Consider the following 72,089-nt stretch of genomic DNA (forward strand, 5'->3'; position numbering starts at 1 on the left):
TTGGTTAGTTAAATTTCAGGAAAATGATTGGTTAAGGTATAGCTAAGCAGAACTCAAGTTTTACTATATAATCTGTAGTCAATGAGGAAGTGACGGGGTGTGGGTGGGCATGTGGGTGTGTGAGATGGGAACAGGGAATGGGGGTAAGAAAATTGGAATCATGTTTTGCTAAAGGGGGAAATGGGAACAGGGAATGGGAGTAAGGAAGTTGAAATCATGTTTGGCTAAGGGTAGGAATGGGAACAGGGACACAGGTGTAAGGCTCTGTGGTGTCAGAGCTGGGAAGGAGAATACTAAGGAAGGAAACTGGAATCATGCTTGCTGGAAGTTCACCCCAATAAACATCGAATTGTTTGCACCTTTGGACTTCGGGTATTGTTGCTCTCTGTTCATGTGAGAAGGACCAGGGAAGTAAGTGGGTGAAGGAATAAGCCCCCTAACACTTTTAACTAGTTTCAGCCAGCCCCTGATTGTCTTCAAGTGTCCCAATCAACCTAGCTGTCTCCAGTGCTTTCTGGAAGGATCTTAATTGGCCCCAGGGGTCTTGATTAATCTGGAGCAACTGCCATTTGGTTACCATGGTAACAGGGATTTGTTTAGCCTGGGGCTAACATACCTGTTTCTCACTACTTTTTTAGAGCAATCTGGCCTTGCCCAGTCACACTACAGACACCCAGTTCAGTAGTTATCAGAACAATTCTAGTAATAAATGCATTGTGAACTCCCTCCCAGGAACACTGACCATAGCCAGGAATGATCAGTTCCTATTGTCTAGCCTGAACAAAACAACTTTGGTATACTCCCTTGAGCCATCCGTTTACACATAAACAAATCTAGTGTTCTCCCTTGAACCAATGTTGTTTCACTACAAAAACCCTACCCATGCTGAAGTAAGGGTTCTGATGCCTGGATCCAAAATCTGTGTCCGTTCTATTGGGACTTCATCTTCTCCTGACTGATTGTGCTGCGGGCTCTGCCAGTCTCCAGCACTCCGAATCCTCAGCTACCACCACCACCTGGGACCCCCAATGGATTCAAGCTTCACAGAGTGGTGAGAACCCAGCTCTCTCTCTCTCTGTCTAGGTATAGCCTTCTGACCCTGACTGTGTGATCAGTTATAGTTTTCTAAACCTGACTTTTATAAATGAATTTAAATTAAATTTAATATTATAACTATTTTGTTTATTTGGCTCCCCTATGGTTATTGCCTGGCAATAAATAACTTTCATGGTTAAGGTGGTTGCTTCTCTCTCACTCTCTCCCCCTCATGGGTGTTTTCTGGCTTCCTCATTCACTCTGAAGCAATGCTCCTCATACCTAAGCTAAAAGATCCCCGCAGCACCCAAAAATCCTGTGGAGTTTGCTCATGAAGTGGGTTACTACTAGAACAATCATAACGTGAAAGTGGGGATAGGGATGTGCTGAGTCCAGGGGCATATAAGGGGGCAGATTGAAAGTGCTGCTCGATCCAGCCTGCTCAGGTGTGCTCTATTCCGGTGCAGTGCCCATGGCATAGGAGGGTGACAGTTTGGAGGTGCTGCTCGACCCAGCCGACTGAGTTCAGGGACATATAAGGGATCAGCTTGGGAGTGCTGATTGACCCAGTCCTCTCAGACGTGCTCTATGAATGTGTGTGTGTGTGTTCATCTGATTCGGGGGCTGGAAGAACCAAGCCCTGGGGAACCTAGGTCCTGCAGGATAGTTCCATTGGGAGGGAACTTGCAGCAGGGAGAAGTAGAGCTTTGTATGAGAACACAACTGACACAAGCAGTACGTTGATAGAATTACAGACCCCCGCCCCAGAAGACTAACCCTAATAATGAGCATACCCCAAAGTAATGGGGAAATCTGGTAGCAAATTGGTAGAGGAACACAGGCAGCATGTGACCCAACATGGTACTTGTTGAGTAGTTGCTTCAGAGTGGGGAAACTCAGGTACAGACCTGAACAAACTGTCTCTTCTTTTTTCAGACTAAGCTCCTTTAGCAAGGGCCCGCTCTCATAGAATATTTGGTAATGTCCTGTAACTTTTTAGTTAAGAATCGTGCTTAGAATAACTGTAGGACCGTGCAATAAGGAGTTAAAGAGTTGTGCCTTAAAAGTAAAGATTTTAGAGCAGTGCTGTGACTGCATGAAGGGGCTTTTGGTAGGGATCATTACTGAGATAAGGGAAGTAGAGATGGCTGAAAATAAACCCTTGGCTGCTCGCTGAAGACAGGAGAAAACCAGCAAGTTAGAGAGATGGGTAATGAAGAAGGGGAAATGCCACTGGGAAAAGGGGTTCTTAAAGGGTGAGCATCCCCTGATTGAAGCGAGTGTGAGCTTTGAACAATATTGCACAACCTTTAAGCCATGGGGTAGCGAAAAGGATGCGGCTGCTGCATGGACATTATTTGATGCATGTCTGGACATGGCTGAAATGATAAAGGGAAGGCAGGAACTGGAGCTGGAGAAAAATGAGTTATAACAGTGTTTGAACAAATGTGAGACAGACGGATATGAATTTATAGCAGAAAAGCTTAAAATGGTGACTGTACTTAGAAATATGCAAGAGGAGAGAGACAAGGCCAGCAGAAATGCAGAACAGGATAGAAAAGAGTTAACACACACCAAAAGTTTGTTAGAAGACGCGAGAGCAGTCACTCATTTCCTTGTAGATGAGAACAAGGCAGCCAAGGCAGCAGCAGGCCATCAGAAGTGTGAGGCAGAGATTAATAAATTGCATGCCCAATTTAGAGCCTATAAGGGGGTAGTAGCGGCTGTAAGGTTGAGAGAGGATTGCAATTTGGAGCCCCCTTGGAAAATAGAGATACCCCCTGATGCTGACCCCAAAAACCCATTCACCCTGATTGGCCACACATACATAATGTTGTTAGGGGCTTATTCCTTCACCCACTTACTTCCCTGGTCCTTCTCGCATGAACAGAGAGCAACAATACCCGAAGTCCAAAGGTGCAAACAATTCAATGTTTATTGGGGTGAACTTCCAGCAAGCATGATTCCAGTTTCCTTCCTTAGTATCCCCCTTCCCAGCTCTGACACCACAAAGCCTTACACCTGTGTCCCTGTTCCCATTCCTGCCCTTAGCCAAACATGATTCCAATTTCCCCATTCCCTGTTCCCATTCCCCCCCACACCCACTCACTTCCCGATTGACTGCAGACTATATAGTAAAACTTGAGTTCTGCTTAGCTATACCTTAACCAATCATTTTCCTGAAATTTAACTAACCAATCCTAACATATTGTAACATGATTATGTCACCAGTTATATCCCACCACCTCAGTTAGTTTACACCCAGCAAAATTAATTATACAGCAGACAGGAACAATCGCAGAACCTGACAGAGATTATACAGACAAACAGTAGCAAAGTTGGAACTATAATGACAAAACAATACAGAAGTGAGGATTTCACATCCCAGCTATTGATAAGTGAGTTCTTGCCAGACAGGATGCTATCAAGCTAAGTTTCCTTTTACATCTTCTAGGCACTTTCCTTTCTCTGGAGGCGATAGGCATTATCAGGACAGGACTGTATTCTTAACAGCCCAATAGCACCTTCTTTCAATGTGACTAGTTTGGAATGTGCGGAGATGACCGGTTGCTTCCCAGCTTATAGCTGCCTCTGTTGCTTAGCCAAAGACCTTAGCCTAAGAACAGGGCCTCAGACTGTCACAGTAAGAGAAGGACACTGGCGGACAGTGGCAGACACTGATTTTGATTCTTTCTTTTATATCTCTAGAACTAGCCAAGTGATAAGAATACGCCTACATTCTTAGAGTATAGGCCTTTGTTATATCCTAACAAATGTTGCTCCTGTTTCCACAAGGGAGGTTAAACACATAGTTGCAGGAGCCGATCTTCCCACAATGGAGCTGGTCACGGACGTAGAAAGATGGTTTCCTAGTCAGGCCAAGGCTATTGCTGAGAGACTGGGGCCACTGAACCATGACACTGCCGTGGCATGGCTGGCTCGCATTTGGCAAATGTACCCCTCTGCTGATGGCATGGACTTAACCCAATTGGCTCAGTTATGCACCTCTCCTTGTGATGTAGATGCTCTGGACATAGGTGTAGGTTCTTGGGAGCGGACTGCCACTGGACCCCGGGAATGGATGATAAGTACTCTCAAAATATTACTGCCTGCTTCTTCCCTCAAGAAACTATATATAATGGAAGAGCAGAAACCAGGAGAGGCCCCCAAAACTTACCTAATTCGAAACAAGATGCTGGCAGCTCTGTCTCATTCATTACCCCAGACAGAAGATAATGGGATTATCACTTCCCATTATCAGGAACTCAAATTAGTACAGAGCACTTGTGCAGGACTAAATTCTCAGACAGAAATGACCATGGGGGCTGTGGACATAGAATACCTAACCTGAAATGAACTAGTGGCAAAAATCAAACAGGCAGGGGATTTTCTGTGAGAGACTAGCATCTTAAAAAGACAAATCAACAAAAAGACTACCTCAAAACCAGTACAGGCTATCACATTTGTGAATAATGGTCCTCAGTCTGCCACTTGCCCTCCCAATTATAATACCCCTACCTCCCACACCCCTGGGCAGCACCAACCCAAGGAAGCCCTTAGAAACATGATCTGGATGGAGCTGATGAAATTAGGGGAGGATATGGGAAAATATGATCGTCAGCCCCTCAGCATCCTGATTAATGCTTTGTCTCAGGTCATGCGGAGAACAGAGTTAATGCAGGGAGCCCCCACTCGGCCCACTGCTCCGGTACGGAGTGTGTCCCCCACGCCCACACCCTGTCAAAACAATATCCCTGCCCCCACTTCTGAGTGGAGGCTTTCAAGGGGGTCGGCCAGTTAGTAGGGGTGCCCAGTTCCCTGTGGGCCTTCCAAGCTGATCACAAGACTTCAGTGCGACGTAGGGGACAGACCCACTGTGAGGGCTACAGTGGGGAACCCAGGGATATTAGCCCAATTGCTAGCATACACTGGAGCATCCGTAAACATTCTAAGTCCTCAGTGGATCTCCAGAGGGAGACCCACTGATAAACAGGTTATCAAGAAAAAAACTGGGGACACCTGGGTGACTCACACCAAGGGACATCAGAAAAATCACACAGAAGAAGCACACTGGAACAACAGAGCTAATGCCTTAGCCAAAGCTGCTGCTACTAGTAACCACAGTAGAGACACAGACCAGGTAGAACAAATAGAGGCAGTAACTACCTGGGGAAAAACTTTAGGCAAAGGAATAGATACCTTGGGCTTAAGTACCTGTTATAAATATAAAGGGAAGGGTAACAATCTTTATGTATGCAGTAACATAAATCCCTCCTGGCCAGAGGTACAGAATCACTTACCTGTAAGGGGTTAATCAGTTCAATTAACCTGATTGGCACCAGACCAGAAGGACCAATGGGGAAAGAAGATACTTTCAAATCGGGGGTTGTGGGCCGGGGGAGGGGGGGAGCTTTTGTTTGTACTCTTTTTGTGGTGTGTTCTCTTGGGGAAAAGAGAGAGACCAAGCAGGAAAAAACATCTCCTAAAAAGATCCTAAAAAGATGGATATAAAATTACAGAAATTGTAAGTAATAGCAAGGAAATGCATTAGATTATCTTTTGTTTTAGCTTGTGAATTTTCCCTATGCTAAGAGGTAATTTTATTCCTGTTTTGTAACTGGGAAACAAAGTCAGAGGGGATTCTCTGGGTTTTAAATCTTTTTATTTAGCCTGTAAAGTTATCTTCCATCCTGATTTTGCACGTGTGATTCTTTTACTTTTTTAAAAATAAAATTCTTCTTTTAAGAACCTGATTGATTTTCAGTGTCCTAAAAACCAGAGATTTGGTCTGTGCTCACTTTATTAACCTATTGGTTGGTATATTATTCTCAAGCCTCCCCAGGAAAGGGGGTGAAGGGGCTTGGGGGGATATTTGGGGGTGGGGGGAATAGGGCTCTAAGTGGCCCCTCCCTGAATATTTGTTTAAATCACTTGGTGTTGGCAGCAATACCGTCCAAGGACAAGGAATTTGTGCCTTGGGGAAGTTTTTAACCTAAACTGGTGGAATATAAGCTTAGGGGGGTCTTTCATGCGGGTCCCCACATCTGTACCCCAGAGTTTAGAGTGGGGAGGGAACCCTGACAGCACACTTCACAATGCGGATCCAGAAATCCGTCCTTAGCTAAAACAGGGAAATATTGCACAGGAAAATACAGGATTAAGTAGGTTGGAGATGTCTGGTGGGCAGTGGATTCAGATGGTCAAAGGCACTGGATAGTCCCCGGCCAGGTACGGGGGGACCTGATTCAGTTTGTGCACGAGCAAGAGCATTGAGGAAACCAGAATACTTTAAATAGGGTTAAAGATACAGGGTAGTGGCCAGGCATGAAAACGGATAACAGAGGAAGAATTAGTCCTCTGGCCCTGGTGGAGACTAGTTAACTCTTCATACAATCACCACCAGCAAAGCTTGCAGTTATTCCTGATAACTGTTGCAGGCAAAGAAATTAGAGTAATCCACCCAGTAGTCCTACTGGGATTACAGATTAATGATAACTCAGTAATGTACTCCAGAGAACCTAACACTTGGGCCTGGCAGAAAGATAATGTGTGGAACAAAGTAAATGTAAAAGAGGGTAGGAGAAAAGAAGGTTTGGGCTATATCCGTGAAGACGAAGTTTTGGAGGAACATGACAAATACTTCTTACCACAACCAGGGAATAAGTTTCACTATTCCTTCATTTAATTTCTGGGTACCCAGAAATCACCTACTACAGGACAGGCCCCACAAGGAAAATAACAGAACAGCACTGGCCATCTCGTACAGCCCCCAGCTAAAACCTCTCCAGCACATTATCAACAATCTACAAGCTATCGTGAAAAACAAACCCTCACTCTCACAGAACTTGGGAGACATGCCAGTCCACACTTACAGACAGCCCCCCCAACCTGAAGCAAATACTCACCCGCAACTACACACCACACCACAGAAACACTAACCCAGGAACCAATCCCTGTAGCAAACCTTGTTGCCTACTCTGTCCCCATATTTACTCTAGTGACACCATCAGAACACCCAACCACATCAGCCACACCATCAGAGGCTCATTCACCTGCATGTCTACTAATGTTATATATGCCATCATCTGCCAGCAATGCCCCCTGCCATGTACATTGGCCAAACTGGACAGTCCCTACGTAAAAGAATAAATGGACATGAATCGGACATCAGGAATGGTAACACACAAAAGCCAGTGGGAGAACACTTCAATCTTCCTGGACATTCTATAACAGATTTGAAAGTAGCTATACTTGAACAAAAAAACTTCAGAAACAGATTTCAAAGAGAAACAGCAGAACTAAAATTCATTTGCAAATTTAACACCATTACTTTGGGCTTGAGTAGGGACTGGGAGTGACTGGTTCCTTACAGAAGCAGCTTTGACTCTCCTGGAATTGACACCTCCTCATCTATTGTTGGGAGTGGACTATATCCACCCTGATCGAATTGGCCCTGTCAGCACTGGTTCTCCACTTGTGAGGTAACTCCCTTCTCTTCATGTGTCAGTATATGTATGTCTGCATCTGTAACTTTCACTCCATGCATCTGAGGAAGTGAGGTTTTCACCCACGAAACCTTATGCTCAAATAGATCTGTTAGTCTTTAAAGTGCCACCGGACTCCTTGTTGTTTTTGTGGATACAGACTAACATGGCTACCCCCTCATACTTGTTCCTTCATTGTTATCCAGGAAGAGGGGTTTGTTATTATCTATGTTGGTAAAGCATGTGTGTGTGTAACAACGAAATATGATATTATATTGATTAATGGTCATTTGATTCAACCCAGGGTGCCTTATGTTAATTGCTGTTTCTGTAATGTAACCACTATTGTTAGTTGTGACATTAAATTTACTGTGCCTATATGGACTGTACAACATTTGAAAGCCTCCCCTGAGCTCTACAAGGAGCTTCCCCCATTTCACTGGGAATGGGTCTGACTGCCATTAAGGGACTATTAACTCATCCCTCCTTACAAACTGAGCTGCAGAAGCTACGAACTTTGGGGGAGAATGGCAAACTCAAGATTCAACACCACAACCAGGAGATCTCTAGGTTAGCAACTACAGCTAAAAACAGAGGCCATCACTCCTGGTGAGAGACTTTGCTTGGGTGGAGCCCTAGTGCAACAGGTCTTTTGAATATCATGCTTCAGCCCATTGTTGTGATCATCGGTTTCCAAATAATACTAGCAATTTGTCTGGTTCTACTGGTTTCCTGGATCCAATGACTGAAGCGGAGGCTGCAATGGATTGAAGATCAGACCCGGTACCATGGAGTAAGGAGGTGATGGGCATACTCACTCAGCACCCCATCAACAGGGGGACTTGTTACCTATCAGCTCTGTGTTCTTGGGGAGCCAGGGCACAGTACTCAACCTGTCTGACTCACGAAAGACCTTCCCCCACCAGCCTCTGCTTGAAACAAAACCAATCAGAAGAAAGAAAGAAGAAAGTTGGCAGCTGGTATCTAGCGGAGTGCCCCAAGGGTCTGTCCTGGGGCCGGTTTTGTTCAATATCTTCGTTAATGATCTGGAGGATGGTGTGGATTGCACCCCAGCAAGTTTGCGGATGACACTAAACTGGGAGGAGTGGTAGATACGCCAGAGGGTAGGGATAGGATACAGACGGACTTAGACAAATTGGAGGATTGGGCCAAAAGAAATCTGATGAGGTTCAACCAGGACAAGTGCAGAGTCCTGCACTTAGGACGGAAGAATCCAATGCACTGCTACAGACTAGGGACCGAATGGCTAGGCAGAAGTTCTGCAGAGAAGGACCTGGGGTTACAGTGGATGAGAAGCTGGATATGAATCAACAGTGTGCCCTTGTTGCCAAGAAGGCCAATGGCATTTTGGGATGTATAAGTAGGGGCATTGCCAGCAGATGGAGGGATGTGATCGTTCCCCTCTATTCAGCATTGGTGAGGCTTCATCTGGAGTACTGTGTCCAGTTTTGGGCCCCACACTACAAGAAGGATGTGGAAAAATTGGAACGCGTCCAGTGGAGGGCAATAAAAATGATTAGTAAGCTGGAGCACATGACTTATGAGGAGAGGCTGAAGTAACTGGGATTGTTTAGTCTATGGAAGAGAAGAATGAGGGGGGATTTGATAGCTGCTTTTAACTACCTGAAAGGTGGATCCAAAGAGGATGGATCTAGACTATTCTCAGTGATAGCAGATGACAGGACAAGGAGTAATGGTCTCAAGTTGCAGTGGGGGAGATTTAGGTTGGATATTAGGAAAAACTTTTTCACTAGGAGGGTGGTGAAACACTGGAATGAGTTACCTAGGGAGGTGGTGGAATCCCCTTCCTTAGAAGTTTTTAAGGTCAGGCTTGACAAAGCCCTGCCTGGGATGATTTAGTTGGGGATTGGTCCTGCTCTGGACAGGGGGCTAGACTAGATGACCTCCAGAGGTCCCTTCCAACTCTGATATTCTATGATCCTAAGATTTACAAAAAGCAACTAAAAGGCAGTGGAAGATACACCTAAACCCCTTCAGGCAAGGGTGACAGGATTAATGAAACTCCCCTCGCCTCATTTGCATTGAAGATGAAACAATGAGGCATCCACATTAGCATACAGAATGGAGAACAGAGATTCCAAGGCAAGAACCGTATGGAACTCTGAGACCAGAAAAGCAGGGAAGCACTGCATGATGGGGGATCTCTGCTCCAGATTTTAATGAACCCATGCCCGCATACACCCAGCTCAGTAATTATCAGACCAATTCTAGTAATAAACCCTTTATGGGTATCCAGAATAGTGAAGCTCCCTAATTGCATTGTGAGCTCCCTTCAAAGAACACTGCCAATAGCCAGGAATGATCAGTTCCTATTGTCTAGCCTGAACAAAACAACTTTGGTATACTGCCTTGAGTCATCAGTTTACACATAAACAAATCTAGTGTTCTCCCTTGAACCATTGTTGTTTCCTTACAAAAACCCCTTCCCATGCTCAAGTAAGTGTTCTGATGCCTGGATCCAAAATCTGCATAAGTTCCATTGGGAAATCATCTTCTCCTGACTGATCGTGCTGGGGGCTGTGCCTGTCTCCAGCATTCTGGACCCTCAACTACCACCACCACCTGGGATCCCCAGTCGATTCAAGCTTCACGGAATGGTGAGAACCCAGCTCTCTCTCTCTCGGTATAGCCTTCTGACCCTGACTTGTGTGATCAGTTATAGTTTTCTAAACCTGACTTATATAATCAAATCTAAGTTATGTTTAATATTATAACTGTTTTGTTTGTTTGGCTCCCCTATGGTTATTACCTGGCAATAAATAACTTTCATGGTTAAGCTGGTTTCTTCTCTCTCACTCTCTCCCCCTCATGGGTGTTTTTTGGATTCCTCATTCACTCTGAAGCAATGCTTCTCATATCTAAGCTAAAAGATCCGTCCAGCACCCAAAAATCCTGTGGAGTTTGCTCATGAAGTGGGTTACTACTAGAACAATTGTAACACGAAAGTGGGGATAGGGACGTGCTGAACCTGGGACATATGAGAGTGGCAGCTAGGAAGTGCTGCTCGACCCAGTCTGCTGAGTCCCGAGGCATATGAGGGTGGCAGACTGAAAGTGCTGCTCGACGCAGCCTGCTCAGGTGTGCTCTATTCCGGTGCAGTGCCCACGGCATAGGAGGGTGACAGCTTGGAAGTGCTACTCGACCCAGTCTGCTGAGTCCAGGGACATATAAGGTGTCAGCTTGGGAGTGCTGATTAACCTGGTCCTCTCAGACATGCTCTGTTAATGTCTCTCTGTGTGTGTTCATCTGATTCTGGGGCTGGAAGAACCCAGCCCTGGGGAACCTAGGAGAGCTCCATTGGGAGGGAACTTGCAGCAGGAAGAAGTAGAGCTCTGTATGAGAACACAAGTGACACAAACAGTACATTGATAGAATTACAGAACCCAACCCCCACATAGGAGTAACCCTAATAAATGAGCATACCCCAAAGTAATGGGCAAATCTGGTAACACCCTTCACCCATTTTCCTGATTCCTACTTCCAACCTCCCCTCCCTGACTTCTAGTCTCCTTGCCCAGCCAATCCCAACCTTCATATCTCAAGCCCAGTTTCAGATTCCCTCTCCCCTCCCTCCAGTCCCAGACTGCACCAGACTTCTTGTCCCAATCTATTCCTTTCCCGTCACCTCAGTCTGGCTCTTGTTCCCCTACATTTGAGTCAGTGCTTCTTCCATTCTGCCTGGAAGCTAGCAGGCAGGTCATTGAGAGGACAGGAGAGACAGGCTCCTTGATCCCAGTTCCTGTGCCTGGCCTTGCCCTGCCTTGGAGTAGCAATTACTGGGAAAGTTCCTCTGAGCCTCTGTAGCCCTGGGCTGGAGGGAGCATGCTCATTTGCTCTGTGGGGATGGCACTTGTTTGCAGTTTGGCCACACAGCAGCGTGAGGGGTTGGATCATGCTCAGTACATACAGAATGCTCTGAAACTTCAGCTGCTAAATTAGAAGAAGTCTCTCTCTACTTTGCATGTGTAAACTGAGATTTTCCACAGGTTTATAATGGCTTAATTTGGGCAGATTTTTAGGAGGAGGGCAGAAGACACGTCTGTGACACAAATCCTAACACTCTCACAAAATTCCAATACCTGTTCCAACGCATTGGGAAGTTAGACCTTCTCACAAAAAACCTGACACATTTTTAATGGCAAAACAACATATCTTTCCCCTACTGTTGATCTCAGATACAGCTCCACCATTTTGCCTGAAAGTCTCTGAAAAGATTGAACCTGATGCAGAAAGATGTGAGTCCAAGTAGCAAAGTTATAGGTAGGGCCCTTCATTTTCAGTTTTTATTTTATTTAATTTTTCCCAGGAATTTATCAGTGTTTATTACCACAACAACAAAAACAGGTGAAAATCAATGCAAAAAACTATTAATTTTTCTGGGTAAATATCAGGGTTTATTTTGGTGGACAGAAAGACGGGGTGCAAAGTATTCAGTAGATTAATGCTTTGAATTCTGTTAATCAATGTGATTTGCTGCAGAAATAAAACAGAACTCAAAACACAATGCCACCTCTGAGTTTAAGAAAACAATATCTCTCTAATCCCCAAATAAAACTTTTCATTTGAATACACAGTTTGCTGTTGTAGATTTAGAACGATTATCCGATAAATATTTACACTGAATAATTGGGCCACACCATTTGCAGCGCATACACTCATCTTCATCCTTTTTTCCTGTTTTTGTTTTTTTTAATCTTTCAAATACTTCCTTGTGTTCTGAAACGTATTCTGATGCAGATTTTCATTTTCCTCCCCTTTTAGTGTGTCAAATCTTTAAACTGTAATCTGCTAACAGACTGAGATGTGTACATGGTGGGCATGAGATTCATCAGTACATTCAGATGCACAGAGTCTGTGCGCATGCCTGTTTGTGTATTGTGTGTATCTTCTAGACTAATACATAGCCTTATGTCAACAGGCAGCTTTGCATGTATACACAGACTAAAGTATTATCGTAATACATATATCTCATACAACGTATTGTATTTTCCTAATAAAATAAGTTATTTTTATATATTTCAATGATACAAAAGTAGGGTGAAAATCAGAAAAAAATGAATAATAACTTTTTCATAGATTCATAGATTTATAGATATTAAGGGACCATTATGATCATCTAGTCTGACCTCCAGCACAATGCAGGCCACAGAATCTCACCCACCCACTCCTGTGATAAACCTCTCACCTATGTCTGAGCTATTGAAGTCCTCAAATTGTAGTTTAAAGACTTAAAGGAGCAGAGAATCCTCCAGCAAGAGACCTGTGCCCCATGCTACAGAGGAAGGTGAAAAACCTCCAGGGCCTCTTCCAATCTGCCCTGGAGGAAAATTCCTTCAAACCCCAAATATGGCGATCAGCTGAACCCTGAGCATATGGGCAAGATTCACCAGCGAGATACCCAGAAAAGAATTCTCTGTAGTAACTCAGATCCCACCCCATCTAACATCCCATCACAGGCCATTGGGCCAATTTACCATGAATATTTAAAGATCAATTAATTGCCAAAATCATATTATCCCATGATACCATCTCCTCCATAAACTTATTGAGTTTAATCTTAAAACCAGATAGGTCTTTTGCCCCCACTGCTTCCTTTGGAAGGCTATTCCAAAACTTCACTCCTCTGATGTTTAGAAACCTTCGTCTAATTTCAAGTCTAAGCTTCCTGATGGCCTGTTTATATCCATTTGTTCTTGTGTCCACGTTGGTACTGAGCTTAAATAATTCCTCTCCCTCCCCGGTATTTATCCCTCTGATATATTTATAGAGAGCAATCATATCTCCCCTCAGCCTTCTTTTGGTTAGGCTAAACAAGCCAAGCTCCTTGAGTCTCCTTTCATAAAACAGATTTTTCATTCCTCGGATCATCCTAGTAGGCCTTCTTTGTATCTGTTCCAGTTTGAATTCATCCTTCTTAAACATGGGAGACCAGAACTGCACTCAGTATTCCAGGTGAGGTCTCACCAGTGCTTTGTATGACGGTACTAACACCTCCTTATCTCTACTGGAAATACCTCGCCTAATGCATCCCAAGACTGCATTAGCTTTTTTCACATCCATATCACATTGGCGGCTCATAGTTATCCTGTGATCATCCAATACTCCAAGGTCCTTCTCCTCCTCTGTTACTTCTAATTGAAGCGTCCCCAGCTTATAACTAAAATTCTTGTTATTAATCCCTAAATGCATGACCTTACACTTCTCACTATTAAATTTCATCCTATTAGTATTACTTCAGTTTACAAGGTCATCCAGATCTTCCTGTATGATATCCTGGTCTCTCTCTAATTTGGCAATACCTCCCAGCTTTGTATCATCCACAAACTTTATTAGCACACTCCCACTTTTTGTGCCAAGGTCAGTAGTAAAAAGACTAAATAAGATTGGTCCCAAAACCAATCCCTGAGGCTCTCCACTGGTAACCTCCCTCCAGTCTGACAGTTCACCTTTCAGTATGACCTGCTGTAGTCTCCCTGTTAACCAATTCCTTATCCAACTTTCAATTTTCATATTGATTCCCATCTTTTCCAATTTAACTAATAATTCCCCATGTGGCACAGTATCAAATGCCTTACTGAAATCGAGGTAAATTAGATCCACTGCATTTCCTTTGTCTAAAAAACTGTTACTTTCTCAAAGAAGGAGATCAAGTTGGTTTGGTACGATCTACCTTTTGTAAAACCATGTTGTATTTTGTCCCATTTACCATTGACCTCAATGTCCTTAACTACTTTTTCCTTCAAAATGCTTTCCAAGACCTTACAGATGTCAAACTAACAGGCCTGTAGTTACCCAGATCACTTTTTTTCCCTTTCTTAAAAATAGGAACTATGTTAGCAATTCTCCAATCATACGGCACAATCCCTGAGTTTACAGGTTTCAGAGTAACAGCCGTGTTAGTCTGTATTTGCAAAAAGAAAAGGAGTACTTGTGGCACCTTAGAGACTAACCAATTTATTTGAGCATAAGCTTTCGTGAGCTACAGCTCACTTCATCGGATGCATACTGTGGAAAGTATAGAAGATCTTTTTATACACACAAAGCATGAAAAAATGGGTGTTTACCACTACAAAAGGTTTTCTCTCCCCCCACCCCACTCTCCTGCTGGTAATAGCTTATCTAAAGTGATCACTCTCCTTACAATATGTATGATAATCAAGGTGGGCCATTTCCAGCACAAATCCAGGGTTTAACAAGAACATCTGGGGGGGGGGGTTTAAGAAAAAACAAGGGGAAATAGGTTACCTTGCATAATGACTTAGCCACTCCCAGTCTCTATTCAAGCTTAAGTTAATTGTATCCAATTTGCAAATGAATTCCAATTCAACAGTCTCTCGCTGGAGTCTGGTTTTGAAGTTTTTTTGTTGTAATATCGCAACTTTCATGTCTGTAATCACATGACCAGAGAGATTGAAATGTTCTCCGACTGGTTTATGAATGTTATAATTCTTGACATCTGATTTGTGTCCATTTATTCTTTTACGTAGAGACTGTCCAGTTTGACCAATGTACATGGCAGAGGGGCATTGCTGGCACATGATGGCATATATCACATTGGTGGATGTGCAGGTGAACGAGCCTCTGATAGTGTGGCTGATGTTATTAGGCCCTTTGATGGTGTCCCATGAATAGATATGTGGACACAGTTGGCAACGGGTTTTGTTGCAAGTATAGTTTCCTGGGTTAGTGGTTCTGTTGTGTGGTATGCGGTTGCTGGTGAGTATTTGCTTCAGGTTGGGGAGCTGTCTAAGCAAGGACTGGCCTGTCTCCCAAGATTTGTGAGAGTGCTGGGTCATCCTTCAGGATTGGTTGTAGATCCTTAATAATGCGTTGGAGGGGTTTTAGTTGTGGGCTGTAGGTGACGGCTAGTGGCGTTCTGTTATTTTCTTTGTTAGGCCTGTCCTGTAGTAGGAAACTTCTGGGAACTCTTCTGGCTCTATCAATCTGTTTCTTCACTTCCGCAGGTGGGTATTGTAGTTGTAAGAATTCTTGATAGAGATCTTGTAGGTGTTTGTCTCTGTCTGAGGGGTTGGAGCAAATGCGGTTGTATCGCAGAGCTTGGCTGTAGATGATGGATCGTGTGGTGTGGTCAGGGTGAAAGCTGGAGGCATGTAGGTAGGAACAGCAGTCAGTAGGTTTCCGGTATAGGGTGGTGTTTATGTGACCATTGTTTATTAGCACTGTAGTATCCAGGAAGTGGATTTCTTGTGTGGACTGGACCAGGCTGAGGTTGATGGTGGGATGGAAATTGTTGAAATCATGGTGGAATTCCTCAAGGGCTTCTTTTCCATGGGTCCAGATGATGAAGATGTCATCAATATAGCGCAAGTAGAGTAGGGGTGTTAGGGGACGAGAGTTGAGGAAGCGTTCTAAATCAGCCATAAAAATGTTGGCATACTGTGGGGCCATGTGGGTACCCATAGCAGTGCTGCTGATCTGAAGGTATACATTGTCCCCAAATATAAAATAGTTATGGGTAAGGACAAAGTCACAAAGTTCAGCCACCAGGTTAGCCGTGACATTATCGGGGATAGTGTTCTTGACGGCTTGTAGTCCATCTTTGTGTGGAATGTTGGTGTAGAGGGCTTCTACATCCATAGTGGCCAGGATGGTGTTATCAGGATGATCACCGATGGATTGTAGTTTCCTCAGGAAGTCAGTGGTGTCTCGAAGGTAGCTGGGAGTGCTGGTAGCGTAGAGCCTGAGGAGGGAGTCTGAGTTTACAGATTCATTAAAAATTCTTGCTAATGGGTTTGCAATTTCATGTGCCAATTTCCTTTAATATTCTTGGATGAAGATTATCTGGGCCCCCCGATTTAGTCCCATTTAAGCTGTTAGAGTTTCGCTTCTACCTCAGATATGGTAATATCTACCTCTATATCGTCATTCCCATTTGTCATGCTACCATTATCTCTAAGATCCTCATTAGCCTTGTTAAAGACTGAGGCAAAGCATTTGTTTAGATATTGGGCCATGCCTAGATTATCCTTAACCTCCACTTCATCCTCAGTGTTTAGCGGTCCCACTTCTTCTTTCTTTGTCTTCTTCTTCTTTATATGGCTATAGAACCTTTTACTATTGGTTTTAATTCCCTTTGCAAGGTCCAACTCTACTTGACTTTTAGCCTGTCTCACTTTATCCCTACATGTTCTGACCTCAATAAGGTAGCTTTCCTTGCTGATCCCTCCCATCTTCTACTCCCTGTATGCTTTCTGCTTTTTCTTAATCACCTCTCTGAGATGCTTGCTCATCCAGTTTGGTCTACAACTCCTGCCTATGAATTTTTTCCCCTTTCTTGGGATGCAGGCTTCCAATAGCTTCTGCAGCTTTGACTTAAAGTAATCCCAGGCCTCCTCTGCCTTTAGATCCATAAATTCTTCAGTCCAATCCACTTTCCTAATTAATTTCCTTAATTTTTGAAAGTCAGCCCTTTTGAAATCAAAAACCCTAGTCACAGATTTATTTTTGTTTGTCCTTCCATTCAGTTTGAACTGAATTAGCTCATGATCACTTGAACCAAGATTGTCCCCTACAACCATTTCTTCTATGGGGTCCTCACTACTCACCAAAACCAAATCTAAAATGACATCCCCTCTAGTCGGTTCAGCAACTACTTGATGAAGGAATCCATCAGCTATCACATCTAGGAAAATCTGAGCCCTATTATTATTACTAGCACTCGTCCTCCACTCTATATCTGGGAAGTTAAAGTCTCCCATGATCACAGAGTTTCCATTAGTATTTACTTCATTAAAAACATTAAAGAGGGCTCTATCCATATCCAAATTAGATCCTGGTGGTCTATAGCACATCCCAAGCAGTGTCACAGGGGAGGCTCTAGTAGTTTTCTTCCCCAGTGTGATTTTTGCCCAGACGGATTCTGTCTTATCCATTCCATTGCTTCTTACTTCTTTACATTCTACCTCATCATTGATATACAGTGCTACTCCACCACCTTTACCTTTATTTCTGTCTTTCCTAAACAGCACATACCCATCAATTCCTGTACTCCAGTCATGACGACTATTCCACCATGTTTCTGTTATCGCTATAATATCTGGTTTCACTTCCTGCACCAGTAGCTCTAGTTCCTCCATTTTGTTACCTAGGCTCCTCGCATTAGTGTACAAACATCTTAATTTTTGATGTTTGGCCTCACTTACATTCTGTACCCCATTAGGCACTGTCTTTCTACAGTCAGTATGACCTATTAGACTGGTATCCACACTGCCCTTCCTCCTTATGTCCATTCTCCTACCCACGGCTGTATCCTTTCTTACTTTGTTTTCTTCCCTCTCAATGCTAAAATCCGGCGTGGAGATTACCTGGACATCTCCCAACCATCTCCCCCAAATTCCTAGTTTAAAGGCCTCTTAATCAGTTGTGCCAGCCTCCATCTTAGAAGTCTCTTTCCTTCCCTACTCAGATGAAGTCCATCCTGAGAGAACTGTCCTCTGTCCATGAACACCTCCCAGTGGCCATACATCCCAAAGCCCTCCTTATAGCACCACTGCCTAAGCCATCTATTGATAGTCATAATCTTGTCACACCTTTGTTGCCCTTCTCTAGGTACAAGCAGAACAGGCAGAATCCCACTAAAGATCACCTGAGCCTCGATTTCCTTTCTGTAAAACCTGGGAATTTTTCGGTAAAAATTAGTTTTAACTGAAAGTGAAGGGGCTTAGGTATAGGCAACCAAAAACAGGATAGCTCAGGGGTTTGAGCATTGGCTTGCTAAACCCAGGGTTGTGAGTTCAATCCTTGAGGGGGCCATTTAGGGATCTGGGGCAAAAATTGGGGATTGGTCGTGCTTTGAGCAAAGGCTTGGGCTAGATGACCTCCTGAGGTCTCTTCCAACCCTGAAATTCTATGATATTATAAAAAGAAAAGGAGTACTTATGGCACCTTAGAGACTAACCAATTTATTTGTATCCGATGAAGTGAGCTGTTGCTCACAAAAGCTTATGCTCAAATAAATTGGTTAGTCTCTAAGGTGCCACAAGTACTCCTTTTCTTTTTGCATATACAGACTAACACGGCTGTTACTCTGAAACCTATGATATTATAATGGAAAGCGTTGCGGGTAACACTGCAGTAGTCAATGCTTGCAAGACCTCTGTTTTATTTGGTGCCTGGTTCCAACTGGCTGTGCATAACACAGCATCCTACCCAGACTCTGTCAGGGAAGCTCAGCCCTTAAAGTCAACAGCTGTGCCAGTAGGGCCTGTGTCAGCCTCCCCGATAATAAAATAACCAGCGGAATTAATAACAATATGTTGGTGTCTATCTGAAATCTGTGCCATTTAAGATCTTTAATTCTCCAGCAGAGGGCTCAATAACAAACCCTCTTACATGCCTGGATAGAGGACTATGTTCATTGCAGCAGTTTCCAGGTTAGGGAAAGCAGCAGCTGGCAGGCTTCTACTCTGCCTCCTCAATGTAAGTGGGTGGGGAGTGTGCACAGTCACACACTGCCAGGGCCAGATTAACCTTTTGTGTACCTGGCGCCAAACATATTTTTGGGCCCCCATGGAGGCAATGGAGCATGGCGTGGGGAGGTCAGTCCCCAGACAGAGGGGCCAGCCAGGGGCATGGCATGGCAGGGGCAGCCCCGCTCCGCCCAGCCCAGTGTGAGGGTACTATTTACAAACCAGCAGTTGCCAGATGCACAGTGGACCTGTGATGCCAGCATGCCCCTTCCCCTCGGGGTGCAGGCCCATGCCACACCACAGAGCCCACCACCCAACACCCCCCCGACTCCCTATGACCAGAGCCCTCCCTGGACCCATTATGCCCAGCACCCCCTCCAACCTCTCCCAGAAATGCACAGCGCCCTGCACAACACCACCCCTGCCAACAGACTCACCACAACTGCCCAGCACCTCCCACAGAACCCCCACTCCCTATAGCTCCAACACACACATCTTCCCTGCCCCCTCACAGCCCAACACCCCTGCCCCAGACTCCGCACAGACCTGCTCCCTCATGCCCTGCCTCCCAACTGCACTCACCGGCCCTGCCGGGAGGTGATTGTGTCTGCTGGGCTGAGCTGGCAGCACAGCCAGGGGTGGCCCTGGGGCCGGGAATTGCTCTGTCCCTTCAGGAGTGGTGCGATCAGCCAGGACAAGGCCTGCCCTGCTGGGCTCCCTCAAGATGCACTTGCGTGGAGGGGCCCAGCCAAGCCCCCACCACTGTCCGCTCTCCCTCTCCCCAGGCTGAGATTGGCCAGGCTTCTGCACCTGTCCCAGGCGGCTCAGCTCCAGGGAGACAGGCAAGGCCACACAGGCCTGAAGCCAGAGGTGCAATGTGGTCCTGCCAGGGGGCAGAGAGGAGCAGGGGGAAGGGGCCAGGGGGTGTAGAGGAGCCCTCGGACAGCCGGCAGGCAGGCTGAGAGGAGCAAGTAGTGGGTGGAGGGAGGAGCAGGGTCTCGAGGCGCAGTGCAAGTGAAGCAGGCCAGGGCCCCTTCTGAGCATGGGCCCAGCTCCATGGAGCCACTGGCGCCATTGTAAACCCGGCACTGCACACTGGAGCCAGTGCAGATGGGGAAGTAACCTGTGGCAGTGAAAGGGCTGGTATAAATGACCTCTCCACGGTAGCATGGAGCAATTCTGATTCTTGGGGTTAGTCTGGTTCATGTTGTACTGCTGCTGCAGCACAACTCCATTCTGCCGCTTAGTTGGCTGGATGGTAACCTTACAATCCTGTCCAGAGTTTTGGACTCTTGTAGCACTGTTTAAATCCAGGATTTAGTACATTTTGATTGGTGAATCCGGTTCAAATAGGCCTCAAAATGTGCCTCTGTCAACATGTGTGTGTCTCTCTTCCTTTCATTCATTCAATGCCACATAAATGGAGGTTATAGCTGTATAATAAATCCTGGGACTGTTAAATAAATGGATTTTTCATACTTTGACCAGTACACCTGCCTTCTTCCCAGACAGTCCTCTCCTCCTGGACTGCTCTCAGCATTCCACATCTTTCAACACCTTCTCATGATGCTGGCCTGGGTTTTTTTTCCTTGGTTCTTTCCCCAGCATAGAATTCTGCCTCCTCCCCCTGAACTCAGATCATAGAATCATAGAAGACTAGGGTTGGAAGAGACCTCAGGAGGTCATCTAGTCCAATCCCCTGCTCAAAGCAAGACCAACACCAACTAAATCATCTCAGCCAGGGCTTTGTCAAGCCGGACCTTAAAAACCTCTAAGGATGGAAATTCCACCACCTCCCTAGGTAACTCATTCCAGTGCTTCACCACTCCTAGTGAAATAGTTTTTCCTAATATCCAACCTAGACCTCCCCCACTGCAACTTGAGACCATTACTCCTTGTTCTGTCATCCGCTACCACTCAGAACAGCCGAGCTCCATCCTCTTTGGAACCCCCCTTCAGGTAGTTGAAGGCTGCTATCAAATCCCCCCCCCACACTCTTCTCTTCTGCAGACTAAAAAAGCCCAGTTCCCTCAGCCTGTCCTCATAAGTCATGTGCCCCAGCCCCCTAATAATTTTTGTTGCCGTCCACTGGACTCTCTCCAATTTGTCCACATCCCTTCTGTAGTGGGGGGACCAAAACTGGACACTCCAGATATGGCCTCACCAGTGCCGAATAGAGGGGAATAATCACTTCCCTTGATCTGCTGGCAATGCTCCTGCTAATACAGTCCAATATGCCATTGACCTTCTTGGCAACCAGGGCACACTGCTGACTCATATCCAGCTTCTCATCCACTGTAATCCCTAGGTCCTTTTCACACTGGTCATAGGCTCATGCTGGCAGGGTTCTGCCCTACACCGTGTTTGGTTTTAAATTTTCTCACTTTTAAAAATTATAACTTTAATGTACAATATCTGAAGAGCTAGAATTGGGTGCTTTCTACTTTTTGGGTAGGGGAGGGTCTCACTTTCAGTGAACCTGGGACTTGCTTCAAGCCCTGTAAGGGGCTGAAATAAGACTTTAAATTCTTGACATGTTTACATATATACAGAAGCTATTTTAGGTCACTTTTTTATGGCTCTCTCTCTGAGCTCTGTATGTTTGTTAATTAAGCCACCTGACTTTCTAGGCAGAGGGATATGAAAAACAGTCCCAATAACTTTTTAAAAACTTCCTTAAACATTCATACAATATTTTTTCTCTGACATATGTCCCCTACAGAATACTTGATGTGTGATAAAAGTTGTGTTGGCATGTTGTGATGAAGTGGGAATGTTCTTAATGTTTTCTCTGAACACTGTGTGGGTGCCTCAGTTTCCCCTATGTATTTCTTAAGTACCTAGGTGATGGCATAAGAGTGTGTGATTGTTGCAGAGCCCTAGAGGGCAGGGTTGTGCAAGGGTCTACACAGAGAATGACCGACACCCTGCCTCCTAGCAACTGATGGCCTGGGCCCCTCCCCTGCAAGATGCCAACTGAAGGTGTTGGAGAACAAAGAGATCAGGGGGCCTCCTTGCCTGGGAAAGAGACAAAGGACAGAGGAGGGGCTGGAGGGAGTTTTAGTTTGGAGCTGACTGGGGAACCTTGGCAATGTTCCCTCTAATTTTTGACAGGCTGTGTGCGCAAAAAATTTCTTCTGTGCAAATTTTTGAAGCAGAGTTCAAATTTGTGTGCCATGAGGCAAATGCGCTCAAGCGAGTAAAATGTTTATATATTTAAAAAGTTTTAATTTGCAATTTGTGATAATAATAGCTTAATACTATGTTATTTTATAAATATCATTTTTAAATACTTAGAAAAAGGAAATTTAACATCCTTTCCCTTTCCCGCCCTTGCCAGCTAGTAAAATCTGGCTGTGTTGACAGATGGTAGGTGAACAATGTCAAAAGTCACCTGTAAATGATATTTTGGCCTGGCTCTGATGTAGTATTTCATTTTTTGTGAGCACTGTGTTTTGCCATGTGCATGAGGTTTAGGATCTGTGTGCATGCGCATACACGCAAAGCTTAGAGGGAACAGTGAATCGGGGTCTGGGCTCCCTACCCCTCAAGATGGACCTGACTGAGGGGTCCTGTTTTCTGTACCTTCAAGCTCTGTTTTAGACTGTGTTCCTGTCATCTAATAAACCTTCTGTTTTACTGGCTGGCTGAGAGTCACGGTGAATCACAGGAAGTGGTAGGTGCAGGGCCCTGACTCCCCCGCACTCCATGACACATGTCTTTTGCAAGCCCTGCATAGTTCATTCAGAGCTTCCCCGTGCCACTGCACACATCTTAAACCAGAGGTCGGCAACCTTCGGCATGCAGTCCATCAGGGTAATCCACAGGCAAGTCGTGAGACATTTTATTTACATTGACCATCTGCAGGCACGGCCCCCGCAGTTCCTAGTGGCTGCAGTTTGCTGTTCCCAGCCAATGGGAGCTGTGGAAAGCCGGGGGCCCCAGAGATGTGCTGGCCACTGCTTCCCACAGCTCCTATTGGCCGGGAACGGCGAACCGCAGCTACTGAGAGCTGTGGAAGGCCGTGCTTGTGGATGGTCAACATAAACAAAATGCCTTGCGGCCCTCCAGTGGATTATCCTAATGAGCTGCATGCCGAAGGTTGCCGACCCCTATCTTAAACCTATGCCACTGAAACCTTTTAGATGAGACTACATCATGACCCTTAAATACATTGCACAAACAAAATGTGCTCCTGCCTTTTAAGAAATGTGTATCTTAGAAACACCATGATGTGAAATTATTGTAATTGCTGTTGTTTGCATTATGGTAGGTCCTACAGGTATCAGCCATGATTGCAGATGGCAGGAGGCAGCCCATTATGCTAGGCACTTTGCAAACATATAGTAAGAGACAGTCCTTGACCTGAAGAGCTTAGTCTAAGGCCTGGATCCTACAAACATGTATTTTATTTCATGCACTGAGAGAAGTTCTATTGAAGACACTGAGACAGTTCTTAGTGTGTGCAGACAAGCCTGGGCATAAGTCTTTCCAGGACTGGGGATCTAACAGACCAGGTAAGCAAGTGATAGGGTAAAGGGATAGTATATAAGCAGTTTGATCAGGGTGACAGTTGGTGTGTGATGGGGGTAATGGTGAAGCTGCATGGCATCTGGTGGCCTTGGATGGGGGTTTCACTTACATAACCCTGGGTATAGGTAGTGCTGGAGAGAAGGAGAGCCTTTCCTGGCTTTCTCTGCACCCCGACTCCCAATCCTGTATCTGATTCTGCAGGCTTCTACTTTTTCTCTAGGTCTTTTACACTGCACTCTCAGAGCAATTCATAAGGTAGTCTTATTGGGTCCTGCTTTTTCTTCTTAGCATATGCACAACATGCTTCAGTAGGCATGTGACCAGGATTCATCGCAGAATTTGGATCACTGGTTGAATCATTAGCTTCCCTGGCCCAGGCCAGATAATGACAGAGAGCACGACATGAATGCTGATCCTGCTGAAACAGAACAGGAACATAGGCTATCTTGCCTCACCCCACAGGAGATGGTAACTGATGGGTTCGGGAGTTTGACGGAGTAAGGCCAGTTGCTCCAGGTTAATCAAGGCTAATTAAGATCTTTCTAGAAAGCAGTGGAGATAGCTAGATTGATTGTGACACATGAAGCCAATCAAGGGCTGGCTGGAACTAGTTAAAAGCCTCCCAGTTAGTAGGTGAGGTGTGCATGTCAGGAGCTGTAGGAGGAAGCCACGCTGTTGGAAGAACTAAGCAGTACAAATCCATATCAGGAGCAAGGAAGGAGGCTCTGAGGTAACGGTGAAGGAGATATTGAGTGGGGGCTGCTGTGGGGAAGTGGCCCAGGGAATTGTACACATCCTATTTCCAAAAAGTCAGCTACCATAGCTGCTCCTATCAGGGTCCCTGGGCTGGAGCCTGGAGTAGAGGGTGGGCCCGGGCTCCCCTCTCCCTTCCCCGATTAATCACTGAGACTGGGAGACAACAGAGACTGTGAGAGGGAGGGTTGCTTCTCCTCACCTCCCTTGCTGGCTTATGATAAAAATGGCTCAGTAAGCTGTGACCCTTGCCTCTAGAGAGAGAAGAGCTACATGGAGGGTCACAGTGAGTCTCTAAGGCTAGCGAAATCCACCAGGAAACATGGGACCCACAGAGACAAGGACAGAGCTTTGTCACAGGGAGTAATATGCCAGGTGATCCAATATATGCTGAAGTCAGAACAGAAGCAAAGTTGCTTTCTGAGGAAACTTCAATGATGGAGGGAGATTTCAGGCAGCACTGTTAATGCCATGCTGTTAGCAGCATAATAAATCAGGGGAAATAGGCTCTGTTGGGTGACTATGCAGAGACAGACAATTAATGGCCTTGGAGGAGGCCTCTCAATGTTTGAATGAGATGCTTCGGTGAACTAGGGTGACCAGATATCGCGATTTTATAGGGACCATCCCGATTTTTGGGTCCTTTTCTTATATAGGCTCCTATTACCCCCCACCCCATCCTGAATTTTCACTTTTGCTGTCTGGTCACCCTACTGTGAACCAAACTCCTTTTGGGATCTGCATCTTATTCATTGAGACTCAGCTGATGTCTTTGCATTGCTCAGCATCTTACAGAGTTAGGCACTGAAGCACTGAGTCTAGGTCTAAGCTTAGATCTCTTACAGTGTGTGCTACATAGAATTCTGTGCTACCAGTCCAGAAGCTATAGCTCTGTGACCTGGCATTACAATGAGGATGCAGCTCTTACACAGTGAAAAGAAGGGTGAGTACTCCAAACCTTTTTGAAAAGCTGTTTCTATTACTGTAGTCTGGGGAAGCTTTTACTCGAGAGCAAGCTCAACATACTGAGTCTGAGGCACTAAGAATCAATTCAGGGCATGAGCAAGCAAACTGCATATGGCAAAAGGAACCCTAGCTTCTTGTTTAACCATCAGCTTTTTAATCATACTCACTCTTAGTTGGCCCTTGGCAAACACAAAGAGTCCATTGTCCTCACCCATACTGCGGACCTGTCAATTTTGTGATCTTTTTGCTGAAGAGGGAGAAAAAGGACCGAGGACCCCCCTCCCCCCTCCACTATCAGGCCATGCTGCAAGAGAGTCTCTCCCTTGTATCTCTCTCTTTTTCTTACACCCCTCCTCCCCAATGGGGACAAATCAGAGAATTAGAATCATAGAATATCAGGGTTGGAAGGGACCCCAGAAGGTCATCTAGTCCAACCCCCTGCTTGAAGCAGGACCAATTCCCAGTTAAATCATCCCAGCCAGGGCTTTGTCAAGCCTGATCTTAAAAACCTCTAAGGAAGGAGATTCTACCACCTCCCTAGGTAACGCATTCCAGTGTTTCACGACCCTCTTAGTGAAAAAGTTTTTCCTAATATCCAGTCTAAACCTCCCCCACTGCAACTTGAGACCATTACTCCTCGTTCTGTCATCTGCTACCATTGAGAACAGTCTAGAGCCATCCTCTTTGGAACCCCCTTTCAGGTAGTTGAAAGCAGCTATCAAATCCCCCCTCATTCTTCTCTTCTGCAGGCTAAACAATCCCAGCTCCCTCAGCCTCTCCTCATAAGTCATGTGTTCCAGACCCCGAATCATTTTTGTTGCTCTTCGCTGGACTCTCTCCAATCTATCCACATCCTTCCTGTAGTGTGGGGCCCAAAACTGGACACAGTACTCCAGATGAGGCCTCACCAATGTCGAATAGAGGGGAACGATCACGTCCCCCGATCTGCTCGCTATGCCCCTACTTATACATCCCAAAATGCCATTGGCCTTCTTGGCAACAAGGGCACACTGCTGACTCATATCCAGCTTCTCGTCCACTGTCACCCCTAGGTCCTTTTCCGCAGAACTGCTGCCTAGCCATTCGGTCCCTAGTCTGTAGCTGTGCATTGGGTTCTTCCGTCCTAAGTGCAGGTCCCTGCACTTATCCTTATTAAACCTCATCAGATTTCTTTTGGCCCAATCCTCCAATTTGTCTAGGTCCTTCTGTATCCTATCCCTCCCCTCCAGCGTATCTACCACTCCTCCCAGTTTAGTATCATCCGCAAATTTGCTGAGTGCAATCCACACCATCCTCCAGATCATTTATGAAGATATTGAACAAAACCGGCCCCAGGACTGACCCTTAGGGCACTCCACTTGACACCGGCTGCCAACTAGACATGGAGCCATTGATCACTATCCGTTGAGCCCGACAATCTAGCCAGCTTTCTACCCACCTTATAGTGCATTCATCCAGCCCATACTTCCTTAACTTGCTGACAAGAATACTGTGGGAGACCGTGTCAAAAGCTTTGCTAAAGTCAAGAAACAATACATCCACTGCTTTCCCTTCATCCACAGAACCAGTAATCTCATGATAAAAGGCGATTAGATTAGTCACGCATGACCTTCCCTTGGTGAATCCATGCTGGCTGTTCCTGATCATTTTCCTCTCATGGAAGTGCTTCAGGATTGATTCTTTGAGGACCTGCTCCATGATTTTTCCAGAGACTGAGGTGAGGCTGACTGGCCTATAGTTCCCAGGATCCTCCTTCTTCCCTTTTTTAAAGATTGGCACTACATTAGCCTTTTTCCAGTCATCCGGGACTTCCCCCGTTCGCCACGCATTTTCAAAGATAATGGCCAATGGCTCTGCAATCACAGCCGCCAATTCCTTCAGCACTCTCGGATGCAACTCGTCCGGCCCCATGGACTTGTGCACGTCCAGCTTTTCTAAATAGTCCCTAACCACCTCTATGTCCACAGAGGGCTGGCCATCTATTCCCCATGTTGTGATGCCCAGCGCAGCAGTCTGGGAGCTGACCTTGTTAGTGAAGACAGAGGCAAAAAAAGCATTGAGTACATTAGCTTTTTCCACATCCTCTGTCACTAGGTTGCCTCCCTCATTCAGTAAGGGGCCCACACTTTCCTTGGCTTTCTTCTTGTTGCCAACATACCTGAAGAAACCCTTCTTGTTACTCTTGACATCTCTTGCTAGCTGCAGCTCCAGGTGCGATTTGGCCCTCCTGATATCATTCCTACATGCCCGAGCAATATTTTTATACTCTTCCCTGGTCATATGTCCAACCTTCCACTTCTTGTAAGCTTCTTTTTTATGTTTAAGATCCGCTAGGATTTCACCATTAAGCCAAGCCAATTGCTGTGACCATCCCATTATTGCATGCAGCAGGCTGAGTTAATGGGAATAATGAGGTCTGAGGCAAAGAAGTGGCTCTTTTCCAGCTAAACCAATATTTTAGCTGCTGTGAAAACATTCAGGGGCTTTGGTTGAATAAATTAATGAAAATGCTTATTGACAAGCAGATTACAATAAAGTACTTTTGATCACAAGGATCTTTCTGTGATAATATACAAATTCCCCACATTTTTCTAATTGTCTTTTGGTTTGATTATCAAAGCCAAAAATGTTTTCTAAAGGGATAAACCAAGACCAAATATATCAGCATTAAGCTCTTTTTAACAAGTTTCATTTATTTTTGTTAAAATGATTCAATCATCACCATTTCAGTCCAACAGATATTTTGTTAGGGAAACTAATTTGAATATTCATGATAGATGAAGCACTGAAAATTCCAATTTTTATCATTGCTAACCCTTGATCTTAATTAACTGCTCTACATCTGTTGCTATGGAAACCAGCAATACAATCAATAAAATACTTGGTCTGGCTACATATCTTTTAGAAATAAGGAGAACAATTTTATTTTCACTTGTTTGCTATTGTCCAGCTCCTGGGCCCAGCTGCGGTATGATACCAGCTCTGTGCTATGAAGCCCTCACAAGCTGAAGGCATATCAGTGGGTTCTGAGGGGGAAGAATCCCAGATGAGAGGGTACTATACCATTTACATGGCCACTCAACCCTTCCCCAGGCTTTTACTCATTGCTGTCTGGCCCTTGGTTAAGATGTTTGAATGGGGACAATACTTCCCTTTCATTCCATATGAATCATGGTATTTGGGGGTGGGGGAGAGGACACACTCCTAGCTTCCATCCCTCAAAAGATAATAGGAGAAGGGTCCCATTTACAATCTCAGAGGGTTGTTATCAATGCAGTCACCAGGACCTAATAGCATAACACCCCACTCCCATTTTAGCTTTACCTGCCATCATGGTGTCTAAAATGGTGACACCTTGTATGACCCATCCCAAAGAGAAAACGGTTTAACAAATTAAAACTGATACAAGGTTAACTATCTACGTATGTATACAGTCTTGTTATCAATGTGTCCTCACATCACCAAACTAAATAGATATTTATTCCCACCTAAACACCTGTTGGATTTTTTGCTCCCTGTTGGATTTTCTTTCAACCACCAGTCAGTTCCTGAGGAATGACTACTGTTTATGTAGAATATTCTGGCTGAGGCAGACCCTGCCCATTCTCTTTCAATGGGGAATTGAATTCTGTAAGAACTTTTCCAGTCTCAACTTCCACAGCTACATTCTCAGATTTGGAGGAGGAGGGATGGGCCAGTTGCACTGAAATTCTTTCCCTCAAACTGTAAGCACTAGCTTCTTTATCCATTGAGAAAGGGGTTTTGAGACATGGGTAAGCCAAGACAGGAGCAGTCACAAGAGCCTTTTTCAAGTCTGAAAATGCTAATTCACACTTGCTGCCCACTGAAATTGTTTCCCTTTTTTGCTATTTGTTGCATGCCAGAAACTTCTATAACAGGGTACTTGCCCTGTGGACTGGACAGCCTGAAGCTAAGCCAGCACCCCACCTGAGAGAAATCAGAGTGATTGACCTATAAAGAGCAGAAGGAAGCTTCAATGAAGGGAAGAAGTTGAGGAAAGTGTAGAGCAGGGGTCGGCAACCTTTGGCACACAGCCCATCAGGGTAATCAGCTAGAGGACCGTGAGACATTTTGTTTACGTTGACTGTCCATAGGCACAGCCTCCCGCAGCTCCCAGTGGCTGTGGTTTGCTGTTCCCGGCTAATGGGAGCTGCAGGAAGTCATGGGCTGCAGGGATGTGCTGGCTGCCACTTCCCACAGCTCCCATTGGCCAGGAACAGCAAACCACGGGCACTGGGAACTGCGGGGTCTGTGCCTGTGGACAGTCAATGTAAATGAAATGCCTTGTGGCCTGCCAGTGGATTATCCTGATGCGCCGTGTGCAGAAGGTTACGACCGCTGATCTAGCACATTCAGAGCTTTAGCAGCCAAGGTTCCCCTGAGATCCTCGTTCTTTAACCTGGTTTCAACAACTCCACATCTTTCCCTGGCTGGAAAACTACCTACAGCATATAGCTGTTATAATGGCATCTGCCCCTGGAGGCAGGACAACTTGTTCACTGCAAACCAATAGCCTACAAGCCATTTGACTCACCTGGGAGATTTCCACAGACAGAATATGTAAGACATATTTCTTGGCATAATGAAATCCAAACCAATTATTAGCGTATGCACTACTTCAGCCATCTAGACTTCTTGTTCAAATTCCAGAGGCCAAATCTTCAAACCCAATTTTCCCCTTATTTGGTCTGATGGCCTTGCTTTGGTCACTGTCTCCATTTGAGACCAATTAGGTGGCTTAGTTTTGGATTCCCTATTTCCTAGCCTTTTTACCATCTCTGGTCTAACAAATATTATGTCTGAGGCCATATCAACCAGTGCTGTGCTTTTACACATCCTATTGCGCTCCCAATATCCACACTTCCATTATCGTTTAACTGCTTACACCTAACAAAAACTGTAGGGTTTGCGCCTTCAGCTTGGTGTACCGCCATTTCCTGAACAACGAGAGAGGCTTTCAAGACACTTGCAGCAGACTGTCTTGGCCTATCTTAAATTTATAATACGGCCATCAAGTGATTTAAAAATTTAATCACGATTAATCAGGTGATTAAAAAAATTAATAGTGATTAATTGCACGGTTAATTGCTCTGTTAAACAATAGAATACCATTTATTTCAATGTTTTTGGATGTTTTCTACGTTTTCAAATATATTGTTTTCAATTACAACACAGAATACAAAGTGTACAGTACTCACTTTGTTAGCAGAATCTGAATGAGCTCTCCCCTGACATCTAGTGGTGAGCTGTGGAAAAACACTTCAGAAGCTGATCTCATTTGCATGGACACACCCACCCTGCCTAGGTCCTCAGCATGATGGGATTGCTTGCCCAGATGATCACTTGTGGCTGGTGTTAGATCTCCAGTCTCCTTGTTATTGGGGCAGGACTAATAAAGGGTTGTTATCCTTGTTGTGTGAACTGAGGGCAGCAGAACTGTACCTGATATACCCCAATGGAGGGACTCACCCTCAACTGAATGGGACTCTCTAGGCAGGGGACATGGGTTCCGAATCCCAGTGAGTTGAAAGATGGTGTGGGTAGATACTTGTATCTGGTGCTCTGTTTATGGGTCCTAGACACCATTTGCTCTTTCCTCTCTTTGTGGTATAATAAAAGATCTAATTTAGACTCAGCTGAGAGTCTTGTTACATACTGCAGAGCTGAAATCACTGGTACCTAAGTATTAGAGTTACTTTGAGACAGTGTCTCTATTGAAAGAGACTTCCCAGTGTGCACTAACAGTGTGCACTAACAGCTGGAATTACTGAGAGCTGTGTTAAATGTGTGTTGGGGGGGGGGGTATCTGGTGGAGAGGTGTAGCAAGTGGCCAGCAGAGTAGCTGGTGGAGAGGCCTAGCAAGTGCCCAGCAGGGAGGCTGGTGGAGAGGTGTGGTAAGTGGCAAGCAGAGAAGCTGGTGGAGAGGAGCAGAGCCATGCAGAGGCGTGGCAATCAGCAGTTGGGGCAACGAGTGAGTGCAGTGTATAAGGTGCCTCCTTACTGCCCCCCCACCTTCCACACAGGGTGGGATGTGAACTCTGAGGCTGAACCTCTGAACTCTGGGACTGCACTGGTCACGGATGTGTGTTGGGGGGCATCTGGTGGAGAGGTGTAGCAAGTGCCCAGCAGGGAGGCTGGTGGAGAGGTGTGGTAAGTGGCAAGCAGATAAGCTGGTGGAGAGGAGCAGAGCTATGCAATAAGGATAAGTGCAGGGTCCTGCACTTAGGACGGAAGAATCCAATGCACAGCTACAGACTAGGGGCCGAATGGCTAGGCAGCAGTTCTGCGGAAAAGGACCTAGGGGTGACAGTGGATGAGAAGCTGGATATGAGCCAGCAGTGTGCCCTTGTTGCCAAGAAGGCCAATGGCATTTTGGGATGTATAAGTAGGGGCATAGCGAGCAGATCGAGGGATGTGATCGTCCCCCTCTATTCGACATTGGTGAGGCCTCATCTGGAGTACTGTGTCCAGTTTTGGGCCCCACACTACAAGAAGGATGTGGATAAATTGGAGAGAGTCCAGTGAAGGGCAACAAAAATGATTAGGGGTCTGGAATACATGAGTTATGAGGAGAGGCTGAGGGAACTGGGATTGTTTAGTCTGCAGAAGAGAAGAATGAGGGGGGATTTGATAGCTGCTTTCAACTACCTGAGAGGTGGTTCCAGAGAGGATGGTTCTAGACTATTCTCAGTGGTGGAAGAGGACAGGACAAGGAGTAATGGTCTCAAGTTGCAGTGGGGGAGGTTTAGGTTGGATATTAGGGAAAACTTTTTCACTAGGAGGGTGGTGAAACACTGGAATGCGTTGCCTAGGGAGGTGGTGGAATCTCCTTCCTTAAAAGTTTAAGGTCAGGCTTGACAAAGCCCTGGCTGGGATGATTTAATTGGGGATGGGTCCTGCTTTTGAGCAGGGGGTTGGACTAGATGACCTCCTGAGGTCCCTTCCAACCCTGATATTCTAGGATTCTATGAAGGACAGCAACAGAGAAGGGTCGGGTACGTTAAAGGGGCTTTTGGGTTGCTGGACTTAAGATGCTGAGGTGAAAAGGACACTGCCCAACTTACTGGGGGGCATGTCTTTTGCTCATGGTTTGTGTTTATGAACCCTAGTTGCAGTGTTTTCCCAGTTGAATGCTGAGTTAATTCCCTCCTTTTATTAAAAGGTTTTGCTACACTCAGACTCTATGCTCGCAAGAGGGGAAGTATTGCCTCTTAGAGGTGCCCAGGGGGTGATGTGTAATTGTCTCGGGTCACTGGTGGGGGCTTGAGACAGTTTTGTATTGTATTGTTGAAAAGGAACCCCTCGCTACTGAACCCGGCACTTGTTGCTGCTGGCTCTGTCTGGTAGAAGGGTTACATTTATTTTTTATTACAAATATTTGCACTGTAAAAAAATAGTATTTTTCAATTCACCTAATACAAGTACTGTAGTGAAATCTCTATCATAAATGTTGAAATTAAAAATGTAGAATGTACAAACAAACAACTGCATTCAAAAATAAAACAATGTAAAACTTTAGAGCCTACAAGTCCACTCAGTCCTACATCTTGTTCATCCAATTGCTCAGACAAACAAGTTTGTTTACATTTTCAGAAGATAATGCTGCCCTCTTCTTATTTACCATGTCACCTGAAAGTGAAAACAGGCATTCACATGGCACTGTTGTAGCCAGCGCCGCAAGATATTTGTGCCAGATCTGCTAAAGATTCATATGTACTTTCATGCTTCGCCCACCATTCCAGAATACATGCTTCCATGCTGATGAAGGGTTCTGCTCAATAATGATCCAAAACAGTGCAGACTGACAAAAGTTCATTTTCACCTGAATCAGATGCCATCAGCAGAAGGTTGATTTTTTGTTTTTGGTGGTTCAGGTTCTGTAGTTTCTGCATCAGAGTGTTGCTCTTTTAAGACTTCTGAAAACATGCTCCACAACTCATCCCTCTCAGATTTTGGAAGGCACTTCAGATTCTTAAACCTTGGGTCAAGTGCTGGAGCTATCTTTAGAAATCTAACATTGGTACCTTCTTTGTATTTTGTCAAAAGTCAGTGTTCTTTAATCAAACAACATGTTCTGGATCATCTTCTGAGGCTGCCATAACACAAAAATATATGGCAGAATGCAGGTAAAACAGAGCAGGAGATATAATCCTCCCGCAAGGAGTTCAGTCACAAATTTAATTAATGCATTTTTTTAATGAGCATCATCAGCATGGAAGCATGTCCTCTGGAATGGTGGCCAAAGCATGAGTGCGCATACGAATGTTTAGCATATCTTGCATGTAAATACCTAGCAATGCCAGCTACAACAGTGCCATGCAAACAGCTGTTCTCATTTTCAAGTGACATTGTAAATAAGAAGTGGGCAGCATTATCTCCTGTAAATGTAAACAAACTTGTTTTTCTTAGTGATTGGCTAAACAGGAAGCAGGACTGAGTGGACCTGTAGGCTCTAAAGTTTTATATTGATTTTGAGTGCAGTTATGTAAAAAAAAAATCTAAATTTGTAAGTTGCAATTTCACGAAAGAGATTGCACTACAATACTTGTATGAGGTGAATTGAAAAATACTTTCTTTTTTGCTTATCATTTTTACAGTGCAAGTATTTGTAATAAAAATAATATAAAGTGAGCACTATACTTTTTGTATTCTGTGTTGTAAATTGAAATCAAATATTTGAAAATGTAGAAAAACATCCAAAATATTTAATAAATTTCAATTGGTATTCTATTGTTTAAAAGTGCAATTAAAACTGTGATTTATCACGATTAATTTTTTTAATCACAATTAATTTTTTGAGTTAATTGCGTGAGTTGACTGCGATTAATTGGCAGCCATAATTTATAACAATCCCATTTGTGGCCAGTTTTGTCATAGTACCAGCATTTAATTGAACTGTTTCCTTTAATTTTTGCATTACTCTCAATTTACCATCTTTTATAAACCAAATTCATCAGTTAATGTAATTGGTCAATACAGGTGTGAACCAGATTAGAATCCCCCCTTTCATCATGCACATTAGACATAGAACTATACCTATAGGGATCATGGCAATCAGCTTCCATCTTCTTCCATAGCAGCTGCGTCCTCTTCTTGTGATCTGGTTAAGTCCAAAGCAGATTGCAAAGAGTTTCAAAGAGTCTCACAAAACTGGGTCATGTCAAGGTTCCTTCCCCACTCTGAACTCTAGGGTACAGATGTGGGGACCTGCATGAAAACCTCCTAAGCTTACTTTTACCAGCTTAGGTTAAAACTTCTCCAAGGTACAAACTATTTTACCCTTGGACTTCCACTGCCACCACCAAACTTTATCTGGGTTCCTGAAAAAACATGGTTTGGAAATGTCTTTCCCCCCCAAAATCCTCCCAAACCTTGCACCCCACTTCCTGGGGAAGGTTTGGTAAAAATCCTCACCAATTTGCATAAGTGACCACAGACCCAAACCCTTGGATCTTAGAACAATGAAAAAGCATTCAGTTTCCTTACAAGAAGACTTTTAATAGAAGTAAAAAAGAATCATCTCTGTAAAATCAGGATGGTAAATACCTTACAGGGTAATTAGATTCAAAACATAGAGAATCCCTCTAGGCAAAACCTTAAGTTACAAAAAAGACACACAGACAGGAATATTCATTCTATTCAGCACAGCTATTTTCTCAGCCATTTAAAGAAATCATAATCTAACACATACCTAGCTAGATTACTTACTAAGTTCTAAGACTCCATTCCTGTTCTGTCTCCGGCAAAAACATCATACAGACAGACCCAGACCCTTTGTTTCTCTCCCTCCTCCCAGCTTTTGAAAGTATCTTGTCTCCTAATTGGTCATTTTGGTCAGGTGCCAGCGAGGTTACCTTTAGCTTCTTAACCCTTTACAGGTGAGAGGATTTTTCCTCTGGCCAGGAGGGATTTTAAAGGGGTTTACCCTTCCCTTTATATTTATGACAGATCACTAGGTAACAAACTGGCAGATGAAATCCAATGTTGATACATGCAAAGTAATGCACATTGGAAAACATAATCCTAACTATACAAACAAAATTATGGGGTCTAAATTAGCAGTTATCACTCAAGAAAGAGATCTTAGAATCATTGTAGATAGTTCTCTGAACACATTTGCTCCATGTGCAGCAGCAGTCAAAAAAGCAAACAGAATGTTAGAAACTATTAGGAAAGGATAGATTATAAGACAGAAAATATCATAATTCCTCTATATAAATCCATGGTATACCCACACCTTGAATACTGCATGCAGTTCTGGTTGCCCCATCTCAAAAGTTATATTAGAATTGGAAAAAGTACAGAGAAGGGCAACATAAATGATTAGGGATATGGAATACCTTCCATACAAGGAGAGATGAAAAAGACTGGGACTTTTCAGCTTGGAAAAGAGATGACTACGATGGTATATTATTGGGGTCTATAAAATCTTGAGAAAGTAAATAAGGAAATGTTATTTATTTCTTAACATAACAGAAGAACTAGGGGTCACTCAATGAAATTAATAGGCAACCTCTTTAAAACAAACATAAATAAGTACTTCTTCACACAATGCACAGTCAACCTGTGGAACTCTTTGCCAGGGATGCTGTGAAGGCCAAAACCATAACGGGTTCAAAAAAGAGCTAGATAAGTTCATGGAGGATAGGTCCATCAATGGCTATTAGCCAGGATGGGTATGGATGCAACATCATGCTCTGAGTATCCCTAGCCTCTGTTTGCCAGAAGCTGGGAATGGATGACAAGGGATGGATCATTCAATGATTGCTTGTTCTATTCATTCCCTCTGAAGCACTTGACACTGGTCACTGTTGGAAGACAGGATACTGGGCTAGATGGACAATTGGTCTGACCCAGTATGGACATTCTTATGGGACAAGGACAAGTGCAGAGTCCCATGCACCGCTACAGACTAGGGACCGAGTGGCTAGGCAGCAGTTCTGCAGAAAAGGACCTAGGGGTTACAGTGGACGAGAAGCTGGATATGAGTCAACAGTGTGCCCTTGTTGCCAAGAAGGCCAATGGCATTTTGGGATGTATAAGCAGGGGCACTGCCAGCAGATTGAGGGACATGATCGTTCCCCTCTATTCGACATTGGTGAGGTCTCATCTGGAGTACTGTGTCCAGTTTTGGGCCCCACACTACAAGAAGGATGTGGAAAAATTGGAAAGAGTCCAGTGGAGGGTAACAAAAATGATTAGGGGACTAGAACACATGACTTATGAGGAGAGGCTGAAGGAACTGGGATTGTTTAGTCTGCGGAAGAGAAGAATGAGGGGGGATTTGATAGCTGCTTTCAACTACCTGAAAGGGGGTTCCAAAGAGGATGGATCTAGACTGTTCTCTGTGGTACCAGAGGATAGAACAAGGAGTAATGGTCTCAAGTTGCAGTAGGGGAGGTTTAGGTTGGATATTAGGAAAAACTTTTTCACTAGGAGGGTGGTGAAGCACTGGAATGATTTACCTAGGGAGGTGGTGGAATCTCCTTCCTTAGAGGTTTTTAAGGTCAGGCTTGACAAAGCCCTGGCTGGGATGATTTAGTTGGGGATTAGGTCCTGCTTTTGAGCAGGGGGTTGGACTAGATGACCTCCTGAGGTCCCTTCCAACCCTGATATTCTATGATCCTATGTTCTTATGTTGAACTGCTGCAAGGAGGCTGCAAGAAAAAAATTTGTTCTATGGCAAATTCCACAGCCTCTGAGAGTGTCTTTGGCTTCCTCTTGCAGATTGTGATCTGCGAGGCCAAATCCAGCTGTATATCTATAAAATGGTCCCTTGAAGTCTATCCTAGAAGGCCTTGGTTGTATCTGAGTATGCCAGGAGCACAAACCTCTGCAGGTCCTTTTTTCTGTTCAGATGGGGTTTCTTCTTTCATAGAATCATAGAATCATAGAATCATAGAATATCAGGGTTGGAAGGGACCCCAGAAGGTCATCTAGTCCAACCCCCTGCTCAAAGCAGGACCAATTCCCAGTTAAATCATCCCAGCCAGGGCTTTGTCAAGCCTGACCTTAAAAACCTCTAAGGAAGGAGATTCTACCACCTCCCTAGGTAACGCATTCCAGTGTTTCACCACCCTCTTAGTGAAAAAGTTTTTCCTAATATCCAATCTAAACCTCCCCCACTGCAACTTGAGACCATTACTCCTCGTTCTGTCATCTGCTACCATTGAGAACAGTCTAGAGCCATCCTCTTTGGAACCCCCTTTCAGGTAGTTGAAAGCAGCTATCAAATCCCCCCTCATTCTTCTCTTCTGCAGGCTAAACAATCCCAGCTCCCTCAGCCTCTCCTCATAACTCATGTGTTCCAGTCCCCTAATCATTTTTGTTGCCCTTCGCTGGACTCTCTCCAATTTATCCACATCCTTCTTGAAGTGTGGGGCCCAAAACTGGACACAGTACTCCAGATGAGGCCTCACCAATGTCGAATAGAGGGGAACGATCACGTCCCTCGATCTGCTCGCTATGCCCCTACTTATACATCCCAAAATGCCATTGGCCTTCTTGGCAACAAGGGCACACTGCTGACTCATATCCAGCTTCTCGTCCACTCTCACCCCTAGGTCCTTTTCTGCAGAACTGCTGCCTAGCCATTCGGTCCCTAGTCTGTAGCTGTGCATTGGGTTCTTCCGTCCTAAGTGCAGGACCCTGCACTTATCCTTATTGAACCTCATCAGATTCCTTTTGGCCCAATCTTCCAATTGGTCTAGGTCCTTCTGTATCCTATCCATCCCCTCCAGCGTATCTACCACTCCTCCCAGTTTAGTATCATCCGCAAATTTGCTGAGAGTGCAATCCACACCATCCTCCAGATCATTTATGAAGATATTGAATAAAACCGGCCCCAGGACTGACCCTTGGGGCACTCCACTTGATACCGGCTGCCAACTAGACATGGAGCCATTGATCACTACCCGTTGAGCCCGACAATTTAGCCAGCTTTCTACCCACCTTATAGTGCATTCATCCAGCCCATACTTCCTTAACTTGCTGACAAGAATACTATGGGAGACCGTGTCAAAAGCTTTGCTAAAGTCAAGAAACAATACATCCACTGCTTTCCCTTCATCCACAGAACCAGTAATCTCATCATAAAAGGCGATTAGATTAGTCAGGCATGACCTTCCCTTGGTGAATCCATGCTGGCTGTTCCTGATCACTTTCCTCTCATGCAAGTGCTTCAGGATTGATTCTTTGAGGACCTGCTCCATGATTTTTCCAGGGACTGAGGTGAGGCTGACTGGCCTGTAGTTCCCAGGATCTTCCTTCTTCCCTTTTTTAAAGATTGGCACTACATTAGTCTTTTTCCAGTCATCCGGGACTTCCCCCGTTCGCCACGAGTTTTCAAAGATAATGGCCAGTGGCTCTGCAATCACAGCCGCCAATTCCTTCAGCACTCTCGGATGCAACTCTTCCGGCCCCATGGACTTGTGCACGTCCAGCTTTTCTAAATAGTCCCTAACCGCCTCTATCTCCACAGAGGGCTGGCCATCTCTTCCGCATTTTGTGATGCCCAGCGCAGCAGTCTGGGAGCTGACCTTGTTAGTGAAAACAGAGGCAAAAAAAAGCATTTCCCTCTCCTTCTAGCTCTAAAGCTGTGCCCTGGCAAGCTCAGATTGATGGCTAGCTCCACACAACATGACAAGGGTTTGTACCAGCTCTGGATAACTCAGTTTCTTTTCTGGAAGCAGGTTTCGCAGCACTATCAGAACTGGGGTATCCATGCTGGCTGCTAGAAACCCCGTGTTATGTCCATTACCCCAGATGTTCATTTGAGCTATAATGTTGAATTGAACTGAACTGAGTGAGGTCCTAGGGAAACAACAGAAATGCTTGTACACAGATACCGGGAGTCTGGGCAATAAAATGGAGGAAATGGAACTCCTGGTGCGGGAGGTCAATCCAGATATTATAGGGATTACAGACACACGGTGGAATAGCACTGATGACTCATAAGGGTATTGAAAGGTATGTGCTGTTTAGGAGAGTGGTGTAAAGGTGTTGGCATAGGGTCATATATCAACTAAGTGGTACACTGTAAAGAAATATAAAGTGATTAGTATGAACAAACGGAATCTGTTTTGGCCAAAATCACTTTAGGGAAGGGTTGTAAAAGAGGTTCTACTGGGATAGTGTTAGAGGTTTGCTATAGACACTCAGGGTCAGACTCCAGACAAGGATAGTGATCTCTTTATCATTATTAGACATGTACTTGGGGGCACTGTGCCATAATGGGAGATTCTGCCTGGATATAGAGTGGAGAATAAATGGTACTTATCCTTGTAGGGCCCCCTTATTCCTGTATGTAATAGATGGTTTTCTACATCAAGTCATCACTGAACCAACAAAATATGATGCAATTTTAGAATTGGTTTTGCAAGTAATGAGGAATTCCTGCTACAAACTGAGGAAGTTTAGTTTAAACTTGTTTAGTTTACCAAAAAGAAGGCTTTGAGACTAAATGATTGTTTTCTATAAATATATTACCGGGGTAAATACCAGGGAGAGTGAAGAGCTATTTAACCTAAAGGACAATGTTGGCACCAGTACAAATGGATATAAACTGGCCATTAATTCAGGATAGAAATTAGAAGGTTTCTAACTATCAGAGGAGTAAGGTTCTGGAACAGCCTCCCAATAGGAGCTGTGGAGGCAATTAGTTTTAAAAGAGAGCGGAATAAATTTGAGTGCAACTGTATGACAGGGTTGCTTGTGATACTAGGGAGCAGGATTCAACAACCCTGGGGCTCATTTCCGCTTTGTGTTTTATGTTTCTCAAAGCTCACACTTCAGGGTTTCAGATGACCACTTGAGGGGTTAGGAAGGGATTTTCCCCCCAATGTATTCTGAGTTTTTTAAAACTCATCATCAGGGATGGCCGCGTCTGGAGATGGGACATTAGATGGGGAGGGCCATGGCTCTAAAGTAGAACAAAGCGTTCTCTAAGTGCTTGGCTGGATGGATCTTGCTCACAGGACAGGGTCTCACTGATCATCAGATGTGGGGTTAGGAAGGAATTTTCCCCTGAGTCAGGTTGGCAATGACCTTGAGGGTTGTTCACCTTCCTCTGCAGTGTGTGGATTACTTGCTGGGATTATATGGGTATATCTCACTTAATCATTTCCCTGCCATTGTAAGGGCCTTGGCACTGGTGCACCTTGGTCCCTCCTATTCTTTGCTTATAGTCTAGTTTCCTGTGGGCTGTAATACTTTGGTCTAATTTCCATGGTTGGGTTTAGTGTGCAGGTATAGTTGGCCTGTGATATGCATGAGGTCAGAGTAGATCATCTGGTGGTTCCTTATGGCTGTCCTCCTGTCAATCAAATAAACCTCCCAGGGAGATTTTCCTTAAAAGATAGTTGGCTTGTGCATCATTTAAACTGGGACAGCCCAACCTCTCTCCTCTGGGCCTAGTGGATTACAAATAGGGTAGAAAACTGTTAAATATCTGGTCTTATCCAAGTCTTCTAACTGGCTTAATTCCTCATCCACGCATCTGCCTTCCACTGTGATCTCTGACCCTTTGATTTCCTTCTGCAGCTGAATTTTCAACTCCTTAAATAATTTATTGCTGCTCATATCTGTTAGCAAGTTACAAATTTGCTAAAGCTTGCTTGGTCTCCACTATTTCATGGCAAACTGGTTTATGGAAGTCAGATTGTTGGTCATCTCATGAATCTGTTTAACAATTCAACCCTGGGTGTGTTGCAGCTGGGTTTCCCAATCTATCTAGGCCATTTTGTCATTGTTGCTTCAACATGGATCTCATTCAGCCTGCAAGCCATCTCTGAGCCCCTGCTCATAAACTTCCAGGTCTTGTTTTAATTCCTGCTGGCCTGTTTATATTTCTGCAAGCACACCTCCATTACATGTTCCATCTTGGTTCAACAGGAATACCAGCTAACAATCTCTCCTTAGAAATTGGAAAACTGGTCCCTGTTGCCACTCTTTGACCTGAATGGCTAGTCAAAGTTTGGTGCTTGGGTTTTTTCCATTTGGGAGTAGGAATTGGTGGTAGTCGGGTATTTTTGATGCAGTGTTTGTGTATTTATAAAGAATGTACAAAGTCCTGCTTCTCTGAATGCAGGAGGAACCAAGAATGAAAGGAGCGGTTTTGTCGTTTGCAGACCCAAGCCTTTTTAGCCAATAACAGACCCAGAAGCGCTCTCTATCTTTTCCCAGGGTCACAGTGTGCTCACCAGCTACTGCTTTTCTTTCTTGGTGTGTTTGGTGTGTTTTTGTTTTTTGCCTCTGCCCCTCTCTCTCTCTCTGCTGTGTGTTCTGCCTTTGCACACACAATACTCAGCAAAAGCCCTCTGCTCTCTCAATCCAAACTCCTGGGTATGTCCACAGCCCCCATCCCCTTTTTATTAGGTGTGTGTATGTGTGTGTGGGGGGGGGTCTGATATAACATAGCTGTCAGACTCAGTTATTGAAGGGTGCATTCACACTCAAACTCAAAGGTTTGTGATGGATGTAGTTGCCAGTACCACTCCACATAACTATATATATATATATATATATATATATATATATATATATGATTGTGTGTAGATGAAACACAATTTTATTACAGAGAGCATAGAAAACATAAATAAGTAACACATTTGAAAGTACAGATTTAATATGCAGGCAGCAGCAAATAAAATGTTGCCTTGCTGTTTAAAAGAAAATTTGAGCAGTATGTATCTCTAACATGTCTACTCTTTCTAACTGTAAAATACATTTCCTAATCTCAATTTTATCCCTCTTCCCACCCTCCTTGTAAAATACCTTGTTATGAATTTAAGTACAACTGTGATTTGTTTGGCGGCATGGGGCAGAAGAAATTAAGGTTACTTAGGAAAGATTTTTTTGTACTAAACAGTTATTTAACATGGAGTTAAAAATAAATATGGAGTTAAAGTGGCCCCTCACTTAGAAATGGTTTTGCAGGTATTGACTCAGTAACATTATACTACCTAGCAGTGTGAGCTGGGTTGCTTAGAATAACGATATGGAATGTGTACCTAGTGTTCTAAATAAAGCCCATGGTCATTCATCTCTCTAATTGCAACAATGCCCTTTAGGATAATTTCATCCCAAACATACCATTCTTCTTTTGCCTGAGCAAGTGACTTTAAAACCATCTGGATCCTTGCCAAGTCTTGAAGTGAAAAAGTTACTTATGGTGACATCACACCACAAACTACATTGCAGGAGAAAAAATTGAAGAGGTCATGCAGCATAGCAAGATTTTTTCCATCAGCCTTTTGAAGGTATCAACATCTAATGTCTGAACATTAGCAGTTGTCTTATCTAATTTTCCCCACAAATTATTAGAAGTAATCTCTTAATAAGTAAAGATTTTCTAAAAAAAGTCCATAAACACTGTGGCTGCTAAGCTAAGAAAAAGATGAGGCTTAAGGGAGCTATGCATGGCAACATGACAGGCATTCAGAGTGAAGCCACGGAAACTTCTCCTCTCTGAATAGAGTAGACATACATCTTAGGAAATAGGGCCATTAATAAGACACCCCCTATTATATCAGTAACAAGAATCCCAAACACTATTAGCCTTCAATGTACAGAACCAGCATACTCACCAGTATCGGTGCTTACTTCCAGCCTGTAAGACGTTGTGAGGAAATCCTAAAAGCTAAAGAATTAGTCTCCTTATAGGTCATTCAGAGCAATTCCATTATTGTCAATGGGTGTTCACATGTCTGGTTCCCTCACTGGAGATGCTTGAGGTATTTTTTTTCACTGCTAGAAACTAAGCAGAGTTGAGCATCACTTATATGGCCTGAGGGCATGCACTAAGGGGCCTTTTTGCTCTTCAATATGTATGTAATTCTCTCTAGCATTATTAGTCATTTCATGTATGCACAGGAGTCAGACTACACCCCTTCTATGATTTATTGAGCCATTAGAAATAGTGAACCTGCCCCAACAATGAGATCTAAGGGTTTCAGTAGATAAAAAGTTTCACTTTGGGTGAGAGTGACACCTGTGTAAATAGAGACACAAGGTGGGTGGGTGGGTGAAGAAGAGCTCTGTGTAAGCTCAAAAGCTTGTCTCTGTCATAGAGTTGCCAACTTTCTACTTGCACAAAACTGAACACCCTTGTCCTGCCCCTCCTCTCCTCCAAGGACCACCCATTCTCCAAGGCCTCACCCCTCCTCACTCCTTCCTCCCACCCCTTCCCCACTCTCCCCACTCTAACTCACTCGCTCATTTTCACTGGGCTAGCTCAGGGGGTTGGGATGCGGGAGGAGGTGAGGGCTCCAGCTGGGGTTGCGGGTTCTGGGGTTCCCAGCCAATGGGTGCTGCAGAGCTGGTGCTTGAGGTGGGGACAGCATGTGGAGCCCCCTGGCTACCCCTATACCTAGGAGCTGGAGGGGGGACATGCCACTGCTTTTGGGAGCCAAGTGGAGCCATGGCAGGCAAGGAGCCTGCCTTAGCCCTGTTGCACTGCCAGCCAGACTTTTAATGGCCCGGTCAGTGATGCTGACTGGAACCGCCAGGGTCCCTTTTCAACCTGATGTTTTGGTCGAAAACTGGACAGCTGGCAACCCTACTCTCTCATCAATGGAAATTGGTCCTATAAAAGTTATTGCCTCACCTTCCTTGTTCTAGTATCCTGGGAGCAACATGGTTACAACAACACTGCATACAAACCTGTGTAAATAGACAGTGAATTACAGAACATCTGTATGACATGTTTTATTGGGATGATAAACTTGAAGTGGTTGAATCAGCTATGATTTTGCTGATCATCTTGAAATGTACCTGTTTGTTTCTACCCATAATTAACACCTGGTTCATGCTATAATACAAACTTGAAGAGGTGGGGGGAGGTCCCTATCAAATTTTGTGGCCTAGCTGATCTGCTGCTGTTGCACTGGCGTATGAAAGAGATGGACTTAGTCCCCTGGTTCAGATCTTTTATTTCCCAGGTCCCCAGGGACTGGGAGTGCTGCACAGGAAGCAAAATGCTTTCTTTGGCATGCCCAGTGTGGTATATTCAAAGAAGAACTCTGGACATTTGACCCCAAACCTGCCACATGTGTTTTCAACTTTGGTTTTTAACAAGCTTCATGTGCGCTTTCACTTTATTAACAGGTTGCCCCTGATTCAGTGGTCAGGTTGTGTTTCATAATATCCTGTGACATGGCAGATAGGAGCGGGTATAAGTGAATCTAAAGAAAGGTGATCCTCATGGAGATTCATTTTAAAAAAGTAGCTGAAAAAGCAGTTGTCAAACATGCCTTTCTTCTCTTGACCCATGCTGACAATCAGCTTTGTGCAGCGACAGACGCAGTATGCATCAAAGAATATGATTTTTTTTGAGACATGGATATTTTGTGAGTCCAAAAGTATTACTGTATGTGTGGGCTAAATCCCATGCTGCTTTTGGTTTAGTATGCGTCACAGTAACCTAGGAGATGACATGAGTACATTTACAAGGACAGTCACTTATGCAACTTTATGCAACTGCATGTATGAAATCTGCTCCCCACCAGCAATGTTAAAAGCCTGACAGAAATTGTTAACACTTATACTGTAGTGGTGCATATAGGTCACAAGCAGGTTGGGCTGCATTGTGCTAGGTGCTGCACATACATAGAATTAATGACAATTCCTGCCTCAGAGAACTTGGGGACAGAATTTTAAAAGTATTTAGATGCCTAAAGAAGCAGAGAGGTGTCTGGTTATTTTTGAAAACCCCACTAGGCACCCCCATCTGCATCTTTAGGAGCCTAAATATCTTTAGAAATCTGGATGCTGCAGAAATGCATGCAGAAATGCCATGTTTCTGCTGTGCAGGGAGGACCAGGCTGCAGAAGCCTGCACAGAAGGACGCTGCAAATCTTGAGAGCCACATAGCAGAGATGGGGTGTTCTGGTAAAAGTAGGCTAGTGATGGGGATAGCTGAATCTGTAAACTGTGTTAACGCACAGGATCCTAGCTGCTACTCCTGCCTTTCCCCTGCACTTTTATCTATACTGTGGATGCGTGTATTTGGAGCTGAGGCATCTGACCCACATGTATGAGATTTACTGCACAATCCATTTATTTATCCTCTTTATTTCTTTCTTTCTGCCACAGATATTGTCCTACATGCAAAGCATGGAGCCATATGATAAATACATTTGGGCCTGCTTCTCCTGTCTCTTCTGCTAGTGTAAATCAGGAGTAACTCCATTAAAGTCTGTTACCCTATTGCAGACTGGTGTCTATGAGAAGAGAACCAGGATAGCTTGATGCAAGAGAAAACCTTGAAGTTATGATGCCCTGTAAATTCTATATGGCTCTGATTAATCAAGGTACTTAAGCATGTGCCTAATTTTAAGCATCTGAGTAGAATCATTAAAGTCAATTAGACTATTAATATGCTTAATGTTAGTTACTCCCTTAAATAGCTTGATGAATCAGGGTCTAAGTCAGGTGACTGAAAAGAGCTGGCTTGAAGGTTTCAAGCAACATAGATGGGCTATGAAATCTCCAAAACATTGATTTGAAAAGATGAATAAAACTGTGACATTCATCTGTTTTTCAAAAGGGGAATAATTGGCTCTAATAAAAATATGAGCTGTTAGGATGAAAGAGTGAAGCTGAGTATACGGCTCATGCTTCAGTCATTAACACTGATTGTACTATAAAAACTTGATACTGAAAGTCTCATATTTGTGCACATCAAAAGTACAATCTAGAAGAAATGTATGCAAAGTGCTCCTTGGAGTAGAAGTTATGGATTGCCTGGAAAGGCACTTATGTACCTGTGAAAAAGCAAAATCTAAAAAAGGAATGTACCCCTTAGTAATGACAGGTTTCAGAGTAGCAGCCGTGTTAGTCTGTATTCTCAAAAAGAAAAGGAGTACTTGTGGCACCTTAGAGACTAACCAATTTATTTGAGCATAAGCTTTCGTGAGCTACAGCTCACTTCATCGGATGCTGTAGCTCACGAAAGCTTATGCTCAAATGAATTTGCTAGTCTCTAAGGTGCCACAAGTTCCCCTTAGTAATGTGTTTCCTTGAGCAGCTGGTGTCAAATGCTCATCTTCTGCCTGGAAGGATGGAGGCTCAGCTTCCCTCCAACCTGATAGTAACACCACTATGTGATTCAGGCAAACAAGGTCACATGGAATCAGAGGGGCAGCCCACGGTTGGCATATCCTATCCCTGGAGGTAAAGCTGGTATCACCCCTGTGGTCTGAATAATCTACACTGCAGCAGAAAGTGAGAGCTCCCCATCCAACTCTGAATTTATGTGATACTGCCACTGTTTTAGCAGGATGGCTAAAGAAGGCTTTTGATTTTTAACTTGAAGTCCCAACAGTTGTTACTGGTGATGCAATGGTCTATTTATTTTTGTATTACCGTCAACTGTCTCTCTCTTTCAGATCTTTTTTATTTGTCCTTGTCCAACTTTTCCCACTTTGGGTTCCACATTGAGGACATTTGTTAAACTCTGACTCTCTCCCCTGAGATCCTATCTTGGTCCCCCTTTCTTTGGGAGTAATGTTTGGAAATATGTATCTTTTTCTCTGGATAGTTAACATGTGTAACTGTTCTCTCTCTTTTCCACTGGAGTAGAAGAAAACAACTTTCTCTGTGTGTTATCATACACCAGTTAGGGGGAAATGTTACTTTTAAAAAGGTAGATACTCGCTGCATAGTTCACTGCTCTGAGGGACAGAGAATCTACAGCAGGAGACAGCAGCCTCTCACTGATGAAATGAAAATGAATGAAGATTATGTACAGGGCATTTAAACTACATCTCCTCTGCAACAGATAAACAGAGCTCTGTGTGTGTTACTGCTTTATTTGCAGAGCATACTGTATGCTGCCAGTTATTTGACCTGAGGTGAATTTGGGGATGCATTAGCTGAAGGAAAGTTCAGAGTCTAAGTAATATAGGAAGTCTTTCTTAGCACTGCTCTCATTTTATCTCTCCTTCTCATGTTTCAGTGGGGTTTGTTCCCCTCCTACACAGGAGACAGCTGTGCTGAATGCTGATAAGACAAAGCCTGGCAGAATACCAGGCAACAATTCACACAACTAACATTCTTTCCTAGGTTGCTAGTCAGGCTGGGGTCCCGCTTGAGCACCTCAGTGTTGGTGACTCTGTCCCTTCAGGAGATTCCAAAGATTCAACAAAGGCAACGCATGTGAAAGCTATTGAGTCTCTTTTTCTGATGAGGGGCAAAGGGTCCTGTAGCACCTTATAGACTAACAGACATATTGGAGCATAAGCTTTTGTGAGTGAATACCCACTTCGTTGGATGGGGAAATTTCCACTACATGCATCCAACGAAGTGGGTATTCACTCACGAAAGCTTATGCTCCAGTATGTCTGTTAGTCTATAAGGTGCCACAGGACTCTTTGCTGCTTTTACAGATCCAGACTAACACGGCTACCCCTCTCATACTTTTTCTGATGAGAGTATAAGGTCCACGCCTTGCTCCTGTACAAAAGTGTGCTGATAACACAGGCACGATACACACAGATCTTTGTGCGTTCCATCAGTTTGTTGTTTTGCCATACTCTCTTGCTCACATTAGACATTCTGGAGGTGGCTTTTCCAATGTGGATTTTGAGTTCCATTTCTAGTGAGAGGTTGACTGCGGTGGTGGACCCCATTCACCAACTCATTCACCATTTCAAATTAATAGATGTTGATCTTGATGGAGGGTGCTTCTTCAACTCCGTGACACATTATGTTCATCCTTTTAGGCGTATGGTGAATCATAGAATCATAGAATATCAAGGTTGGAAGGGACTTCAGGAAGTCATCTAGTCCAACTCCCTGCTCAAAGCAGGACCAATCACCAACTAAATCATCCCAGCCAAAGCTTCATCAAGCCTGACCTTAAAAACTTCTAAGGAAGGAGATTCCACCACCTCCCTAGGTAATGCATTCCAGTGTTTCACCACCATCTTAGTGAAAATTTTTTTCCTAATATCCACCCTAAACCTCCCCCACTGCAACTTGAGACCATTAATCCTCATTCTGTCACCTGCTACCACTACCTCTTTGGAACCCCCTTTCAGGTAGTTGAAAGCAGCTATCAAATCCCCCCTCATTCTTCTCTTCCGCAGACTAAACAATCCCAGTTCCCTCAGTCCTCCTCATAAGTCATGTGCTCTAGTCCCCTAATCATTTTTGTTGCCCTCCACTGGACATTTTCCAATTTTTCCATATCCTTCTTGTAGTGTGGGGCTCAAAACTGAACACAGTACTCCAGATGAGGCCTCACCAATGTCGAATAGAGCGGAATGATCACGTCCCTCCATCTGCTGGCAATGCCCTTGCTTATACATCCCAAAATGCCATTGGCCTTCTTGGCAACAAGGGCACACTGTTGACTCATATCCAGCTTCTTGTCCACTGTAACCCCTAGGTCCTTTTCTGCAGAACTGCTGCCTAGCCATTCGCTCCCTAGTCTGTAGCTGTGCATGGGATTCTTCTGTCCTAAGTGCAGGACTCTGCACTTGTCCTTGTTGAGCCTCATCAGATTTCTTTTGGCCAATCCTCTAATTTGTCTCGGGCCCTCTGTATCCTATCCCTACCCTCCAGCGTATCTACCTCTCCTCCCAGTTTAGTGTCATCTGCAAACTTGCTGAGGGTGCAATCCACACCATCCTCCAGATGAAGATCTATCTTCTATTTATGAAGATATTGAACAAAACTGCCCTGAGGACTGACCCTTGGGGCACTCCACTGATACCAGCTGCCAACTAGAAATGGAGCCATTGATCACTAACCACTGAGCCCAACAATCTAGCCAGCTTTCTATCCACCTTATCATCCATTCCATTCATCCAGCCCATACTTCTTTAACTTACTGGCAAGAATACTGTGGGAGATCATGTCAAAAGCTTTGCTAAAGTCAAGGAACAACATGTCCACTGCTTTCCCCTCATCCATAGAGCCAGTTATCTCGTCATAGAAGGCCATTAGATTAGTCAGGCATGACTTGCCCTTGGTGAATCCATGCTGACTGTTCCTGATCACTTTCCTCTCCTCTAAGTGCTTCAGAATTGATTCCTTGCGGAACTGCTCCATGATTTTTCCAGGGACTGAGGTGAGGCTGACTGGCCTGTAGTTCCCAGGATCCTCCTTCTTCCCGTTTTTAAAGATGGGCACCACATTAGCCATTTTCCAGTCATCCAGTGAGCACGAAGACTTGGCAGGCTTTGGAAAAACTGTCAATGAGGTTTAGAGATGGGCTTTTGTGTGGGTTGTCACCTCTGTTCCCTCTAAGCTGTGCAGTTGGGCAGCTGCCCAGGAGAGATTCAAGTGCCGGCCAGTTGATTAGTAGAGCACACATATCTGTCAGCATGTGTTCAGGTGCCCTGTTAGGATATAGATATTCAGGTCTGTCTGTAAAGGCCTATACTCTAAGAATTTAGGCGTATTCTTATCACTTGTCTAGTTATAGAGAGATAAAAGAGAGAATCAAAATCACTGTCTGCCGGTGTAAGGGCCTTCTCTTACTGTGATAGTCTGAGGCCCTGTTATTAGGCTAAGGCCTTTGGCTAAGCAACAGGCAGCCATAAACTGGGAAGTGACCGGTCACATCCTCACATTCCAAACTAGTCACATTGAAAGAAGGTGCTATTGGGCTGTTAGGAATACAATCCTGTCCTGATAGTGCCTATCACCTCCAGAGAAAGGGAAGTGCCTAGAAAATGTAAAAGGAAACTTAGTTTGATAGCATCCTGTCTGGCAAGAACACACTTATCAATAGCTGGGATGTGAAATCCTCACTTCTGTATTGTTTTGTCATTATAGTTCCCACTTTGCTATTGTTTGTCTGTATAATCTCTATCTGGTTCTGCGATTGTTCCTGTCTGCTGTATAATTAATTTTGCTGGGTGTAAACTAATTAAGGTGGTGGGATATAGTTGGTTACATAATCATGTTACAATATGTTAGGATTGGTTAGTTAAATTTCAGGAAAATGATTGGTTAAGGTATAGCTAAGCAGAACTCAAGTTTTACTATATAGTCTGCAGTCAATCAGGAAGTGAGGGGGTGGGTGTGTGGGTGGGGGAGATGGGAACAGGGAATGTGGGTAAGAAAATTGGAATCATGTTTTGCTAAAGGGGGAAATGGGAACAGGGAATGGGGGAAAGGAAATTGGAATCATGTTTGGCTAAGGGCAGGAATGGGAACAAGGACACAGGTGTAAGGCTTTGTGGTGTCAGAGCTGGGAAGGTCACTAAGAAAGGAAACTGGAATCATGCTTGCTGGAAGTTCACCCCAATAAACATCGAATTGTTTGCACCTTTGGACTTCGGGTATTGTTGCTCTCTGTTCATGCGAAAAGGACCAGGGAAGGAAGCGGGTGAAGGAATAAGCGCCCTAACATGCCCATTCTCCTGCTGCTTTGAAGCCATATTGCTCTGTCCTGCAGCTGCTCCCGGGACCCTCCTGCTGGCTGTGCAGAGTGGGGGGGAGGGGGCGGGGAGTGCTGATGTCAGGGTGTTCCCCTCCCCCTGCCTCTGTACCCCATCTCTGCAGAGCAGCGGAGAGGGGACAGCCTTGCTCAGGATTTGGAGCTGCTGCAATCTGAACAGTGAGTGAGTGAGTGCCTTTCTTAAAGAGCCAGTGCACAGTTTCTGAGACTTCCCCAGCAGCCAGCTCACATAGTCTCTCTCTCTCTCTCTCTCTCTCTCTCTCCCTTTGATGGTATGCAGTTTTTCTCAGGGGCCTTTCCATTGGGGAGGCTATCTATGGCAAGACTAAGCTCCTCGACAGTTGGTTCATCGTCGAGTTGGTTCATAACAGGCAGGCTTTCGATGATGTTGATGTCTCCACCTGTAACAATGTTTTCACAAGAGTAAAGCTCAGAGTAGTGTTCTATCCAGTGATCCATCTGCTAGGTGTGGTCATTGATTGTTTCCCCTATTGTTGATTTCAATGGGGATGTCTTCTTTGAAGTTGGACCCAAGGCTTTAAATGGGTCTGATGCAGCAGAGATTGTCTCTTTTGAGTGGATCTCTTCAGCCACAGCTGCTGTCATAAATATAAAGGGAAGGGTAAACCCCTTTAAAATCCCTCCTGGCCAGAGAAAAAAATCCTCTCACCTGTAAAGGGTTAAGAAGCTAAAGGTAACCTCACTGGCACATGACCAAAATGACCAATGAGGAAACAAGATACTTTCAAAAGCTGGGAGGAGGGAGAGAAATAAAGGGTCTGTGTGTCTGTCTATGTTCTGTCTTTGCCGGGGATAGACCAGGAATGGAGTCTTAGAACTATTAGTAAGTAATCTAGCTAGGTACGTGTTAGATTATGATTTCTTTAAATGGCTGAGAAAAGAACTGTGCTGAATAGAATAACTATTTCTGTCTGTGTATCTTTTTTGTAACTTAAGGTTTTGCCTAGAGGGGTTCTCTATGTTTTGAATCTAATTACCCTGTAAGGTATCTACCATCCTGATTTTACAGGGGGGATTTCTTTATTTCTATTTACTTCTATTTTTATTAAAAGTCTTCTTGTAAGAAAACTGAATGCTTTTTGATTGTTCTCAGATCCAAGGGTTTGGGTCTGTGGTCACCTAGGCAAATTGGTGAGGCTTTTTACCAAACCTTGTCCAGGAAGTGGGGTGCAAGGTTTTGGGAAGTATTTTGGGGGGAAAGATGCGTCCAAACAGCTCTTCCCCAGTAACCGGTATTAGTTTGGTGGTGGTAGCGGCCAATCCAAGGACAAAGGGTGGAATATTTTGTACCTTGGGGAAGTTTTGACCTAAGCTGGTAAAGATAAGCTTAGGAGGTTTTTCATGCAGGTCCCCACATCTGTACCCTAGAGTTCAGAGTGGGGGAGGAACCTTGACAGCTGCCATAAAACCAAAATTCTTTACTTCTCAGGGCACATATCCATGGTCTCTCGAGACTGAAGGATGCCTACTACTAGCTGGGTGTGCAGTATCTGTACTTTATGTGACACTGTGAGTGTAGACATAGCCGAGATTTCTAGGCCCAGATCCTCTGATATGACTGAGCTCTATCCAAGGAGGTAGGGGTCATAGATTGTTTTCCACTACCTTTCTCACTCTTTCCTATTATCAGGAAGCTGTGAGCCACTGATCTCTTAGACTTTTTTTCTGTTGGAGAAAACTCCCCTCCCCCCATGCAGAAGACCAGCACTAAATCTATGTACTATTTGGATCCAACTTAAACCCTCTAAATAGGCTTTAAAGAGTGGGTGGGTGTTGTTTTGTGGGCAGTTTAATATTTCTCAAATGGATTTATTATTTATAGTTATATAACTTCTGAAACATGTTCTGGGTTGGGCTTTGTTTCTGACCAGTCCAACCACATTGTGTTCTGCACCATGCAGATACATAATAAGAGACAGACCATGGCTTAAGGACATTACAGTCTAAATAGACAAGATAGTCAAAGCATGGGAGAAAAGAAGGATTATCACCTTTTCACAGATGGGGAACAGAGGCACAGTGACTTGCCCAAGGTCACACAGAAAGCTTGTGGCAAAGCAAGGAATGCTGAGTGCCAGTCCAGTGCCTTAGCTATAAGATGAACATTAATTAATTTCTTCTTCCTAGGATTTAGTGTGTTTTTGAAATGAATTTTATGGCACCTCTCCACCCACTTTCCCTTACATCCGTCTTTGTACCATGGCATGCTGAGATTTCTGAATCACCTATCTCACAGTGTCTGACACTGTTGGTGAAAAAAGGGGGATTTGACTAATATACAAGCCCTAGACACTGCATTGTATGATGGGATGAGGACACCCAGCTGATCCAGTGCAGTTGCAATGCTTTTAGGTTTCTGGCATGAAGTTATTTAAAAGATCCAAGGTTTGCAATCAGCTGGTATAACCAATGCTTATAGAACACGTGTGACAGCTGGAGCTCTTTTCATACTACTTAGTAAGAATAATATTTGCTAATTAGGTGATGAATTTTGGACAAACAAATCTTGAATTTCTTCTAATGTATTGTCATTGGTAAGTGTTTATCCAAAGAATTTTGACAAAGAATATTCATCCTATTTCAACCTCAGCCTGGACCAGTCCACACAAGAGATCAACCTCCTGGACACTACAGTGCAAATAAGTGATGGTCACAAAAACACCACCCTATACCGGAAACCTACTGACCACTATATTTACCTACATGCCTCCAGCTTCCATCCAGGACACATCACACGATCCATTGTCTACAGCCAAGCCCTAAGATACAACCGAATTTGCTCCAATCCCTCAGACAGAGACAAACACCTACAAGCTCTTTATCAATCATTCTTAAAACTACAATATCCACCCGGGGAAGTGAGGAAACAGACTGACAGAGCGAGACGGGTACCCAGAAATCACCTACTAGAGGACAGGCCCCACAAGGAAAATAACAGAGCACCACTGGCCATCATGTACAGCCCCCAGCTAAAACCTCTCCAGCACATTACCAACGTACCACAACCTATCCTGGAAAATGATCCCTCACTCTCACAGACCTTGGAAGGCAGGCCAGTCCTCTCTTACAGACAGTCCCCCAACCTGAAGCAAATACTCACCCACAACTACACACCACACCATAGAAACACTAACCCAGGAACCAATCCCTGTAGCAAATCTTGTTGCCTACTCTGTCCCCATATCTACTCCAGTGACACCATCAGAGCACCCAACCACATCAGCCACACCATCAGAGGCTCATTCACCTGCATGTCTACTAATGTTATATATGCCATCATCTGCCAGCAATGCCCCTCTGCCATGTACATTGGCCAAACCGGACAGTCCCTATGTAAAAGAATAAATGGACACGAATCGGACATCAGGAATGGTAACACACAAAAGCCATTGGAAGAACACTTCAATCTTCCTGGACATTCTATAACAGATTTGAAAGTAGTTATACTTGAACAAAAAAACTTCAGAAACAGACTTCAAAGAGAGACAGCAGAACTAAAATTCATTTGCAAATTTAACACCATTAATTTGGGCTTGAATAGGGCCTGGGAGTGGCTGGCTCCTTACAGAAGCAGTTTTGCCTCTCCTGGAATTGACACCTCCTCATCTATTGTTGGGAGTGGACTACATCCACCCCGATCGAATTGGCCCTGTCAACACTGGTTCTCCACTTGTGAGGTAACTCCCTTCTCTTCATGTGTCAGTATATGTATGTCTGCATCTGTAACTTTCACTCCATGCATCTGAAGAAGGGAGGTTTTTACCCTCGAAAACTTATGCTCAAATAAATCTGTTAGTCTTTAAGGTGCCACCGGACTCCTTGTTGTTTTTGTGGATACAGACTAACATGGCTACCCCCGATATTTGACATCCTATGGGTTGTTTGCTTTGGTGATTCCTTATTCTATATTTGTGGTGTGTGATTTCTACCTGAACGATGTAGTATTGTTTCTGGCCCTTGATGTGATGATTACAACACTTAAAACAGGAGAATAATGGATGCCAAACTTTAGTATGAATTTTTGAACCAACAAACACTCATGGTAAAGTTCATGAATGTTTGGGGACTCACATTTTCCACTAATACCCAGTGGTTGTCTGATGACTAACTAACTCAAATAATATAAACCTATAATCTATTAGATAGCTATCTAGTGGTGTTGACAAAAATATTAGCAAACCTGGTTTAACTCCTTAACCAGTTCTTGCATGGGTATGCAATGCATTGGACAAAGTCTGCAAGCCCCAGGCAGTTTCAGCCTAACTGTACAGAATCCCTGTGCACTGATTGGCAGATACTGGGGAAATAGGAGCAGTATAAGAACTAGAATATGTAAAGACACTTTGGTATACAGTATTTTCCCTTAAAACTTACCAATAGCCTTAGATAACTAAATAACATTTACCTCAGTACTTCCTGTATAGGAAAGTACATCAATTATAAACCTAATGAAACATTCAGAGTGAAGTCCCATTAGTTATACCGGCCTTTAACTGCTAGGGAAAGACCAGTTCTGTAAATAGAACACTGTATCTATGGCAATGTGCAGTTCAGTTTTTAACTTTTCAACACATCAGAATGGTAATTACTTTATTTTAAATACTTGCAAGGCAATGTCTGGATTGGGGCTTCTCAGGAGCAAAACTCTACTGGGTTAATGGCTGGATTAACTGCCAGGAATGCCCAACCTAAAGGTTATTATTGATTAATTACTTATTTCTTTCTTGCACTTTAGCTTGTGAAGTGGCACTCAAAGCATTAGATGCTTGGAGCATTCAAAGAAATTAAGTGTCTTTTGGTTTTGATGTTCAGGACGTCTTTGTAAATGAATGCAGTGTGTGATGAAGTAGGAGCACAATATGCATGACTTTCACAGCGACTACTGTAGCAAACATTTTTTTTACTTTGTGCTAAGGATACGCACTGCACTTGCCCTGAAAAAGCAACATAGCAAGTTAGTATCTGCAGCAATATTTCCATACTGTTCACTCTTTTCATAGAATCATAGAATCATAGAATATCAGGGTTGGAAGGGACCCCTGAAGGTCATCTAGTCCAACCCCCTGCTCGAAGCAGGACCAATTCCCAGTTAAATCATCCCAGCCAGGGCTTTGTCAAGCCTGACCTTAAAAACCTCTAAGGAAGGAGATTCTACCACCTCCCTAGGTAACGCATTTCAGTTTTTCACCACCCTCTTAGTGAAAAAGTTTTTCCTAATATCCAATCTAAACCTCCCCCACTGCAAATCTTTTCTTCAGCTATGCTCTTTACTGTAATACTCATCAGCCTCAAATCTATTAGGGCTTGAGCCTGTGAGGTACTGAGCGGTATGCTTTCAGCACAGCAAAGCACTTAAGCACATACTTAGCTTTAAGCAGGTTGAGCAGTTTCCCTTAATCTCTAGGACTACTCACATGCTTGAGGTTGCTCAGCATCAAATATTCCAATATACATCATTCAAAGAAATTCTGTCTCTTTTGGTCTTCATGTTCAAGACTCCACACCCAAATTGGACTGGAAATATAACACAGGCCATAGAACTTCCACACCGGCCCCCCTCCAATTTTTTTCCCCTAGAGCCGATCTTTTAGAAAAACATCGAATCATGATTTTAAAATTGTTAGTAATGGAGAATCCACTATGACCTAAGTTCAGTTGTTCCACTGGCTATTTTCTTTCACTGTTAAAAAATTTACATCTTATTTCCCATCTAAATTTGTCTAGTTTCAACTTCTGGCTACCTTTTTCTGCTATATTGATGATCCCATTGTTAAATGTATGTTCCCCATCTAGCTGCATATAGAGTGTGATCAAGTCACATCCCCTTCTCTTTGGAAACAAAATAGATTGAGTTCCTTCAGGCTATTACTATAAGGCATGTTTTCTAATCTCTTAATCATTCACGTGCCTCTTCTGTGAACCCACTCCAATTTTATTAGTCCTTCTTGAAGCCCTGGTCTACACTACTAGTTTAGGTCAAATTTAGCAGTGTTAGGTTGATTTAACCCTGCACCCATCCACAAGACCAAGCCTGTATTGTCGACTTAAACGGCTCTTAAAATCAATTTTTGTACTCCTCCCCGACGAGGGTAGTAGTGCTAAAATGACCTCGCTGGGTCAAATTTGGGGTAGTGTGGACACAATTCGATGGTATTGGCCTCCGGGAGCTATCGCAGAGTGTTCCATTGTGACCACTCTTGACAGCACTCTCAACTCAGATGCACTGACCAGGTAGACAGGAAAAGCCCCGGGAACTTTTGAATTTCATTTCCTGTTTGGCCAGCGTGGCAAGCTGATCAGCACAGGTGACCATGCAGTCCCAGAATTGCAAAAGAGCTCCAGCATGGACCAAATGGGAGGTACTGGGTCAGATCGCTGTATGGGAAGAAGAATCCTTGCAGGCAGAACTCCGTTCCAAAAGACAAAATGCCAATATATACGCCAAAATCTCCAAGGGCATGATGGACAGAGGCTACAACAGGGACACACAGCAGTTCCACGTGAAAGTTAAGGAGCTGAGGCAAGCCTACCAAAAAACAAAGGATGCAAATGGTCTCTCCGGGTCAGAGCCCCATACATGCCGCTTCTATGATGAGCTGCGTGCCATTCTAGGAGGTGTCCCTACCACTATCCCACCACTGTCCGTGGACACCTGCAAGGGGGGACTCACACGCAACAGGGATGAGGATTTTGTGGATGAGGAAGATGATGATGAGGAGGAGGTTGAGGATAGCACACAGCAGGCAAGCTGAGAAACTCTTCTCCCCGTCAGCCAGGAACTGGCTGTTCATCACCCTGGAGCCAATATCCTCCCAGCCCTCCCAAGGCAGGCTCCCGGACCATGAAGCCAGAGAAGGCACCTCTGGTGAGTGTACCTTTGTTAATAACAAACAGGGTTTAAAAGCAAGCGTGTTTCATGAGTAACTTTCCCTGAAGACTTGGGATGCATTCGTGGCCAGTACAGCTACTGGAAAAGTCTGTTAATGTGTTTGGGGATGGAGCAGAAATCCTCCAGGGACATCTCCATGAAGCTCTCCTGAAGGTACCCTAAAAGCCTTTGCAGAAGGTTTCTGGGGAGGGCAGCCTTATTCCATCCTCCATGGTAGGACACTTTACCACGCCAAGGGGACATTCAGAGGTGCCTGTTCCTGCTGGGCTGTTTGCCTTTGGCTGCAAAGAAATCATCCCCACTGTTTACACGTGGTGGGGGGAGGCCCATTTATGCTGAGCTGTTCGCGTTTGGCTGACAGGGATCTTCCCTGATACTAGCCACACGGTGGGGTGTGTGTGTGTGTGTGTGAATCGATCATCCCAGATAATTGGGGGGGGAGGGGTTGGGTTGTGCTGCACATTCACCCTAAAACTGCAGCCCCTCCTTTGAAATGGCCCACCCAATGGGCTTTGCTTGGTATGGGAAAGGAGGGCACTGCTGTTTGAAACCATTCCCACATGTTATGAAGGTTGAAGAAGTCGAAACCCTTTGCCTTACCATGGCTGCCTGCAAGCTGAATTCTGTTGCCCAGCCGAGCGTGTGTGTTGTCTCACACCAAACCGGCAGGCACTCAATATAAGAGGCAAGATGCGACCTTGTACCAAAAGCACATGTGCTACGTAATGTGAATCACTTGATTCAGTGTGAAATAGTCTTCCCTTTGTTCTCTAAAATGTATCTTTTAAAATACTACTCTCCCTTTTTTTTCCTCCCAAATCTGAAAATGTTTCTACGTTCCCCCAATCATATCTGTCCCAGAGGCTAGCACAGATTAGAAGGCAAAAAAAATGTACTCGCGATGAAATGTTCTCAGAGCTCATGCAGTCCTCCCGCACTGAAAGAGCTCAGCAGAATGTGTGGAGGCAAACAATGGCAGAGTCCAGGAAAGCGTTAAATTAATGCTATGAGAGGAGGGAGGAGCACGATGAGATGAGACAGGATGCAATGCTGAGGCTAAAGGGGGAGCAAACTGACATGCTCATGCATCTGGTGGAGCTGCAGGAAAGGCAGCAGGAGCACAGACTGCCGCTACAGCCCCTGTATAACTGCCTGCCCTCCTCCCCAGTTTCCATATTTTCCTCACCCAGATGCCCAAGAATGCATGGGGGGAGGCTACGGGCACCCAGCCACTCCACCCCAGAGGATTGCCCAAGCAACAGAAGGCTGACATCCAATAAGTTTTGAGCTGTAGTGTGGCCTTGTCCTTCCCGCCTCTCCTCATCCACCACCCCACCCGGTGCTTCCCTCCTCACCCACCCCTCCCAGGCTACCTTGTGAGTTTTCCCCCCATTTGTGTGATGAATTAATAAAGAATGCATGATTTTGAAACACTAATGACTTTATTGAAGGGGGGAGGTCGGTTGGCTTACAGGGAAGTAGAGTCAACCAAGGGGGCGGGTTTTCATCAAGGAGAAACAAACAGAACTGTCACACCGTAGCCTGGCCAGTCATGAAACTGGTTTTCAAAGCTACTCTGATGCACAGGGCACCTAGCTGCACATTCTACCACCATTCTGCACTTGCTCAGCCTATAGATGAACTGCTCCTTACTACTGTCCAGGGTGCCTGTGCATGGTTTCATGAGCCATGGCATGAAGGGGTAGGCTGGGTCCCCAAGGATAACTATAGGCATTTCAACATCCCCAATGGTAATTTTCTGGTCTGGGAAGTAAGTTCCTTGCTGCAGCTGTTCAAACTCCATGCTCCAGAATTCCTGAAGATATGAGCGTCATGCACCTTTCCTGGCCATTCCACGTTGATGTCAGTGAAACGTCCCTTGTGATCCACCAGTGCTTGCAGCACCATTGAAAAGTACCTCTTGTGGTTTACGTACTGGCTGCCAAGGTGGTTCGGTCCCAGGATAGGGATATGGGTTCCGTCTATTGCCCCACCACAGTTAGGGAACCCCATTGCAGCAAAGCCATCCACTATGACCTGCACATTTCCCAGAGTCACTACCCTTGATAGCAGCAGCTCAGTGTTTGGTTGGCTACTTGGATCACAGCAGCCCCCACAGTAGATTTATTTACCCACCCAAATTGATTCCTGACTGACCGGTAGCTGTCTGGCATTGCAAGCTTCCAGAGGGCTATTGCCACTCACTTCTCAACTGTGAGGGCTGCTCTCATCTTGGTATTCTTGCGCTTCAGGGCAGGGGAAAGCAAGTCACAAAGTTCCATGAAAGTGCCCTTACGCATGTGAAAGTTTCACAGCCACTGGGAATCATCCCAGACGTGCAACATTATGTGGTCCCACCAGTCTGTGGTTGTTTCCTGGGCCCAGAATCAGCATTCCATGGCAGGAACCTGCCCCATTACCACCATGATGTCCAAATTGCCAGGGCCCATGCTTTGAGAGAAGTCTGTGTCCATGTCCTCATCATTATCGTGATCATGCTGTCATCGCCGCCTCGCCTGCTTTTGCAGGTTCTGCACATACTGCAGGATAATGCACAAGGTGTTTACAATGTTCACAACAGCAGCAGTGATCTGAGCAGGCTCCATGCTTGCTGTGGTATGGCATCTGTAAGAGAGCAGAAGAGCAAAGTTGCATCAGAAGTGGTGGATGACGACAGATGCCAGGAGAATAGATATGTATACAGAACGACGAGAGGACCTGCGAGGTGGATTCATGGCACCAGGAGAGCAGGAGAGCAGAGCTGCAGCGGAAGCAGTGGATGACGACAACATGGAGAAATTTGCTATTGAGACTGAGCTCATTTACAAGAGCAGGAGAGCAGAGTTGCAGCGGATGATGACAGTTAGCAGTCCTACTGCACTATCTGCTGACACTAGTACCCAGGACACAACAACAGCGGTGACGGTGAGCTGAGCTGAGCGGGCTCCATGCTTGCCGTGGTATGGTGGGTCTGCATGGGAAAAAGACGTGAAACAATTGTTGCCATTGCTTTCACGGAGGGAGGGGTGACTGACAACATGTACCCAACTCCCCCCCACACCCCCCGAGACAAGGTTTTTGTCGCACCAGGCATTGGGAGCTTAACCCATAATTTCAATGGGTGGCAGAGACTGCGGGAACTGTGGAATAGCTACCCACAGTACACCGCTCCGTAAGTCGATGCTAGCCATGGTAGTGAGGATGCACTCTGCTGACTTAATGCGCTTAGTGGGGACATATGCAATCGACTGTATAAAATCGATTTCTAAAAATCGACCTCTATAAAATCGACCTAATTCCGTAGTGTAGACACACTCAAAGTGTGGACAAAAGAACTGGATTCAGTGGATTCAGTATTCCAGCAGCAGTCAAACTAGTGCCAAATACAGAGGTAAAATAACCTCACCACTCCTACTTGAGATTCCCCTGTTTGTGCATCCAAGGATTTCATTAGCATTGCACTGAGAAATGATGTTCAGGTGATTATCCACCATGACCCACACAACTTTTTTCAGAGTCACTGCTTCTCATGATAGAATCCCCCATTGTGTAAATATGGCCTACATTCTTTGTTCCTAGATGTATATATTTACCCGTATTAGAAGGCATATTGTTTGCTTGCACACAGTTTAACAACCAATCCAGATTGCTCTGTATCAGTGACCTGTCCTCTTCATTATTTACAACTCCCCCGGTATTGGTATCATCTGCAAACTTTATCAGTGGTGATTTTATGTTTTCTTCCTGGTCACAAATAAAAATAGCGTAGGGCCAAGAACCTCTGCCTGTAGAACCCCACTGGAAAAATACCTGCTCGATGATGACGATTCCCCATTTACAACTACATTTTGTGGCTGATCAGTTAGCCAGCTTTTCATCCATTTAATGTGTGCCATGTTAATCTTATATTGTTCTATTTTTTAATCAAAATGTCATGCAGTACTCAGTCAAATGCCTTGCTGAAGTCTAAGTGTATTACATGAACACTGTTACCTTTATCAACCAAACTTGTAGTCTCATCAAAAAAAGATATCAAGTTAGAGTGCCAAAAATGTATTTTCCATAAAGACATGTTGATTGGCATTAATTATATTACCCCTTGTTAGTTCTTCATTAATCAAGTCCTGTATCAATTGCTTCATTATTTTTCCTTGGATCCATGTCAGACTGACAGGCATTTAATTACTAGGATTATCCCATTTACCTTCCTTAAATATTGGCACAACATATGCTTTCATATAGTCTTCTGGAACTTCCCTGGTGTTCCAAGACATACTGAAAATCAACATTAAGAGTCCAGCTAGGTCTGGTCTGCAGAATGAATATGTAGAACCAAGCAATGGGACTTAAGATATGATGAGGGGGCAGGATAATGCCCTTCTCTTATGAAAGAGTCTGAGGAATAAAACATTGAACAAGACAGCTTAAATTTAAGAGACCTCAACCAGCAATCTTTCTCCCCCTTCCCCCTCCTTGGTCAATTGTACAACTTCTCCGTTATGCTCCCTTAGGCATTCAGTCTTCAACAGCCAGGCAATAGATGTTTTTAAAAGAAAAGGTATAAAAATAGTATGGCATAAACTAACTCACTTCCTGGCGCCCCCTTCTGGCTGTCAGTGGTATTGCAGTGTTTATTGGCATTTTCTGGTGGAAAGGGGCTTGCAGGATTCTTTAGCAGAGTTCCAAACTCATGAAAAATGTACTGATGAGGAGATGGGTTTATGACAATTCTGATTATCTAAAGGAGGGGTGTAATGACTAGGTAACAGAGAAACATCAACCTAAAATGTGAAGTCATACTGCCCAATGTTGTGGGATCAAAATCCTGAACCAAGACCAATTTTTTTCACTAGGCTGTATTTTTATAATGAGCCAAATTCAAACACTTTTAAACTTAGGGGTGGTTTGCCATCCAAACCTGGATCTGTTTTGGGCCCTAATCTACTGGATATTAATTTAGAATTCAAATCCCTGAAAAGGGGAAATAGTAGGTTCAGGATTCTAAAGTGGCCAGTAGCCAGTCCTGTCGCTGTGCATATGGGGAAAGAACACCCCTGCTAACCTAAGTTTCATGCAGCAGCCTATCAAGCTTCTCCCCAGGACCCAGCCCTGGAGCTGCTGCAGCAGGGAGAGGTTCCTCTTTCACCAAGACCAGGTGCTGCTGCAGGGAGAGAGGGCTGTGGGGAGTCTTCTCTCCCTTCCGTGGCCCTGGGGCAGGCTGCACCCCAAACCCCTCATCCCTGGCCCCACTCCAGAGCCCACACCCCCAGCTGGAGCCTTCACCCTCCTGCACCCCAACCCTTTGCCCCAGTCCTGAGCCCCTTCCCGCACCCAGAACCCCTCATCCCCAGCCCTACCCCCAGAGCCCGCATCCCCAGCCAGAGCCCTCACCCCCTGCACCCCAGCCCTGAGCTCCCATCTCACACTCCGAACTCCTCACCACACCACACATCACCTCCTTACTGGTGCACATAACAAAATTATTTCCACACATGTATGGGAAAAAATAGAGGGAACATTGCTGCCAACACACATACGTACCAGTAAAATAATAAAACCTAAAATCCAAGCATAGGTCAATGCTGGAATTTTCTCTACTCTTAAGATTGGATTTTAAAATCTCAACATAATATTCTTATGTTTGATCAGCTGCCCCATCAGAGAAAGAAAATACAGGAAGCCAAGGACATGCTCTAATTCTAAAACAGAATCTTTTTCACTCTACTAATAACTAGTTTCAGAATGATAGTAGGAAGAAGCTCTAAAGAGCTTTGTAAAGGCTTTAATGCTATTGAGAGTCACTATTGTCCCTGTTATGAGAAGAGGATCCGGAGTTTAACTCACTAGAATAGCAATTTATCATTAAGGAACTTGCTGAAAAGAAAGTCACTAATCTATATCATTAACTAATAAACAAACATGGTTTGGAAAGAAGGATAAAGACTAACTGGGAAAGTGATCTGACTGTAGTATATACTGTGCAGGGCAGATGAATGAAAGGACATATGTGAACAGATTGAAACCGTGCCAGTAAATGCAAGACAAAGACGGGATCTTTTAAATGTTATTCACAGGGTTTATGTGATATTGGATAGCTTATATATTAAATGGTCATAACAACATAGAGACAGGATTGATACAGACACATTGGAGGCTAGGGGTTCACCATCAAGCTGGAAGGACATATCAAGTGTGGTGCTGTAGGGATCAGGCCTGGGTCCGGTTCTGTTCAATATCTTCATAATGGTTTAGATAATGGAAGAGAGAGTACACTTATAAAGTTTGCATATGATACCAAGCTGGGAGGGGTTGCAAGTGCTTTGGAGTATAGGATTAAAATTCAAAACGATCTGGACAAACTGCAGAAATGACCTGAAATAAATAGGATGAAATTCAATAAGGACAAATCCAAAGTACACCTTTTAGGAAGGAACAATCAGTTGCACACATACAAAATGGGAAATAACTGCCTAGGAAAGGGATAACTGCAGAAAGGATCTGGGGGTCATAGTGGGTCACAAGCTAAATGTGAGTTAACAGTATAATACTGTTGCAAAAAACAAACATCATTCTTAGATTTATTAGCAGGAGTGTTGTAAGCAAGACATGAGAAGTAATTCTTCTGCTCTACTGCATGCTCATACTGTCTCAGCTGTAGTACTGTGTCCAGTTCTGGGCTCCACATTTCAGGAAAGATGTGGACAAATTGGAGAAAGTCCAGAGGAGAGCAACAAAAATGATTAAAGATCTAGAAAACATGACCTATGAGGAAAGATTTAATACATTGGGTTTGTTTAGTCTGGAGAAGAGAAGACCGAGTGGACATAACAGTTTTCAAGTACATAAAAAGTTGTTACAAGGAGGAGGGAGAAAAAATATTCTCATCAACCTTTGTTGATAGGACAAGAAGCAATAGGCTTAAATTGCAGCAAGGGAAGTTTAAGTTGGACATTAGGAAAAAATTCCTAACTGTGAGGGTAGTTAAGCACTGGAATAAATTGCCCAAGGAGATCGTGGAATCTCCATCATGCTCAAATAAATTTGTTAGTCTCTAAGGTGCCACAAGTACTCCTTTTCTTTCTCCATCATTGGAGGCTTTAAAGAGCAGGTTAGACAAACACTGATCAGGGATGGTCTAGATAATACTTAGTCCTGCCTTGAGTGCAGGGGACTGGAGACCTCTTTAGGTCTCTTCGAGTCCCATGTTTTAATGGTTTCTATGTTGGAGCTCAGGCCATGAGTTGAGAGAGCATCCTAGACCCAAAGACGCTGCTCTGTGGTTAAGCCATGGCCCATATACAACAATATTTCATATGCAACATGGCAAAGGCATTTTATAAATTTACTGGTCTTTCATTTTCTGTTATCTATTGCCATAGTTATTGCCAAAAACTAATCGCAATGTGTAGATACATTTGTGAGCTATGGGTGTATTTAGATCTCATAATAAACTCCCATTGTAGCCAGAGGAGCAGAAAACATTCCAAAAAGTGTGCCTTTGTTGTTCCAACTGAGCATTGCACTACTCAACAGGGGGCAAGGGATAGCTCAGTGGTTTGTGCATTGGCCTACTAAACCCAGGGTTGTGAGTTCAATCCTTGAGGGGGCCATTTAGGGATCTGGGGCAAAAATTGGGGATTGGTCCTGCTTTGAGCAGGGGTTTGGACTAAATGACCTCCTGAGGTCCCTTCCAGCCCTGAGATTCTATGATTCTACTTATAATTCTCTTTCAGCATACACTATGAACAAAAGAGGGGCTTTGATTAGGGCCTTATGTTAGAATGACTGTGTTCCATCAAGCAAATGCTACTCCAGGACCTGATCCTGCAAACCCTTATATGCGTGTTAGTAAATTGGTTCACACAATAGTCCCGCTGATTGGATCTGCTGATTACATTTCATTAGATAGTCTAATCAACAGCTGGCTACTTTGCCTCTCTACTGCCTATCCAGCTTTGTTGTTTCTACTATTATTTTTATTTTATTTTTTGTTACTTGAAAATTAATGTAAGTGTTTTTAAAATTAAGGAATGTGAACAGAAATGTGGTGGCTTACAAAAGAGTCCTTTCTATGCATGTTACCAATATATTTATAACCCAAGACACTACAACCGTGGACATTCAATTAATTGCCTGGCTGAATGATTCACTATATATATTTCCACAAGAGCAAAATATATTAATCTTTCCCTCGTTATAAACACATTTTTCTCTAGCCATGTGAAAGTACCTCCATCCAGACCCTGACTTCACCACATTTAGCCCAGCTTTAAAGGCATAAGTACATCATCCTTTTCAATAACTTGACACCAACTCCATGAAGACATGTTTTCATGGCATGCTGTTTTCAAAGGCCAGCCTAAGTGTTGCATGACTGTCTTTTGTTATAATCAAAGCAGGATTCTAGCACACGCAACATTGAAGCTGTAAATAGCAATAAAAATTAAATGTGCAAATAAATACTGTATGTTTTTATGAGAAGTAGAAAGTCCAGGCAGTAAGAATTGCATGTGTTTTTGCTTATATGTTCAGCTGAAAAGGATATCTTGCTGCACACACTGAACATGACACAACTTTGATGACTGATTAAAACATGATTAACCACAGATGTGTCTATTATTACAGTGCCCATGCTAGTTAAGCTAGAGCTTTCACAACAAACTTTGCGGGTTTAGCAGGTTATATTTCTGCAGGGAAAAAATTGCTCCCAGCTAAAATATGATTTACAGTCCAGGAAAATATTTGTATATGAGGATTTTTAAATTATAGACTGCAGAAAATCATAAACTTCTTGTGTGTTTTTCTACTGCTCTATTATAACCAAGCTTTATTTTATTAATAATTTTCATTTTTAAGTATAACACAACATTATAAGAATGTGAATCTGCTACAGTGTATATATCCTATAGATAAGATAAGGCATATTTCTCATAACCTTTATGCTACTGTGATGATCAGGAGTCACATTCAAGGCCCTTTGAACCCCTTCAGCTTGGTTTTAAAGGCCTAACATGTGTACAGACCTTCTGCATAGGGAGGAAGCTCATCCTCTTTGTAGATGCTTGGGGTGATTTCCAGTTTTGTCTGATTCAAAATGTGGTGCATTGGAACAGAGGATGACAATCTTTTTTCTTTCTGACGTCCCCGCCCCAACTTGCTATAAAAACTCCACAGCCCACCTATGCCACAACAGCTGTTTTTTCTGCATATAAAAACCAGGACCAGTGTTAGGGGGTAGTAAGCAGGGCAATTGCCCAGGACCCCATGCCGCAGGGGGCTCCCGTGAAGCTAAATTGCTCAGATTTTGGCTTCAGCCCTGGGTGGTAGACCTTGGGCCCCCGGGCTTCAATCTCATGCAGTGGGGCTTTGGCTTTCTGCCCTGGGTCCCAGCAAGTCTAATGCCTACCCTGCTTGGTGGACCCCCTGAAACCTGGTCACGGCCCCCAGGGGCCCTGGACTCCTGGTTGAGAACCACTGCTTTAGAATATCTGCACATGGAATGTGATTCTCCAGTCTTATGGGGCGATGCCCATCAGAACAAATTTTGGTTTCATAAGAGCTGCCTCCCTTATCTAATCCTCTGTTGACTGGGCCCAATCCTGCCCTCCTGATTCAGGCAAAACAGGTGCGATCCATTAAAATACTTAGATGCCTAATTCCCAATTTTGGCTCCTTTGTGGTCCACAAAACTCACTGAATGCTTTAGGCACCTAAGCTCACTCCACACCTAAGTTTTTCAGCATAAAAGTTCCCTAAACACCTATGTTTCTGCCTTTGGGAACATGATTTGCCGTCTCACTCTGGGCACCTGGAGGCCTACCTCCAGATTAAGCCCCAGAGCGATCCATTCACGAGGGGAACACAGGCATTCAGTTGCCTAAGTTGCATGCAGGGCCCAATCACATAGGCATGCTCAGAGGGCGCCTACAGAGTCAGGCCCAATTCTTAAGAGGGAGGGAGGGAGGAGCAGAGGTGGCAACATTATAAATTTTAGCCCAGTGGTGAGAGCACTCACTAGGGATATGGGAAACACAAGTTTAATTCCCTCACTCTCTACCAGACGGAGAGAAATTATTTGAACAGGTGTCCCCCACCTCTCAGGAGAGTGATCTACCCACTGAGCTATGGGATATTCCAATATGAGGCTCCTTCAGTCTCTCCTTCTGGACCTGATACACTATGGGTCTCCCAGTTTGGAAGCTCTAACCATTAGACTACAAAATCATTCCCATTTGCTTTCTTTCTCTCCCTGGCCCAATGACTATTGAAGTATTTACCCACAGTGGAACATTCAATGGGACAGAGAGAAAGAAAGCTAGCGTAGATATGGCTATCTATGCCACATCACACCTCTGTTTGCAGAATAGACATACGCAAAATGTGAAGTTTGATTAATTTTTTCACTCACTACTTTTTGCTGGTGTGTATCCCTGTCCTTGATTCTAACTGGGTATGGGTTTGCATTGGGAGAGATGCTATCCTTCTAATAGATTGGGCCTGTTCAGCAGCAGGAAGTACCCAAGAACTATTTAGAAGAATATCACTTCTTGCAAGATTTCCAGTCCAGTTTTGTTGAGGTAAATGGTATATAGACATAGCCTGGCCACATATTTGATAAGCATACAGGTACAGCTGCCTATAAATTAAGCTAGTCAGCAAATAGGGATTTTTTCCCCCAAATTTTTTTAATTAATTTTTTTTAAAAAATCATCTTAACTGAAATTTTCAGTAGAAAATTCCAAAATTATGTCAAGCAGATTAAAACCATTTTTTATTTTGTTTTCTGTAACTGAAAATTGAATATTTTTTCCTGAATGAAACAATTGCCAAAATTGACCCAAATTCACAAATTGTTTTGGTCAATCTAAATCTGCATTTTTTGGTAAAAAATAGTTGAGCACAAAAAAATTGCCGAGTCCTAGTAGAGGAAGAAGAGAAGAGAAGAGGATCAAAGACAGAGCCCTATGGGACCCCCATAAAACATTTGAGGGTGGGTGAAGACAGTTTAGTGGAAAATCCAGTTTTCTGTTGAGAAAATCATTTGATGGAAGTTTTCAGCCAGTCCTACATCCAGGGCCTAATACTTCAGTGCCTTTAAAGTTGTGTGGTCTTTTACACCTGTACAAAGCAGGAAACAAATGCTATCAAATCAAAATGCATTCATTTTTCATAGAGGAAAAGAACTACCGAAGGCGCAGAGCAGTAGAGAATCAGACCCTCAAGCTTTTGGGTATTTTATTTGAACCAAACATTGAAGCTTCTGTGATTCATTTGTTCATCTCAAATTTCAAGGCTTTCAAGAAAAATTTTCATGAAAAATGACTTGATTCAAAAGATGAAAAGTAAGCCTGATCCATCAGTTTAATTGGAATTGTATATAGTCACTTTAACTTTCATTTGGAAGGGAAAAGGCAGATTTGGGATGCTTTTTAATTGCTCTGGAGTAAGCTATGTACAGGCAAACTAAAAGTTGCCATCAAAGGTGAAGGAAAACTATTGAAACCCATAGCCTGCAGGAAGAGTTATAAAAACAAACAACTCTCAATGCTGTCCCTTTCAATAAGAAAAAGCACCTGCCGCACATGGGGTTCAAATCCTGCTGTGGCAGCTTTTAACTTACACTTTTGTTTCTGAATGCTGTGACAGGGTCAGGCCAGATGGCTATAGGAGAGTAATCTTATTGGGATCCAGGAAGTGGGCTTCGCCTGCCCACTGCTAAAGGATTCCCCCCCCCCCAGCCTAAGAGGCGGGTCCACAGGACCTGGAAAACCAAATAATTACGGGGGACAACTAATGAATAACAGGGACAGGAGCGCGGTCAAAGGGTCAAACAAAGGGAACCGGACTGGGACACCGAGCAGAGAACCCCGAACAGCGCCCACTGCTCCTCAAAGGCGTCAAGGGAGTCAGTGGACGCCGACCAGAGTTAACTCTGCCTGGAGGCATGAATGGATGAAGGATCAGAAATAGGCCCCACAGTCACAGGAGGCTCCATTGGCCAACCTCCACACTCTGGTTTTATAGATGGCCATTTTAGCTAGGGCCAGGAGGAGGTTGACAGGGAGATCCCGTGACTTAGTGGGGCCACAGACAGGGAGTGCATAGATAAGGAGGTAAAGGGAAAAGTGCAACCAAAATCTTAACAAAATATTCCTGAGGAGCTGGAATAGGGGCTACAGCCTGGTGCACTCCAGGTAGACGTGCGCCAGGGTTTCCCTCACGCCACAAAAGGGGCAGGTGTCCGGGATTGGGGTGAACCATGCCAAGTACACACCCATGCTCATGGCCCCATGAAGGAGCCACCAACTGATATCCCCGGCGGGCCTCGGGACCAGGGTGGAATATAGGCCGGCCCACCTGAGCTCCTCACCCTCTGGAGGTGGCAGGAGGTCCCACCACTTTGTGTCGGGGCGGGACGCAAGGGTGAGGACGTGAAGGGTGTGGAGCACGAGCGTGTATAGATGTTTCCTTGGTGTGGTCTGGAAACGGACCAGCTGCAGCTCGTGTAGCCGGCTCACGGTGAAGGGGCAGGGGGGGTCGGTTGGGCCCATGGGGCAGGGGCCCGATGAAAAGGTCTGGAGGGCCTGGGGTGGAGGGGCACGCCCTCCCTTAGGGCCCGGTCGAGGTAAACCCGAGCAGCGGGCGGAAAAGCGGCCCTCACCTCCTGAAGTATGTACAGGGGAGTACAAGGTCTGGAGAGCCCCATGCACTGAGCAAGCGTCAGGGGATCCAGCCAGTCTCCCCGGTCGTAGTCCAGGAGGTCTCCGACTCCGGTGACTTCTGCCAAGACCAACCTCTGGCGCACCGAGGGGGACTCCGCCACCTGCACACGGAGCTGGGGGTTGTGTAGCAGGGGCTCCGCAAGGAGATCTTCCCCCACGGAGGCCGCCACAGACCTGGTTGCTGTGAACAGTTTCCAGGTCCAGAGGAGGTCCTGGTAGAAGACCGACAGCCCAGAGAGGTCTCGCGGAAGACCTCTTGGATGGAGATAAAGGAGCTGCCAGTCATATTGGAGCCCTCAGAAGCGGCGCAGGAAGGCGTGTGCCAGTACGCTCCACGCTAGACTACCTGCACTGTAAAGGAGCCTCTGCAGGGCCTGGAGGCGGAAGACATGGACCTGAGTGTGCAGACACTTCAGGCCCTGCCCTCCCTCCTCCAGGGGTACATGGAGAACCCCTGCAGGGACCCAGTGCAGTCTTGAACAGAAGAACTCCAGAATCCATGTCCAGAGGTTGGCCAGGAAACCCAGGGTCAGGACCAGGGTGTTGAGCTGGTACCAGAGCATGGACAGGACTAGTTGATTAAGCACCAGTGCCCTCCCTCGAAGGGAGAGACACCAGAGTAGTCCTGTCCATCTCCGGAGCCGCTCTACTACCCTGCCCTCTAAACCGTGCCAGTTCTCCGGCAGAGAAGGATGCGTGGCAGAAAGGTAAACGCCGAGATAGAGCAGCGGACCCGCGTTCCACCGGATGGCCTGAAGCGCTGGTGGGAGGGAGCTCGCCTGCCACCAGTCCCCTACCACCAAGCCAGAGCTCTTGACCCAGTTGATCCGGGCGGAGGAGGCTGCTGAGTAAATGGCCTGGCAAGCCTCCACCCACGCCAAGTCACTTGAGTCCTGGACCATGAGGAGCACATCTTCGGCATACGCTGACAGGACCAGCCGCAGCTCCGGCTCCCGCAGTGCCAACCCCGTCAACCTCCTGCGGAGGAGACAGGGGAAAGGCTCAATCGCCAGAGCGTACAGCTGGCCCGAGAGGGGGCACCCCGCCGTATTCCTCGCCTGAAGCTGACCGGTTATGTCAGGGTCCAGTTGAGCCTGACCAGACACTCTGCGGAGGCATACAGCTCCTGAAGAAAACCCACAAACTGGGGTCCGAAGCCAAATGCTCGCAGAGTGCTCAGGAGATACCCGTGATCCACCCTGTTGAACGCCTTCTCCTGATCCAGGGACAGGAGGGCGAACAACAGACTGTCCCTACACCCGAGTTCCAAGAGGTCCCGGACCAGATACAGGTTGTCAAAGATGGTGCGGCCCGGGCTGGTGTAGGTCTGGTCTGGGTGGATCACGTCAGCCAGCAAGGACCCTAGCCAATCGTAAATCACGGAGGTCCCCCTTCTTCGGCAATAAGGTGAGCACGGCTCGCCTGCATGAAAGAGGGAGGACCCCACTCTGCAAAGGCTCGGCCCAGACGGTGACTAGGTCTGGGCTGAGGATGTCCCAGAACACGCGGTAGGACTCCACGGTCAGCCCGTCCATGCCCGGAGATTTATTGGTGGGCACGTGGCGGAGGGCTTCCGAGAATTCAGCCAGAGTGAGAGGAATCTCTAGCCGGTCTCGGTCACCCACGGTGACCATTGGGAGTCCGTCCCAGAGCACTCTGCAGGTGTTAGGAAGGCAGGTGACATGCTTCTTGGCCCCCCTCCTTTTCTCCAGGGCATAGAAGAAGCGGGAGCCGCGATCCATCTCCCGAAGGAGGCGGATGAGGGATCAAACAAAGGCACCC

The sequence above is a fragment of the Lepidochelys kempii genome, chromosome 3 (assembly GCF_965140285.1).
Source record: "Lepidochelys kempii isolate rLepKem1 chromosome 3, rLepKem1.hap1, whole genome shotgun sequence".
NCBI lineage: Eukaryota > Metazoa > Chordata > Testudines > Cheloniidae > Lepidochelys > Lepidochelys kempii.